This window comes from Mytilus californianus, unplaced genomic scaffold, assembly GCF_021869535.1.
Source record: "Mytilus californianus isolate M0D057914Y unplaced genomic scaffold, xbMytCali1.0.p SCAF_1, whole genome shotgun sequence".
Classification (NCBI taxonomy): domain Eukaryota; kingdom Metazoa; phylum Mollusca; class Bivalvia; order Mytilida; family Mytilidae; genus Mytilus; species Mytilus californianus.
Window position 1 is genome coordinate 6,143,510 of NW_026262581.1, and position 60,948 is coordinate 6,204,457.

The following is a 60,948-nucleotide window of genomic DNA, read 5'->3' on the forward strand; positions in this document are numbered from 1 at the left end:
GAATTTGCATGATATGAAGAAGGTGCCCACAACCAACTTTGCCAACCAAGTTCACTAAAATCTACAATCCATGGTTCTACTGAACAAAACGAATCGGTTGTGATTACACCTAAATCCTGTTCTTCCAAGAAATCTTGTACGTTTCTTCTATGTCGTAATCGAAGTGAAGATAGTTGAGTCTTGTTGACGTTTTTAAAAAGTACTAATTGTGCATTCATATTGGCTTGTTTCCGAATTTCTTTATCAAGTCCCACTTCAAACAAAGTAGTTCCAGAACTGTAGAAAACTTGAAAATCTTTCGTCACGTCTTTTATGTTATAGTCTTCAGTAACGTCTGCAAAATTATAATTTGTATCATAATGAAAAACACTACCAATAATTTTTTTTATTTAGTTTTTACCAAATGTGTTTAGCATCAACCACCTTTTAGGGGTAACATGCAATCAATATTTGTCATAAAATGTTCTGTTGAATTGATAAGAGAAAATTAATCATTCTGACTGCTTTAATGCTTGTTTCAAATTTCGAAATGACTTTTACCGTTTTTGTGTGTAAGCTGTGCGAAATTAAAAGAATATTTAATCGCATAAGAAAAGATTTCTGATGTTCTATCAATAGAAAACTGGACAGGAAAAATTGTGTATGCCGTCAATCCTTAGCTTCAGTGATGACATAGAATAACTCAATTTGTTATTAGAATAAAGCTTAACTTTACGATTTGAAAAATGATTAACAAAGATCATTTGTCTCATCAATAAGTATTAGATATAGACTTCTCATGTCTGAGTAGCGGCAGTAACGAAGATATGATACGACAATATCGAATTTAAATAAGAGTAATTAAGTGTGTTTATTTCACTGTAAAACTTATCTCGGGAACTATATGGATTTTACAGAATTTCACTATCTTATCTTGTAATGCTTATCTGACAAAAAACAGCAAAATTTATGTAAAATCGATAAATCTGTTATTTCAGTAATGTTAAAGTATATCTATTGCACACAACATTAGACAAGGTTGGTGCTACCTGAAACATTATATCTTATGTTGTTGGGCTGCCGTCTCATTGGCGTTTATACCACACCTCCTTGTATTTGTCATCAATTAGACTTACAAAATAATAAAATTGAGGATGGAAACGGGGAAGGTGTCAAAGAGACAACAACCCGACCAAATAGCAGAAATCAGCCCAAGGCCACCAATGGGTCTTCAACACAGCGAGAAATTCCCGCACCCGGAGGCGGGATTCAGCTGGCCCTTTAACAAAAATGTGTACAAATTAACAAAAATGGACATCACCCTCAACTCCGAAACATATAAATGAACCAAAATTTAAAAAAAACATACAAGACTAACAAAGGCCAGAATGTATGAACTCTGCTTATATGTTTCGTTTTCATTTTAGTGTGGGAAGAAAAATGTAAAAGAAATATGAGTTAAGTATCAAAGGGAGATATAGTGCATTGTGAATGGCGTTATTTGACACAAAGAAAGAAACAATAGTACATTTAGGAAATTGACTTATTAATATATCAATGTCAGAGAATGTAAAGAGCATTATTTGCGCAGTTGTTCTTTCTCTACTAAGAAAAGACGGTTAAGACTTTTAATTAAAGATTATAATAATTGTATCAAATGACAAAGGCAGGTATGTATGTTGAGACAAGACTCAAATGCCTTTCCTTCATATACTAGTATACAATATACATGTAAAAAAAATAAACATCAAGTCGTGTTCACCACAATTACAGTAAGAAATTAACAATCAAAAGAGAAATAGGTTTATTTATAAAAACTTTTTGATATATTGATGTCTTTCCAGTCATAACTTTCTTTCGGTTGAGAAAACCTTCTACTTGGGAGATAATATTTTCCTGTGAAACGTTATCCAAATTTTGTAACAAAAATACGTTGTGGCATCCACAACTTGTAATCGGATGGTTCATTACATGAGCAGAACTATGAACTTTCATTGCAGCAGGAACCGCTGACCTTTTTTTCTCAATCTTTATTTATCAGTGTCTTTTTTTCTTTTGACCATTGTCATTGTCTTCGACTCGTTTTTTCAATTGCCTTCTCAGTATCATCTTACTTTTCCTAGTGTAGGAATTGTCGAAAAAATACAATTTACGTAATCAATAAAAAAAATTACCTGGTATTTTCTTTGACATCTTATCAGCATTGTTTTGTTGCGTAACGATTTCAGCAAGAGAAACGTCAATATTTCGTGGCAGACTTGAAATGTCAAACTGAAGATTTTTCTGGTTAACTGAAACATCAATAATATATTCCGCTAATTATGCTGAAATTGTTGTTGTCGTTGTAATCTTGTTAGATCTATTCAAATTTCAAGATTTGTTTTTGTTTATTGTTTTTGTTTGTTTGTTTTTTAGTTTTTCTTGCAATGAGTTATTTATTCAAGGTTGGAAATGGGAGCTTAGCGAACTTGGGATTTCCTATAGCTATCTCAAGAAAGTCGTATTTGAAAATAATAGTAATAATACTTCCATTTTACGGCTAATAGTACCGGAAATCTGCAATGGAGAGCAATGATAATTTGTTTATTTGAAATCGTCTATCAATTTATGAAACAAAATTTTTTTGCTTTATAAACTAGTATGTGTAAAAGAATAATAGAAGTAATGAGACTGTAAGCTATTAAGAAATTTTCAAAAAACCTAATATTATTTGTAAACTGACAGGAATATTTTCTTAAAAACGAACTAAGACATTCAAGGGATAACTTGCATCAAGATAAAATTTCAGAACACAATTCAGACTATAGCAAATAACATTTCTGAAACGGAAATCATCACCAACTTGAAGTCATCTAGAGGTTATCATTCAGACTACCACCATACACAAACGCCCACAACAAATGACAAGTTCTCAATCTTTGAATTGTCCAAAACGGTGTTCTTTTTACCTTATAACAAAATTTCAACTGGTATATTTAACAAAAACAGCAAATGGGAATATTTTTATTTGATAAATGAAACTGGGGATATTGATGCACATGTTCCTTTTGTACTGTGAAATAGATTTTGTTATTGTTTATGATGACAGTAGTTCACAGTAAAAAAAAATCTTTTATAATCTTCGGATAATGAAAAAAGTTATATCTTTTACTTACAATTGTTTTCTTGAAGAATATGGACACTAGCTAAGTCCTTCTGATCATCAGTAAATGTTCTATCATTTGAAACATGCACTGATTTATCTTTATCGCTCAAAGAAATTTCTTTATAAAGGTTCTGGACATAATTTGTGAAATAGTGATGTTTCTTCTCGCCAAATTCGTCATCCACGTCGGGTAATTCCTCGGGTTGTAGTTTTGGTAAGATAGAATGCAGAACCTTTTCGGTGTCTGAATATTCAAGCTTAACCACTAAGCTGCAAACGAAAAAAGCACAACACAACGAAAAATACGAGATCGTCATTATTTGACTAACTGCGGCTTATAACATTAACCAAATACGATAACATATTTATTAAATAGTAAACCAATGCCATTCTGTCAATCAAATTTGAAAACAGAATGTCAAATATATAAGACAGTTCAATTTAAAATATTTTCACCTGTTGTTGTTTGAATATCACCTGATGGTGGTTAGATATATGGGGACACTACTTTATTTTATGGGAATGGAAAATAAAATGTTGATAGTTTAATTATTCATATTATTGCGGCCATCTTATTCATTTCGATATGTTTAAACTTAAAACATCTGTATGAATTTTAAGCAAGAATATGTGTCCATGGGACATCCTGGCCCGCTCGCACTATCACATGTCCGTGTTCAGTGACACTAAACTTTTTTTTGCCTATATATTGGTGAGTTTTGGAAGTGTCTATGGGCCATTCAATATCCTCGGAATCAAGATTCTCGGAACGTCTCGATTTTTCTATCATTTATACAGGTAGTTATCTATGTCTTTGATACGGTCCCTGGACTACCACGTGACATTGTATATTACAACAATCAAAGTTTGGATAGTAAAACAATAACGACTAGGTTGCAGTCAAAAAATCATTTATATGTTAGAACCTATTTGCCTTTTGACAATTTCTGTTATAATATTTATCTTAGGTCGGAAACACAATGGTCGGAAAGCAGAAACATAATTAAACAAAAGGATTTTTCTGTCAAAATATCTAATTTCATTAATAGATACTACCAGACCAAGAGAATATTCATTATTAAGTTTAAACTGAGACTGAATTTATTCTTAATAGAATATAATTAAAACTGTCATACATGTATATACGTGCATCATGTCTCACAGGTTTGAACAGTCATTACATTTACGAAAACTATATGCAACGTATGAGCACCAATGAGCAGGGATGCGTACCCAAAGTTAGCTAAATATCTAAATTTTAAACGGTCGTGAATGAAAAAATACTTGCATAAAAAAAAAGTTTGTTGATACATAAATTTCCGTTATGTGTCAACAAACATTTTTTTTTATTTAAAGACATTTATGAATGTTTTTCGACGATTTTATGTGCTTTCTGTACAAATGTTCACATATTTTGAAAGAATTCAATCAGTAATATTTCCGAGTATAAAAGAGACAACTGCATTATTTTTTCGATTTTCAGTTATAGTTCAACGATTCAATGTACTATGCAAAATTTTAACAAAATCTGTGACATATATCATTTACTGTACCTTGTCCTAAAAAAATTTAAAAAAAATGACTTCGCCTCGAGTTTTGCACAAATCAGTTCGATCTCATAAATGATTACGTACGAGTAAGGTACATTTGAATTTTCCTAGTGCATTAAATTAAAAAATCTTAATCCTTCCTTCATATCAATCGAGTTTGTTGGTACTTTTTCTTAAGGTTCCTACATATACGGAGAATGTGTCTGTTCTCCTGTGACGTATAAAGTCAGTAAAGACAAAACTCAAGTTGGCACCGTATGAATTCGAATGCCCCTGGAAAAACGAGTGCATGTTGGATAGGGGCAGACATTTTGCACTCCAAAAGGCTACCTACGGATACCTACATTAGTTGATGCAAGGTTGGCTTTTCTTCGTACAGAGAGCGTGGTACTCCATCTATATGAAGCATCGAGTTTAACGTCCCCTGTCCGTCCGGACGTGACTGCGTATTTGTACATCCCGCACAGTCAAAAGGACAACTTCTTTAGCAAGGGTTTTACTATATTAATTTGTTCACCAATTATTTGGTTCTGGTAATATTCGTGTCAAATAAGTATAGAAATGGACTCTTACTTGTCAATTTTGTTTAGTATGTCGTTGTCACAGACATCTGTCTGTACTTTGACAAGTAGGCGGACACATGTCTGTGGGTGCTATTAGTTGAAATTGGCTTTGATCTACCATTTCAGTAACCTTTCCAACTGATTTTTACAGTTCTTTCTTATGGGTTATGATATTACACCACTGTCCAAGATAAAGGGAGAGTTGAGCGCTAACAAACATGTTTACTCTCGCCACATTCTTTATGTCCCTGTCCCAAGTAAGGAGACTATAAATCAATGGTTGTATTTTGTTGCTGTCTGCAGTTTTTTGTGTGCTTAGCTTGGTTTTCTCTCAACTATTTCACGCTTTGTCAAGGTCTATAATAACTATATAAGTTCTATACGGTTTTGTTCATTGATGAAGTGTGTACGGTGACCTATAGTTTACATCCTCGTAATTTAGAGTCTGATTGATAGTTGTCCCATTGGCAATTATACCACATCTATTTTTTCTATTGTGGGCGAAGTTCGTTCATGAATAGATTTGTAACTTTTAATTATGGACTCTTGTTAATAGATAGACATTATGAAAAAAAATATTAACGTGACACAAGACAATCACTAGCTTTATGTTTTGCAGACTATTAAGGACCATCCGGGGAATGTAAACCAGTCACCCTTATTCCTGTATAAAGGATGCTCTCTCAGCAATGGCAGCTTTTTATTGTCCAATCAAATTTCATTTAACATATACAGAAACTGCAGTGCGACAAAGGCCTGAGTATATAAACATCATTGAAATAAGAACTTTTCATCATTAACAATATCACAATATTGTAACTTGCTTAACTTCTAGTGACAAATATTTCATACATATTCAGGACCAGAACAAATCATAATCATAATCACTTTAATAGGAAGGTCGACCGGACTGACACATGAAAATGAGGGAATGTTGGATAGAGCAATTAAAAATGCCTTGCAATAGGCTACATACGGGCCCTTTGAGAGTTGTTACAAGGGTGATGAAGGCGTTAACGTGCAGAGTGCACGAAACTGACTCTATACGGGGCATTGGCATTCTAAACGAACGTGGCTGTGTATTCATACATCCCATATATCTAAACGGTCGCCCCACTTTTGCCGGACATGAGAATGACACTATTTCTATACACGAGTTAACTATTGTTGCTGGTATGTGTCATAATATAAACCTCTCTTAGGCTAACACAGCCATAAAATGTTCGTTTAACATGATTTAAAGATTAATTTGAATCCTCAAATTGAAAATGTCCAATAAAGACAAATAAAACTAGTTACTAGAAAAAAATAAAACTCAAACTTCAAACGTGCTATAGTTACAACATTAACGAATACAAATAAACCAACAATCTGTATGTCTGTCAAATGTGTTTTCCGTAAATTGTGTTGTTATAAATTTGGCCTTTAGTTTTCTAGTTTGAATTATTTCAGATGTTTCTTGTCGGGGCCTTTCAAAGCTGTCTATATGGTGAGGGTTTTTCTCATTTGTGAAGGCCGTACGGTGACCTATAATTACTTATATCCACGTCATTTAAACTCTGGGGGATAGTCGTCTCATTGGTAATCGTACCACATCTACTTAGTTTTATACAAATCAATAAATCAATTAAATATACATTCAAATAGTTGAACCTATTACTTATAAGCAACACGACAGGTGATACATGTGGAGCAGGATCAAATACAAATATAGCCTTCTGATATTTAACAAATTAATACTGTTAAAACAATCAGCTAATGAATATCATTTTGTCATAAATTTATCAAGAGTATCCTTTCGACTTTCACAACATATGTACCTCGAATCAAACAATGGAAGAAGAGTCATTGACGTACATGTTACGTAACTATATGTCATTTATTTGATCAATGTATTTACATTATTGCCAAAACATAAATTTTTTTTTTAACAATTTACAGACACTGTGTCTCATCGTTGAACTAAAATATAGACATCTGATTCAAGTTTGATCGAGCGACTTACATTTGCGCGAATTTTAATTTTGACAGGTAGTACGTTTGAGCGAACAAATGGTATTACGTTTTCGCGAATTTACCTGTAATTTACCTGTGTTTTTACCTGTGTTTAAAACCTGATAACTATATATAATGTCTGATTATGAGAGAAGACTACAGTGTCTTTTAGTATACACCGTCGCTTACACTTGCAGTTTAATCAGTATAAAATAATTTGTATTTCTTTCTCTTTTATGTTCACCACTTTCACGATTGTGCTTATTTCCCCAAGAGCAAAACTTTACGTTCGCAATCAGTTCTTATTTGTCCCACAGATGGTTAACTCCATCTTGAATATCGATTTTCACCTTGTCATTTCACTTTATTTTGTTTTCAATTTTAATCTTTTTTAATTCATTTCAGAAATCATGATTATTTGAATTACTTTGTTTTGACAGAACATTTAATTAATTCGTAAAAATGTAGTAACTTTTGAACTGGCAAATTTCGCACAAACGTAAAATTGCGTTTTGTCGCGCATACGTGGACATTTTTTTTTCGCGCAAACGTCACGCGCCAGTTTGATCTACATTGGACTCACAGTACCAGAAACTATGATAAAACAGGTTTCTTATAAAGTTTTAATGGGATTTAAGTGACACGATTGGCGCCATGTTTGCCATGGCATTTTCATAGAGTTTCACTGGAAACTATAATGACAACAGTTTCCCCCCGTTTCCATCCGATCAACTTATATAAAGATTGTTTGTAGAAGATATTTAAGTTTCAAAACTTTTACCATGTAGTTTCAGAGTAGTGGCTTTTTAAAAATTGGTCAATCATAATCAAAGATTGCCTCTGGCAGTTATCTGTACTCAAATGTGATTCATTCGCAGACTACATTCAATACAGCATTCCTGTGCAGTCTTGTTAAAATTGGCTAGCCAATTTCAGAGAGGACAACGGAAGTATAATATTCCTTTTAGTTTATTAAAATGGGAACTATGTTACACTTATGCCGCCATGCTTGTCAGCCGATTTCTGGGATATATTTATTAGTTCGCGTGTGATTTGGATTTTATGCAGTGATACATGTACTTAATGATCCTTAATGATAATTTACAGGACTTTCTTTCATTTATTGTTAAGCATTAATGAATACCATTTTGCTAAATGTTACAGTATACAATATTCATCTAAGATGTGTAGATGCTGTTCCAGGGACATTTCCTAATAATATTTTAGATCATGTATTTCTCAATATTGAACTTGGTATCATCCCTATACTCCAAGACAATCCGATACTTTTGCTAGTAAAAGGGGAATAATCCGAATTCAACCATGTTCTATCGCCGTTACGTCCAATACTTACGCTAAGTTATGGCATTGCCAGTTTGTCATTGACTAATGAGTTTGAATATCCATTTGGTATCTTCAACCTCTCTTGTATGTCCCATATCCGGACTAATTAGTTTGGTCTAAAGTATGTACAATAGATCGTTTCAGAAACTAACTCGAACGTAACTGTTTTGGGTCTTACTGAATGGCCGAGGACGCCAAGACTGTGCAATGCAATTCATCAGTACACAAGTTGAAATTTTTAATAAGCTTATTATATACCAAATCTCACATAAGCACTTAGTTGTTATCGTATGTTGCTGTATATTGTATCTGTATTTCGTTTATTGTTGGGTACATAAATCAGGTCGTTGGTTTTCTCGTTTGAATTGTTTTGCATTTGTTGTGTCGGGCCTTTTATAGCTTGATAGTGGTATGGGTTTTGGTCATTGTTGAAGGTCGTGCGGTGACCTATAGTTGCTACATCTACATCATTTAGTCTTTAGTGGATGGGTTGTCTCATAAGCAATCATACCAAATCTTTTTTATATCTCATAAAGACGATCGACAACGATTGAGGGAACTGTGATATTTCATGATTTTTATCAATATTAAAAAATTAATGACCGTGATTAAAACCAGCTTATTTTGAATGAAATTCGTAGGTTATATGTAGTTAGTTTTCTGTTTTGAATCGTTTCACAATCTGTTATCCCGATGGCTTTTATAGCTTACTATAAGATACGGGGTTTGTTCTTAGTTGAATGGCGTATTGAAGGTCACATGTAGTTGTTTACAATCGTACCTCATCTCTTTACTTTCATGTTGAATCTATTTTCTGTATAAATCAGTCTGAAACGTTTTATCCTGAACGCTTTGAAATCAGTGGATTTTTAGATACATAATTTTGAAAACAAGATTTTTTGCTTTCAAAGTTAATCTTTTGTCTAGATATGTTGTATTGCCTTGCATTGTATTGTTGAAAGTATCAATATTTATTTAAAGTAAACATATTTGTTTTGTAATTTGAAAGTTATCTGCCTTTATATATAACAGTGTCTTTAAAACAACCTAGGTACAGAATTGATTTTCTTGTTTTTTGATAAAATATTTAAACAAGCATGTACCTTTTCTATAAATTGTCTATAAGGTATAATCTTAAGTTTAAGTAACCCCTGACCACCTGGAATCAATTATTGAACAAACTGATACCAGTTTAAGTATACTGAATTGTATCACGCTAAGCTAACTTTGTATTTAATCAAACTATACGTTTTTGCCTTCAGAAGGCCAATATCAACCACAAATCGATAGGTTTCATAAACACATTTGCTTTAGTTACAAGATAAAGGGAACTTTGGGAAAGTCATAGATCTTGTATTAATCAGTGTCTAAAACTATTTGAGTTTCTATTACATGTAGTGGTATCTACAAACATAAAGATTTCTAATTTGTAACTTGAAGTAGTTTATGAGTTTAGGAATCCATACTTGAAGGTAAGCTTATACTGGGGAATACAAGCAAAAAAACATCAATTTTGTTGGAAATGAAGTCAATCATGCCTTCATCTTGTAATTATCTGCTCATCAAATTGAATTGGTATTGTTTAGAAGTTAAGGAGCACACGTTTAATTTAAAAGGGAGAGGTTTGTATTATTTCTTTCCCGGTTGCATAATGTTTTCACCTTAGATAGGATTTTTTCAAAGTTTGGATGCATAAAATCATATTTTGAATACTGGTAGATGATTTAATATACACGTAGATTATTATTTTTATTGTGTCTTTCAACGTACCATATTTTTTTCCAAATACGAGAGATTTTTTCATGAACTGTAATTGTCCATGAAGTGTATTATAACCAAAACTAATGTTAAGAGGATTTTTTTCATATTGACGAAACTTTATTACAGTTTCAATAAATATATTCTCGTGTAAACTTTTATAAAACATATATTCATAAGGATCGGCATTTTTTTTTAAAGTATAAATCATACTTGTAAGGCACCTGACTCAGATAGAATAGATATATATCTAAGTTTGTATTGTATAGTATCTCATATACTTGAATGTATCAATATAACAACGTAGAATTGTTGATAACATTCGATTACAGCTTATATCTGAGATGTAAGCCATATTCAAACAAATTTATTTATGTATGTATGACTTGCAATTGACAATATAGATTTTTGAATCTTTAATAGTCAATGTTGAAATAAAATCGTACTAGTGACAAAGTCTTGCAATTTGGGCACGAACTGTCGACTATGTAATTTCAAGGGTGTTTTTAATGTATTGACATGTAAGGATAAAAAGAGATATTGCGTAAAGATCAATGAGACAGCAACCCAAAGACACAAATATAACTAAAAGATATGAATAGGATCTTCAATAACTGACAGACGTATACAAAGTCTTCATACATTTGCATTTTTAGCACTATAGCATATGCAACATTTACCAGCTTGAAATAAAAACACATAATATGTATGCATACAAACATTTAATATTATTGAACTATAGCATATGCAACATTTACTAGCTTGGAATAAAAATATGCATAATATGTATGCATATATATATATATATATATGCTTTCATCCTTATTTTACAACTGTATGCTCCACTTTTTATGCGTAATCGATATTGTTGTCTCAAATACATATTTTTTTATTAAAAAAAAATATCTTAATTGGTAAATGATAGCTAAATGGCAACTTTGCTCAAATACATATTTTTTTATTTAAAACCATAAATCATAGTTTAAGGGCGACTTTATCAAATCCGAACATAAGATACTAGTACATATGGTATTTACAGAAGCTTATTTATGATTTCTGTCAGACCTATCGTGTTGCTCTTGGTAAGTACATATGCTTTCCGAAAATTTTTAAAAATAAAAAAAGACGGAAGATATCAAAGGGAGAATTAAAACTCATACGTTGAAGAGGGACCGACAAAGTCATTACAAAAACGAAAACAACGAAAAGACAATTAACAGTCTATACCACACTACATAAAAAAACCCAAATATTGAGCGACACAATTCCCAACAAAAACTGAAGGTGGTAGCAGGTGCCCCGGAAGGGTAAGTTATCCTGCTCCACATGTGACACCTGTCGCGTTGCTCACGGTAAGTAAAAAATGTGTATTAAGTCTCATTTGGTGATGTCTCAGTCGAGAATATGACGGGAGAATGGCTACGACAATTGGCTAATAAATACTAGTACGTTAAATGTAATATTTTGGGAACACAGTTACAATCCTTACATCTCCTTGAAAGTTCTCGAATGCTGGGTCTTTCGCTGTATTACCCTAACCTGTTTGCTTAACATTCAGTGGTAAATACTTCGTGTTTATTCAGGACGAGAACAAATTAAACTTGCATCAATTCATGATGCAGTTATGGAATATAAGTCGACATGGATGAAGACCGATAAATTAGCAATGTCACTGGAAAATTTTAAAATGGATGTGTTTAGTAGGGACAAAAACAATGTTTTTCAATAGACCAAACCCTCATAGAATTATTGTAATGTTATCTATTCGCACGGAGAGCATGACACTTTTCAAACACGAGACCTTTGATTTTGCATTCCTGTTCCATTCGTACTTGGGTGTATATCTACATTCCGCACAGCAAACAAATAAGTTCAGATGCTATGAAAAAGGAGATGAGGCATGATTGCCAATGATAAAAATATCAAACAATGTCCAAATTGCGTGGATGTAAGCAATAATACTGTATGCCCTTAACAATGAGCAAAACTCGTACCGTATATTTATCTCAGTGTAAAAGGACCCAAAGCAATACCCTAGACAACCCTTGAACTCACTTGTGGATTTATCGGCTTGTATATAAAAGGAAGAAATACCAGCTTATTGATCATACCAACTAAAATTCAGTAAAGATATATATGGGAAAGGCCTGGATATTTGGAGTTTAGTAGAATTCGCTCGAAACGAAAAGTTTGAAAGCAAATAAATGTAATAAAACATCACTTTACGATTTAGATATATTTATTGATATAATGTTTTGTTGAATGTTTGTTTGTTCGTCATTTTTTTACCATGTTGTTGTCTGTTTTTCTTCGATTGGTCTGATTTTTAATTGGTTCTTAGTTTCTTCCCATTTTTTATTGGTTTTATTTTGGAAATATGAATTCCTATATGGGCGGCTGATCGACTTTCAAGAACAAAATTCCTTTCCCAATATATCCGATGCAATTCCTTAAAGGCAAGTGAAGTTACGGAAAGCTGAATTTTGACTTACTTTGATTTGTTACGAATGTCAGTTAAAATAGACTCCAAAGATAGTATTTGACAACCGAACTTATAAATGTTTTCATTTTCAGGCATGAAAGACAAACACGATAAGAAAAACCAACCAACAGGGCATAAAAGCGGTCATGGAGATTCGGACAAAACAGAAAAGAACAGTCATCATTCAGACAAGCAGCATGCCCATTCCGACAAGCAGCATGTCCATTCAGAAAAGCACCATGCCCATTCAGATAAACATCATGCCCATCCAGATAAACATCATGCGCATTCAGATAAACACCATGACAAACATCATTCCCACCACGAGAAGCACCATGCTCTAAAAGGGGCGACAATAAATGCTACTTCTGCCCATTCTTCACATCCAGTTCGTCATAGAACCAAGAGTTTTAGCAGAAAAGATACCGCACATTCTATAGGACATGGGTCAGTCAAAGGTCACAGCCACAAGGACCATGACAGAGGTAGTGCATCATCTACAGGTGACCTCCAACCAGAAGTTAAATATGAAAATACATATAAAATGATACCGGACTATAGATTCTTGGATGCCCAAGTCAAGCAAATAATGCTGACCGTGTTTCATGAAAACGTCAAAGATAACCTTTACGATAATTCTTCTATGGGACAGAAATGTAAACTTGCAAGTGAAATAATAAAAGAGAAGGTAAAATCTTTAAATATGCAACGGTTCAAATTTATTTGTCATGTATTAGCAGTACAAAGGGCAGATCAGAGCATGGTGATCACATCTCGATGTTTATGGGATCAAAGGTTTGACAATTCTTCCACAGTAACTGTTAAACGTGATGATTATAGTGTTATCGGTATGGTTTTTGCTGTTTATGCAGAATGATATATATCACTTTCATATCTATATTTGCTTTCGCTTATTTGGTGTTCAGTGATTAATAAATGAAGTGCTGTAAACAAACGGATTCTGTTACATTTCTTTTCCATTCAAATTTCTACACCGACTTCCTAAACAAACTTTGTCCGCTGCCTAAAATGGATGGTTATGGAGACATTTTCCGCTGCCTAAAATGGATGGTTATGGAGACATTTTAAGTCATGATAACTTAATGATATTTTATCGCTTGGTCTTAATATGTTTATTCTTCTTTAACCTATTTTCACTGTAAATTGTTTATAAAGGCGCGAATGGAATCGAATCGCAGCTAATGCAATGCGATATAAATATTAGCGCTTTCGTATTTGTCGTGTGGGATTTTCGAACGATGTTTTAGGTTAATTTGTATTCGGCGAAAATTCACCCAAGGGTTTACTAGGGTATAGAAATCTGGATCTAAACTTATTCCATCTGGCAGTGAACCCCATGCTAAAGAGGGTGTCCATTTGTTTGAACGGGATGTATGAATACGCAGCCACGTCCGTTTAGAATAGAGAAGTTAAATCCGATGCCTCAATCTTAATCGAACCGTTTTCTGGTTTTACCTTCACCAAGAACGTGCAGTGCTAAAATACGATGAACGCTCTTTACAGCGAGGACTCAGTACTTGGTTGACGTACATAAATAAGTTAAAATTATTCGTATTTTGACGAATATTCATAAAATTTGTCTTCTTAAAAGAAGAGTTAAAGAGTAAATGATTTGTAGGTTTAAAAGATATATATTTAAAAATGGTCCCCAAGATCTGTAAAATAAATACTTTTCAGTGTGATAAAATTTACCCAAAAATACAACGAACAGACAGAATACAATTTAAAAAGCGAAGAAAATCATGTGAACTTGCTTGGATTTAAACCTTTAAACTAAATATATCGTGTGTTAGTCTTTAGTTTAATTGACTTATCGAGAAACTGTTATGACGTATTCAATCACTGCGTTTGGTTGTTTTAAATGGTTTTTTTTTTTTCTTTTTGGGGGGGGGGGGGAACTAATATTTATTTTTGGCGGGGGTGGGGTGGCAAAATCAGTGCTGCTTTTATTGTAAATTTATTCCTTTACTGTTGTGAATCAATGATTATTGGCATATTTTATAAATAAACGAAGCACCATTTGATTACCATTTCGAACAATACCTACAGTTTTTCAGACGATATTATAGTGTAGTAAGCGCACCGAGCGTTAAGAGCTTCAAAACTGCTCCTGCGCACCGTCAATAAATAGACGGCGCTCTATCCACCGTTGTATTAAAGCCAGTTTTAGTATCCACAGCGTACATACAGATACAGATACATATATTTTAGCTGTAAACAATCTAAAGTTTTCTAATATGCAAATGAAACATATCAAACTCAACTCCTTTGTACTAAATCCAATGTCAACAGTGACATATGACCTTTTTGGTCGTTAACATTAGGATTTCTTATGTTAATCTTCACACTTAAACTCAATTACAAACGCTGAACACGACTGTTTCTTGCCTTGTTATTTTGTTGATTTTGTATGGAGTGTACTGTTCTCAGCTGGTTCGATATGTGCGCGTTTTGAGTGATGTCAATGATTTCATTGAACGTAATATGTTGGTGACTTAGTATGGCAAGCCGTTCTAGTCAAAACTATGTTTAAACCATTTTTCGTAAAATTTACACACTGAGAATTAAAAAAAAAAAAAAAAAAAAAAAAAAAAAAAACACACACACTGAGATTACAAAACCTAAAAACACACACTGAGAATTAAAAATTACACACTGAGATATCATAAAGACGCACTGAGATTACAAAAATTTAAAAACACACACTGAGAATTGAAAATTACACACTGAGATTTCATAAAGACGCACTGAGATTACAAAAATTTAAAAACACACACTGAAAATTGAAAATTACACACTGAGATTTCAAAAAGACACACTGAGATGAAATAAACTATTAAACACACACTGAGAATTTGATATTACACACTGAGAATTCAAGTTAAAAATACACACTGAGATTTGTGCGCACTTTTTATGCGCACATATCTAGTTAGCATACTTAATCTGAATCTATTACAAGCCTAAAACAACTAGTGGACAGAACTCGTTAGTCCTTCAATTTGGCGCCAAATGTTTAAAAAAAAAACATTAGAAATACAACGTATAGAAAAACTACGTTATCAAAGAAAATAGAACAAGAAAAATATCCTCTTACTCTCATTACAAAATGGTGAAAAACTTTATTAAAATTATAAGAAAACATTGGAACAATCTGCAAAAAGACAATGAATGCAGTGAAATTTTTACCCAAGTGCCTATTACAGCATATAAACGTAACAAATATATAAAAGATTACCTTGCAAAATCAGGGTAACAGTTGAAAGACTTTTGAAAAGGGACCCATGCTTAAACAGTCTTAAGCAAAATATCCCGATACACTGTTAGTAATAATCTGAATTATAGGCAACAAACTTATGAATACGAGTTAGCAAAATACGATGTTAAGTCTTGAAATTTATAACGAATGTAGGTTGAAGGAACCGCATTTCATTATAATGACGAGAGTTCGAGAGACCAAGATTCTAATCTGTTGAATTATTCATCTCATGAATATTCATTAATAATGTGCATATTAATCTCAGTGTGTATTTTTGAAATGTAAGTGTGTAATTAACAATTCTCAGTGTGTGTTTTTCAATTTTTTTCATCTCAGTGTGTAATTAACAATTCTCAGTGTGTGTTTTTCATTTTTTTTTTCATCTCAGTGTGTAATTAACAATTCTCAGTGTGTGTTTTTCAATTTTTTTTCATCTCAGTGTGTCTTTTTAAAACCTCAGTGTGTAATTTTAAATTCTCAGTGTGTGTTTTTCATTTTTTTTAAATCTCAGTGTATTTTTTTTTTCGAAAAAAAAGGGTTTAAACATAGTTTTGACGAGAACGGCTTGCCATAACTTAGGTCAATAATGTACAGTAAATGGGCTATGTCACAGATTTTGGTAAAATTTTGCATACAACTTTGGCTCGTTGAATTATAACTGAAAATCGAAAAAAAACAATGCATTTATCTCTTTTATTTTCTGAAATATTACCGACTGAATACTCTCGAAATAGGTGAACATTTATGTAGAAAGCGTTTAAAATCGGCGAAATTTTCGTTCTTTAATTTGTTTTAAAATCATCAAATCTCCAATTTCTAGTACATTGATTTTTCTTAAAAAATCATATGTTGTTGATACATAAATTTCCGTTTAATTGATGACACCGACTTTGATTTAACGCTATACACATTCAAAGTGGTGTTCTACATGAAAAAAGGGTAAAAAATATGAATTCAATTGCAAGATCATTATCAACAAATTGGTATTACACAATTACTTTAGTATAATGTTATTATTTATTTATACGGTAAAGGTAATAAGTGTCGAAATTGGCATACGAACAAACGAAAGAACAACACATGGTCTAGATAGTCCGACTTTAAGTACATTCGCAAAATGTGAAGGGTTTAAACCCGAATTATGTGACACAAACCTCGCTTTTTACTTGAACATACTTAGTACATCAAAAACACACAATAACTTACCCGCACAGTGCAGCTACCCACAGGATGGCATCCGACTTGAACAAGAACAGGCTGATACCAGGTTGAAATTAAATAAAATATTAGAGAAGGTAAAAAAGACCAAGTTGGTATAATTGAATTGCTTACTGACATCTGTTTCTGTGGGCTTTAAAAGTTTAATGAGTGTGCATTGTTTAGAATTTTATACATGTTATATACGTGTTTTTACTTAAATTATAGTATGGAGCTTCAAGAAATTTGTAAACTTTTGAATTAAAGACAATTTTTCACAAAACAGACGATTGTGGTAGGTGTAAATACATGTGGATCTTTTTTGTGCTTAAAAAAAGCATAAATTCCACCAAAAAAATTCGCAGAAAGACAAAAGATTAATCTTTTTAAAGCATTAATTTGCATTTCTGCCTCCTCGACAGTTTTTTAGAAAAAAGAAAAAAAAAATAGGCAATAATTTCATCAAAAAGAGAAAGTAGAGTACACCTTTTTATGTTCAGGCGTGTTTGAGTTGACTATTTTGTCTTGAAAACGTATAAGCATCTCTCTTCAAATTCTATTATTTTTATATAATAGGCTACAGGTTGAAATAATAACATTAAAAATTCACAGCACTAAAAAATTAATATATGGGTCAAGTGAAATACCTTTCTAATGAGCCATAACAACAGAGTAGGTGTGTTTGAAAAAAATTTTTTTACTAAAAGTATTTGACGACAGATTTTACTTGTGGAGCTTTTTTGTGCATTACTTAAAAAAGAATACTTCATGTGTGTATTATCTAGGGTTATTAGTCTTCAACCGCTGAAAATGTTTAGTCCACGAGATGTTTAAGTAGATTTTTGTTTTGTTTTTGAACTTTCGAAAAATCCCTCTGACAACCAACAAGATAATAGTTTTAAGTTATCTAAAGGCATAAAAGTACATTAATGATGCTTAATAGCTGGTAGATACATTTGTCTTTTAAAATACAACTGTCATATAAGGATCGTAATGAAATGATGTTATGTGGATAAATATATCGGTTTTCAAGAGCTAAATTGACAGCAAATTTTCGAGAAAAAAAAATCACCGTGGGACCAAAACTGTATCGTATGCCCTTAAGCAAACAACAGTCATTCGATCAATCTGATATTCAACAACATAAGCAGAATCACTTATGAAAAACTTACTCATTAAATCAAGTAATTTAATTATTTAACCAGGGTTAGCACCTCAGCGTTATCTTATTTGCACAAACCGAATTGTAGAAAAATATAACTTGATATTATAAATTATATGAAAACGTATTTTAAATCAAGTTATCCGAGCATAAGTACCTTTTTACAGTGTTAAATCAATGCTTATTTATGGGTCTGAATCATGTGGATTGTTAAACCCATTTTCAGCTAGAGTTACGTTTTGATAAGATATATTCCGATTAAGATGTGTGCAACTGCACATTAGTACACTTATTTCAGTTTGTTTTATGAAAAAATCTACATCAGCGCAACACAATGTGAATTGATTAAACGATGTAGTATTATTGGAATAGAATAGAAAATCTGGATACTAGTACCACATTTGCAATTCTAAATGATACAAAATATATTTTCTTTCAAAAAATAATGTCTTGATGCGCTCTGTTCTTTCAATTCTTTACAAAAATTCAAGGCATTAAACATATAGCTTCATCATCTATAGAAATGGCACGCTTACAAACTGTAAAAAAAATAGAATCTACAACGAATTTCGGAATTACTGATATACTATTTCAAGTAAATACGAACAAGTTATACAAAATAAAAAAAATCAAGTGAGAGAACGTTACCCACCTCTTTAGAGTAGTCAATCTTCTATGTTCAACATTTCAGTTATTAGAATATTTCAATCTGAACTACTGCTACATATTTGTATATTTTGTGTGAAAATATTGCATGCTTTGAGTTGCAGTGAAAAAAGTAACTTTTGTCTTTGTCTTATATCTAAATTACTTAGAGGATTGCCTGACTGACAACACAGTGAATGGTTTATGTATGTCGATATTTTTGCGAAGTCGACAACAGAGCTACAATAGTCACTATATGCTGGGACTATTATATATATTATGTCCGAGCTATATGTAAATGCAGGGGGATTTTTGAAAGGGGGTGTAATTCTTGAAAACGGTATTTATACTGCCGAACGGAGCGAGGCGATTTTTTTTACGATTTTATACTAAAAATTATATATTTTTCAATCAAAATGTTCTCGCTGTCATGAAGACCCATTGGTGGCCTTGGGCTGTTTTCTGCTCTTTGGTCTGGTTGTTGTCTCTTTGACACACTCCCCATTTTCATTCTCAATTTTAAAAGGAAAATCTCCTTGTTTCAATGTGTATGCTGTGTACATGCATTTTAAACTTGTGTATATATATTTTGGTCTTCCGTTTAATTGCTTTTCAAGATATGAAAAAAAAATGGTTAACCTAGTCATAAAAAAGCAATATACGCCCTACACAGAAGAATCAAACATTCTCTCTTCTCGTTGATTTACAGTAAAACTCTTTTGATGTATCTTCAAGAAAAATTGTGAAAATTTAATGTCTCAAGCTCTGTAAATGTAGGAATAGGGATATCGCGGTCGTACAACCAACGTTTATGATATATGGTTTATTTGGAAGATTATCCTCTTGAACTGCAGACAAAACTAAAAATGGTATGTTTTGTATAAGTGAGGCACAAATAGGGACAAGTTGTTAAGTAACACAAGTTAATATGTCGTTTGAACGAGCAACGCCATGAAGGTTTTATAGAAATTGAACTTCAGTACTCTATCTAACGGTCACCCTCTAGACCAGAGAAAACTGACCTTATTAGAGAGGTGATCACCTTTGAATTGACGGGTTCAAAATACAAATGTATTTATCACAACGGGACAAGATGACGGTGACCTGACACGACAGGTTTTCGCTTAAAAGAGGTGACATTTATCATTCCTTATAGCAGGTTGGACTGTATATAATACAAGTGTTTAATAAGTGCATTGGCTTCAGTGAAATGATATGCAATAATCCGGAACACGTCAATTTTTTAAAAGAACTATAGTTTGTTAAAAAACGGGTTTCTGGTGTGAAACTGAAATCTCCGAGAATATTCATATTTCAAAACAGAAATCTGCTCGACTTTGCCTTCTGAAATATTGAAATTAATGCTGTCATGATGGACACATGCGTAAGATCGGGATATAGTAACTAAAGTTTTACATCGAAACAGGGAGATGTTACAGAATATACCGTGGAATGAGAGGTTATTTTCTGATTTGATAAACTGGTCTTAGGGATGTTTATATATCCTTGCATTATTAGCGAATGTAAAATGGACAGTGCAAGTTTTAAGGGAAAAGTTTCGCTATTTCACTGGCAAAACTTATTTAGTTTCGGTAGCGTATTCGTCTTTAATGTCTTAACTTGACAAATATATGTTTATCTTGGTAAATGTGACCTTTATAAGCACAATAATTGTGAAAATGCCTTATTTGTCTGATTATTTTATGATTACTTGCGGATATCTGACAAATATCTAAACGAAAAAAAAATTACTGTGCAAAATATCTTTTCTTCGAAACATCAATGATCTATATAAAAGACATATAATATATGTCTCTGTCTTAACATATATATATATATAGATTGACAATAATATATTTGAACTAGTTAGTGAGTTTTTTTTTTCTACGAAAACTTAAGCCCCAGTCAAATCCTTGATATTGAAGAATGAAAATCAAAGGACTTTTTTTTAAGGCAGTCTGATTTACATTTATTTTTCTTGATTCCGAATTCCTATCAGGCGCGGAATTTTCAGGAGTGCCATTAACATCAAATTCTGGGCTTCGCGGCTTGCCTATAAATGTATTCAGTCTGTTGTACATTTGTTCTGTGTGCACTTTTTATTAAAAATTAAAATATTGTTTTAACGATACCCCAATGCCTTTTTTAATTTCAAAATAAAGCACCAGTTTCAATGTTGAAAATCTAGATCCACTCGCCCAGCTAAAGTACACAAAAAAACCACGGCGCCATTTTAGATGGGTACGAAATTGTGGTGGTACGAGTTCACAATAAGTGACACCTACTCGTACCTCGCAAAAAAAAAAATACTTATACTAAGGTCAAGGTCGTAACTTTGCAGCATCCTTGTACAACGTATCGTATGACAGAAAATCATGTCACTTTCGTCCTCTACAGTTTCTACGAAACCTTTTGATGGCCAGAAACCGGGAACAAGCGGACTTCGGAAAGCTGTCAAAGTGTTTCAGCAAGAGAATTACACAGAAAATTTTATTCAATGCACACTGACCGGTGCACTTGCAGAAAAACTGACCGGCTGCACTTTAGTGGTTGGCGGAGATGGGAGATATTTCATGACTGAAGTGGCTGATAAAATTGTAAAGATTGCAGCAGCTAATGGGGTAATTTGTAGCAAAAGAAAACAATCCAAGGGAGACAATTGAATTGTCTTCAAGTTAGGTGTTGACATTTGTAATATATAATGTGTTTTCGTGCTATCAAGAATGCATTGTGACGTCATAATTTCCATTGAAAATGCATGTATAGTACGAATTCATATGACTACGAAAACATATGATCTGACCATATATTGTCTGAATCACTCCTTTCTTTCTTTTTACAAGTTTTACAGGGGCTGGTTTAGTGGGTCAGACAAGGTTTGACTGTCAATGGCGGGTGACTATCCTAAATAAAATACCGGTAGGATAGCCACTGCCATTGTCATTGACAGGAAAACCTTGTCTGTCCCACTTAACAAGCCCCTGTGACAGATACAAATGTATGAATGACTTATGCACTATTGATAAAAATACATCCGCACCAACTAAAAACTCATCCACTAAAAAATATGTCATAAATCTAGCAACCTGTGCATATTATTAATGTTATATACAATGTACAGGATGAATATGGGTTTTTTTTTCAAAAAATGTCGAATTTTGATATTGCAAAATTAAATAATAGTTGCTAATTTAAATACGCAAATCAAAACAAACAATACTTATGGAACAACATATAAAAAGATGTAATCTTGATAATGTCATACAAGAATACAGTGTATATAGAAACATTTTTTGATAGGTGGTGCAGTATTTTGTCTCTCCTTTTACCATTTTAAAAAGATATTTTGAGTTATTTTAGAAAAGATTTCAATAAGCATGATAAGATTTTAAGCTTGTTCTTCATTGTCAATAAGATAGTTTTCAAGAGTTTAAACTTCTATATATTTTATTAGATTGCAATTCATAATGTTCAGCATTTTTTTCTCTTTCTAATAAACCCAATATCAAGTAATTCCCTCGCATGTTGGTTTACTTTTGTCGTTTTGTTCTTGGTAACAAGAACAATGTACGTTAACGATATATCACCATATTAAGTTCTATCCTGTTACCCTATTTGTCTATCCTGTAACCGATAACAGTATTGCATTTTGAATATGCTAAATTGATAAGATTAAGACGATGTAACCTTTAAATGATTTCAAACAACCAAACATTTCATTATGTGTAAAATTTTATGTAATTACCGGTATATACTTTTTATAAAGAAAATTCAGTCAAATAATGTCTATCCTGTAACTGTAACCATAGTAACAGGATAGACAAATATCTTCATATATGAATGCTGTTGTGAAATAACTACTCCCTTTGATGAAGTGAGTATGTTTTTCTTGTGATTTCGGTTTCCAACACGTAATTGCACTTTTTACAAGTATAATATTGTTGTAAATAATAAAATTTGTTGGTAACAGCATTAAAACACGTTAAAAGGGTACCAACTAATTTTTAGCTCACCTGGCCCGAAGGTCCAAGTGAGCTTTTCTCATCTTGGCGTCCGTCGTCTGTCGTCGTTAGCTTTTTACAAAAATCTTCTCCTCTGAAACCACTGGGCCAAATTTAACCAAACTTGGCCACAATCATCATTAGGGTATCTAGTTTAAAAAATGTGTCCGATGACCTTGCCAACCAACCATGATGGCCGCCATGGCTAAAAATAAAACATAGGGTTAATATGTAGATTTTGGCTTATAGCTCTGAAACCAAAGCATTTAGAGTAAATCTGACATAGGGTAAAACTGATTTTCAGGTCAAGATCTATCTGCCGAGAAATTTTCAGACAAATCTGACAACCTGTTGTTGGGTTGCTGCCCCTGATTTGGTAATTTTAAGGAAATTTTGCAGTTTTTGGTTATTATCTTGAATATTATTATAGAGATAAACTGTAAACAGCAATAATGTTCAGCAAAGTAAGATCTACAAATGAGTCATCATGACCAAAATTGTCAGTCGACCCCTTTATGAGTTATTGCCCTTTATAGTCAATTTTTAACAATTTTTTATGTAAATTTTTGTAATCTTTTACAAAAATCTTCTCTGAAACTACTGAGACAAATTTAACCATACTTGGCCATAATCATTATAAGGGTATCTTGTTTAAAAAATTTGTCCGATGACCCCGCCTTCCAACCATCATGGCCGACTTGGTTAAAAATAGAACATAGGGGTAAAATGCAGTTTTTGGTTTTTATCTCTGAAACTAAAGCATTTAGTGCAAATCTGACAGGTAGCAAAAATGTTAATCAGATTTAGATTTATCTGCCCTGAAATTTTCAGATGAATCCGACAACCCGTTGTTGGGTTGCTGCCCCTGAGTTAGTAATTTTACAGAAATTTTGCAGTTTTTTGTTATTATCTTAGATATCATTATAATATCTAATATCTAATACTATTAATTATGATTTTAACCTTATTTTACATGATTTCCAAAGGATCAGTAAATACAGGTGAGCGACACAGGTTCTTGAGAGCCTCTAGTTCTAGTTTCTAGACAATAACTTGTGTTCAAGTGTATGGATCTCTCTGAAATTGTACTGCAAGGTACCATAACACAGAGGGAAGGCTGGGATTGATTTTGGGGGTAATTGCCTCAAAGTTTTAGGAATTAGGGGCAAAAAAGGGGCAAAAAACAAGCATTTTTCTAGTTTCAGGACAATAACTTGCGTGTAAGTGTATGGATCTTTATGAAATTATACTCCAAGGTTCCATATCACAAAGGGAAAGCTGGGTTTGAGTTTGGGGGTAATTGCCCTAAACATTTAGGAATTTGGGGCCAAAAACGGGCCAAAAACAAGCATTTTTCTAGTTTCCAAACAATAACTTGTGTTCAAGTGTATGGATCTCTCTGAAATTGTACTGCAAGTTACAATACCACAAAGGGAAGGCTGGGATTGAGTTTGGGGGTGATGAATCATAAGGGGGTTCAAAAAATTGGTGGGGGGGGGGGATTTTTTTTTCTTTTTTTATGCCCCCGCCATAGCGGTGGGGGCATTAAGTTTTACCCTTGTCCCTCTGTACGTACGTCATACATACGTACATACGTCCGTACGTATGTACATCCCGAAATTGGTTTCCGTTCTCTAACTTGAGTTTGCCTCAACCAAATGTTATGAAACTTATACACAATGCTAATTACCACAAAACACAGATCAGGTTTGAATTGGTGGCGTCACTTCAACTGTTCTAGAGTTATGTCCCTTTATAAATGGAAAAATTGCAAAATTTTTATTTTCTTCTTCATATCAAGTTATTTTTAAAATTGGAGTTATCTTCTTTTGTCCATGATTATAGTTGAATCAACTACAATCATTGCTTTATACAATGCAATGTTTAATTTTGACTTCCACTGATAAAACACAGATCTAGTTGAATTTGGGTAGTGTCACTTTAACCATTATTGAGTTATGCCCCTTTATAAATCGAAAGATTGCAAAATTTTTAGTTTCCATTCTGTTACTTAAGTTTGCCCCAACCAAACATTATGAAACCTATACACAATATTCATTACCACAAAACTAAGATCAAGTACAAATTTTTTGCTTCCGTTTTCTAACTTTAGTTTGCCTCAACCAAATGTTATGAAACTTATACACAATGCATATTACTACATAATACAGATAAAGTACGAAATAAGGTGCTGACACTTTTACCATTCTTGAGTTATGTCCCTTTATAAACATAAAAATTGCTGAATTTTTTAATTTGTCTCAACCAAATGTTATAAAACTTATACACAACCGTTCTAGAGTTATGCGTGTTTACAAATAGAAAAATTGCTGAATTTTTAGTTTCTGTTCTCAACTTAAGTTTGCCTCAACCAAATGTTATGAAACTTAAACACAATGCTTATTACCACAAAACTCAGATCAAGTTCAAATTTGGGTAGCGTCACTTTTACTGTTCTTCAGTTATGTCCCTTTATAACTATATGAAATGCAAGCGGGGGCATCATCTGTGTCCACATGTGGACACTATCCACATTTATTTCCTTTTTTTTCTTTAAAATTTTCCATTTTAAATTGGTTATTTCTGATTTATAAATAAAAGCAAATAATAATGATATGGTTTGAATAGGTAAATTAAAAAATTTTAAGTTCTTAGACCACATTCATTCTGTGTCAGAAACCTATGCTGTGTCAAATATTTAATCACAATCCAAATTCAGTGCTGTATCAAGCTTGAATGTTGTGTCCATACTTGCCCCAACTGTTCAGGGTTCGACCTCTGCCGTCCTATCAAGCTGCGCCCAGCAAAGCATTTTATTTTATAGGTGATTAGTAATAGACATTGTTGATAAAGATCAGTTCATTCAAACTCATATCCAAAAAAAGAGTTATTGGACAGTCAAGTTACAATGCATGTAGCTCTAACATTTGTTCTATGTGTTTTTGTTGCAGAAAGCTCGACATAGGGATAGTGATGCGGCGGCGGCGTTAGCTAACTTCTTAAAAGCTTTGTATTTTCCAAGTTGGAAGACCTGGATGCTTCATACTTTGTATATAGATGTCTTATATTATGAAGTTTCCGTCTGTCATATGTCCATTGTCCTTGACTTCATTTTCATGGTTCAGTGACTACTTGAAAAAAAAGATTTTTTGTAATGTTAATTTCTCTCTTATTATGAGTAATAGGATTACTATATATAATATGTGTGAACCTTGCAAGGTCCTCATGCCCGTCAGACAGTTTTCATCTGACCTCGACCTCATTTCATGGATCAGTGAACAAGTTTAAGTTTTCAGGGTCAAGTCCATATATCAGATACTATAAGCAGTAGGTCTTCTATATTTGGTGTATGGAATGATTGTAAGGCGTACATGTCCAACTGGCAGGTGTCATCTGACCTTGACCTCATTTTCACGGTTCATTGCTCAGTGTTTAGTTTTTGTGTTTTGGTCATTTTTTCTTAGACTAACCAATAGGTCAACTTTATTTGTTGTATGGAATGATTGTAAGGGTACATGTCTGTCTGGCTGGTATCATCTGACCTTGACCTCATTTTCATGGTTCATTGGTCAATGTTAAGTTTTCATGGTTAAGTTTGTTTCTTAGATACTATAAGCAATAGGTTAGCTATATTTAATGCAAAGATTGATTGTAAGGTGTACATGTCTGTCTGGCATGGTTCATCTGACCTTGACCTCATTTTCATGTTTCATTGGTCAATGTTAAGTTTTCATGGTTAAGTCTGTTTCTTAGAAACTATAAGCAATAGGTCAACTATATTTGGTGTATTGAATGATTGTAAGGTGTACATGTATGTCCAGTTTGGTTTATCTGACTTTGACCTCATTTTCTTGGATCATGTTAAGTTTATGTGATAATTTTAGTAAAGCTTTATATTTAGGACTATCAACATAAAATCAATGGTCAGTAAAAAAGGCAAGACATTTCAGCGTGTGCACTCTTGTATATAAGAAATTTTACAGTGAATCCAGTATATATCCCATATTAGTAAAAAAATAATTGGATAATTTTTATAATTATATAATAGAGATTGGATTGAACTTGTCCCTTCAATTGAAAGTAGACAAAGCAGAAGTGGTTTATGTGAATGTGGAGGAATTAACATGAAAAATTGGGAAAAAGCAGTCACATGAAAAGGCCCACAAAAAACGAACAGACAACAACAAAACCTCAAAATAAATGATACAAATACATCTTGAAAAAAAGATAAACAGAAGTTTTATTATGATACATTTTAATTTCACATTATTTTTCACTTTGTTTAATGCATACTATTACTAAAGGGTTGATAATTGGTCTTACTGTGAGCTTTGGAAAATTTCACTGACATTAATTCTCATTGACAATGATCATCCAAATGTTAATTAGTTGTATAAAGCTTGAAATGAGAACAAAAAAATGAAAAAATAATGTTTTGTTTTTATTATCATTCATAGGTTTCAAGATTGATATTAGCCCAGAATGGTTTGATGTCAACTCCAAGTGTATCCTGTGTTATCAGGAAGTATAATACAGATGGGGGGATCATAATGACTGCCAGTCATAACCCTGGAGGGCCAGATGCTGATTTTGGTATTAAATTTAATATATCCAATGGAGGTAGGTACATGTATATGTGTAAATTATGCCAATAATTAAAGTGAATTATCCATATGATTATATGCAAAATACAAAGAAGGATAGGTTTTATATTTACCCATACTTACACACAATATGTGCATTAAAAACATGTAGTGACATTTACATCGTACAAGCACTACACAAAATCTTAATGGAAAAACAGCCATTAATAAATTGTCAAAAGGTCAACAAATTTGAAATTAGCAATCTCCAGGTGATTTAAAGTAAACTTGTTCATCCAAAGTCATTGCCTTAAAACCAATACTTTATATGTTCAAGATTTGCTCTGTTCATTTGCACAAAATCTGTTGGTATGTGATAGTTTGTTTCTCTCTTTCAAATGGTTGATGGTTTACCTTCAACACTCTGAAACGTTCCTCGAACTTGAAAGAAAAATATGACCGCCTTGAAGTAGTACTCCTGTAAAGTCGTGATAACCACATTAAACAATCAACTGAATCAACCAAAATATGGGTATTAGTGACCGAATAAAGGAAAATCAGAAAATTAAGGAGTAACAAGAAACAATTGTCCATGATGTCAGAAGACAAACATAAAACCATGCTGTAAATAAAGTTTTTGACGATATGGACTCCCTTCATCACCAAGTATTATGTTTTACCCAGTGAGCCATTGAGAGGGGGAGGGGCGACACTAATTACTAAATTTTCAAAAATTAAATATTTACAGACTTAGTTACCCTTTAATAAGCATAGAGATGGACAATTGTGACTAGTTTCACTGTTTCACTAATAGATTTGATCAAATTTATAGTTTTAGACTTTTTTTGCCCCCGCCGTAGCGGAGGGGGCATTTAGCTTTACCCTTGTCGTCTGTACGTCCGTACGTCCCAAAGTTGGTTTCCGTTCTCTAACTTTAGTTTGCCTCAACCAAATGTTATGAAACTTATACACAATGCTTATTACCACAAAACACAGATCAAGTTTGAATTTTGATGGCGTCAATATAACCGTTCTAGAGTTATACCCCTTTACAAATGGAAAAATTGCTGAATTTTTTGTTTCCGTTCTCTAACTTAAGTTAGCCTCAACTAAATGTTTTGAAACTTATACACAATGCTTATTACCACAAAATACAGATCAAGTTTGAATTTTGGTGGCGTCACTTTAACCATTCTAGAGTTATGCCCCTTTACAAATGGAAAAATTGCTGAATTTTTCGTTTCCATTCTCTAGCTTAAGTTTGCCTCAACCAAATTTTATGAAACTTATACACAATACTTATTACCACAAAACTCAGATCAAGTACAAATTTGGGTAGTGTCTCTTTTACCGTTCTTCAGATATGTCCCTTTATAACTTTATATGATATTTTGTTTATGTTTTCTAGGACCAGCACCTGAAGCAGTAACCAATGCTATGTACCAGCTAACAACTACCATCACAGAATATAAAATATGTAAAAATCTGAATGCTGATCTCTCAACTCTCGGAGAACAAAAGTTCCAAGTTGACGGAAGACAATTTACAGTACAAGTGATAGACTCTGTAGCAGATTACGTAGACTATATGAAAGAGATCTTTGATTTCTCTGCTATAAAATCTTACTTATCATCGCAAGGTGTTAATGTTCTTCTAAATTCTATGAATGGAGGTTTGTTTCATTACAAATTTTTTTAAGCTTTTGTGATACATTTTATTTAGTTCAGGAAAATCCACATTCACAATGATTTCATGAAAAAATAGTTCTTATAGACATGATAGATGTCAATGTTAGATTACTCAAGATTTCAATTACACAGTAGATTTTCTGACAAATTTTGATAGCGTACTCATGTGCATGTGATACACCAACAGCTCTATAAAGTAGTAGTTTTTATACGACCGCAAAAAATTTTTGCGATCGTATATTGGTATGACGTTGGCGTCTTCGTCCGAAGACACATTGGTTTTCGCACTCTAACTTTAGTTTAAGTGAATGGATCTCTTTGAAATTTTACCATAAGGTTCAATACCATAAAAGGAAGGTGGGGATTGATTTTGGGGGTTATGGTATCAACAGTTAATGAATTAGGGGCAAAAAAGGGGCCAAAAATAAGCATTTTCTAGTTTCCAGACAATAACTGTGGAACGGTGTATGGATCTCTCTGAAATTATACTACAAGTTTCCATACCACAAAGGGATGGTTAGGATTTGCTTTGGGGGGTTATGGCTCAAACCGTTTAGGAATTAGGGGCAAAAAAGGGGGAAAAACAAGGTTGTCCTGGTTAATGGACAAATACTTTAGTACAAAACATAATTTAAAGCAGTGTAAGGGAGATAAATCAAATACATCATTGAAATTATCTCCCTTACACTGCTTTTAAATTATGTATAAAGTAATGGTTAATGAACAATTAAGATAATTTAAAACAGTGTAAGGGAGGTAATCCAAATACAACGTTTTGGTTACTTCCCTTACACTGCTTTTAAATTATGTTTAAAGAAATGCATATTTATAAAGGAAGACCAGTAAAAATATCTGCAAATGTTGCATCTTTTTTTTTACAAAAAAATCCATATGAAAGATTTGACACTATATTTTAAATTCTATTATAAAATAGATTAAGTTAGCACTATGGTAAATTTAAATGGGTAATTATGGTTGCAAACTCCATTGGAAATTTGAATTGAGATTATGACCATATCTTGAGGGAAAGAATTTTTTGGGGGAAAAAAGGGGGGGGAGGTAAAAAGAAATTGTGGGGGGGGGGGTCAATTTTTTCTCATTTCAGATTTCAGAAATTAAAAAGAATTATTCTTCAAATATTTTTTTTTTTTCAAATTTCAAATATTGAAAAATTTCAAGAAGTAATCTTTAATTGCACAGTATGGCGCATTAGATTTGTATAATCTTTGACCACATTTATTTATTTGTTATGCCGAATCTAACCGTGTATTTAGATTTTTAATTTTGGGTCCAGTTTTCAAATTGGTCTACATTAAGGTCCAAAGGGTCCAAAATTAAACTTTGTTTGATTTTAACAAAAATTGAATATATGGGGTTCTTTGATATGCTGAATCTAAACATGTATTTAGATTTTAGATTTTTGGCCCAGCTTTCAAGTTGGTCCAAATTGGGGTCCAAAATTAAACTTTGTTTGATTTCAACAAAAATTGAATATATGGGGTTATTTGATATGCTGAATCTAACCATGTATTTAGATTTTTTATTTGTGGACCCCGCTATCAAATTGGGTCATATTGAGGTCAAAAGGGTCCAAAATTAAACTTTGTTTGATTTCATCAAAAATTGAATTATTGGGGTTCTTTGATATGCCAAATCTAACCGTGTTTTTAGATTTTTAATTTTGGGTCCCGTTTTTTAAATTGGTCTACATTAAGGTCCAAAGGGTCCAAAATTAAACTTTGTTTGATTTTAACAAAAATTGAAATCTTGGGGTTCTTTGATATGCTGAATCTAAACATGTGTTTATATTTTTGATTATGGGCCCAGTTTTCAAGTTGGTCCAAGTTGGGGTCCAAAATTAAACTTTTTTTTATTTCAACAAAAATTGAATATATGGCGTTCTTTGATATGCTGAATCTAACCATGTATTTAGATTTTTTATTTGTGGGCCCCACTATCAAATTGGTTCATATTGAGGTCAAACGGGTCCAAAATTAAACTTTGTTTGATTTCATCAAAAATTGAATTATTGGGGTTCTTTGATATTCCAAATCTAACTGTGTATTTAGATTTTTAATTTTGGGTCCCGTTTTTTAAATTGGTCTACATTAAGGTCCAAAGGGTCCAAAATTAAACTTTGTTTGATTTTAACAAAAATTGAATTCTTGGGGTTCTTTGATATGCTGAATCTAAACATGTGTTTAGATTTTTGATTATGGGCCCAGTTTTCAAGTTTTTCAAGTTGGGGTCCAAAATTAAACTTTGTTTGATTTCAACAAAAATTGAATATATGGGGTTCTTTGATATGCTGAATCTAACCATGTATTTTGATTTTGGACATTGGACCATAATAGGTAAATTAAAAAAAATCAAGTTCTTAGACCACATTCTTTCTGTGTCAGAAACCTATGCTGTGTCAAATATTTAATCACAATCCAAATTCAGAGCTGTATCAAGCTTGAATGTTGTGTCCATACTTGCCCCAACTGTTCAGGGTTCGACCTCTGCGGTCGTATCAAGCTGCGCCCAGCGAAGCATTTTATTTGTATTTAATAACATACACATGTGACCTGGCCTTGTCCTTGCGGTCATAAAAATTTTAAGTACGATTATTGTACTCACACTCAGAATTCAACCAATCAAAATACTGGATTTGGTGTTTCGAGCACAAATTTTGTACTCTGAGTACTGAGTTAAAAACTAAATCTGTAACTAGAATTTCTAGCTCACATAAGTGAAAGGTTTACTTATGGAAGTTTTATGACCAAGAGCCCTGATAACAAGCTCTACAGTAATGCATTAAATGTTTTATTTGATAATCATATATATGGGACACATTAACAATTGTTATAAATACAGTAAGTAGGTTCTACAAGATAGGGGAAACCTTAGATGAAAGGCAGAAATTTGGACTGCCTTTGGGAATTAATGGTGTGTTAGTTAGAAACAGAAACTTTGCGTTGAAACAAGCCACAACCAATGTTGAATGATGGTTTTTATACGACCGCAAAAAAATTTTTGTGGTCGTATATTGGTATGACGTTGGCGTCGTCGTCGTCGTCGTCGTCCGGCGTCGTCGTCCGAATACACATTAGTTTTCGCACTCTAACTTTAGTTTAAGTGAATGGATCTCATTGAAATTTTACCATAAGGTTCAATACCACAAAAGGAAGGTGGGGATTGATTTTGGGGGTTATGGTACTAACAGTTAAGGAATTAGGGGCCAAAAGGGGCCAAAAATAAGCATTTTTGTAACTTCCAGACATAACTTGTGTGTTAGTGTATGGATCTCTCTGACATTGTACCACAAGGTTCCATATCACAAAGGGAATGCTGGGATTGATTTTGGGGGTAATTGTCTCCAAATTTTAGGAATTAGGGGCCAAAAAGGGGCAAAAAACAAGCATTTTTCTAGTTTCATGACAATAACTTGCTTGTAAGTGTATGGATCTTTATGAAATTGTACTACAAGGTTCCATATCACAAAGGGAATACTGGGATTGATTTTTGGGGTAATTTCCTCCAAATATTAGGAATTAGGGGCCAAAAAGGGACAAAAAACAAGCATTTTTCTAGTTTCATGACAATAACTTGTTTGTAAGTGTATGGATCTTTATGAAATTGTACTACAAGGTTCCATATCACAAAGGGAAGGCTGGGATTGATTTTGGGGGTTTTCACTCAAAATTTTAGTAATTAGGGGCCATAAAAGGGCAAAAAAAACATGCATTTTTCTAGTTTCAGGACAATAACTTGTGTGTAAGTGTATGGATCTTTATGAAATTGTACTGCAAGGTTCCATATCACAAAGGGAAAGCTGGAATTGAGTTTGGGGGTAATTGCCCTAAACGTTTAGGAATTTGGGGCCAAAAAGGGGCCAAAAAACAAGCATTTTTCTAGTTTCCAGACAATAACTTGTGTTCAAGTGTATGAATCTCTCTGAAATTGTAGTGCAAGGTACCATACCACAAAGGGAAAGCTGGGATTGAGTTTGGGGGCGGTGAATCATAAGGGGGTTCAAAAAATTGGGGGGGGGGGGGGATTTTTTTTTTCCTTTTTTTTCTTTAACATTTTCCATTTTAGATTGGTTATTTCTGATTTATATATAAAAGCAAATAATAATGATATGGTTTGAATAGGCATACATGTGAACCTCCCGACGGGAGTACAATAATCCCGTTTTCAGGGGTCTCCTCCAGACCTCCCGTTGAAGAGGAAAAAATCCCGTGTATGAAATTTTTCATGAATGAAAAATTTCTGCCCAACATATCATCTCAGGCATCTGGTGTAACTGACATTACCTGAAGTTATATTTTACCTGTAAATCAATTAACATGCATAATTATATGGCTTCACTTGTCAGCTTGGGTGTCAAACATACTGGTAAGCAACGATTTTTACCTCAGGCTAACTGCCGTTGTGTAACAAAAACTGTGTATTTATTGGGTTACTTCCCTTGATTTATCCTGTTTTAAGTTACTTTCCTTTTAATAATGAAAATTTTTAAAAGAATATAAATAAAATATAAATTGAACAAATAATCATAAAAGGATGGTTATTAAATGATTTTAAATGTCTTAGGACAAATAAAAAAATAATAATTTGAAAATTATTTGAGGATTCTATACTTCCTTTTAAGGCTTAAATTGAAATTTATATAATAACTATGACCCTAATTTTACAGATAGAATGAATTTCTGAGTTTGCAAATAAAAACTATTTGCAAGAGAAAAAAAAAATAAATAAAAACTATTTGCAGACAGCTAAAAAAATGTTCTAGTTGCAATGATTGTTTTATAGAATATGAAGTAAAAAATTTAAAGAACATACTGGAAAAAAACAATGTTAGATTGAACATGTAGAATATAAAGATGGAGAAACTTTATAAGTACAAGGGTACTATAAACATAATAAATTGGATGGAAAGTTGAAGAAAACACACTTTAAAAGACCATTTTTACAGCACACGGTTACATTTACAACAAAATTAATGTCGATTAAAAACCTCCTGATCTGAGTCCTAATCTCCTGACCAAAATTTCCCAATCTCCTGATCTGAGTTTCACAGTCCATCACATGTATGAATAGGTAAATTGAAAATTTTTAAGTTCTTAGACCACTTTCATTCTGTGTCAGAAACCTATGCTGTGTCAAATATTTAATTACAATCCAAATTCAGTGCTGTATCAAGCTTGAATGTTGTGTCCATACTTGCCCCAACTGTTCAGGGTTCGACCTCTGCGGTCGTATCAAGCTGCGCCCCAGCGGAGCATTTTATTGGTCATCAAATCCACGGATGACTTCTATTCCATTAAGACTGTCAATTTTTGTTGGTCTGAGTTTTTATTGCAGGTTTATACAATCAAAGAACTTTGTAAAACTCTATTGTGTAAAATCTGTTTGTTAGTATAAAAGTATCTAATGTTGACACACCATTTACTGTGTTTCAGTTGAGTGGATAGCTCATAACTTTTTTTACTATTTCAATCTCGACAGGAATTTTATTTTTCTCCATAAATAAAAAAAGATTTCTCCATGTTATTTAATCAACTGTCGATTTGATCAAGACTGGAGAGCTTGGATTCAATATTTGACAAATGCTGACATAACTCCTTTAACAATATATATCCATTTTTCACTAAAAATCATCATTTTGAACTAACTATGTCCTAATTTAACTCGATAGTTAATCCTAGGTATAAACTTATTACTGTTAGTAGATCAGATAGAGACACATGTTAGATAAGTGTCCCAGCTTATAACATAGCACATGTTATTCAGTAGTGCAGTCTTGAATTACAAACTTTAAAGCAAGACAACTTATTTTACACAATAAACTTATAATTTCTCTTTAAATTGCATATTAAGCATTGTAAATGGAATTGTATACATATGTATATGTATTAATGAGTTTAGATTAATTGCAGTCATCTAAGGAACAAACTTATAAAATATAAATTCATGTATTTCAGTGATGGGTCCATATGTGAGTAAAATAGCCTGTGATGAGCTTGGTGCTTCAAAGTCCAGTATAGTGAACTGTAAACCATTACCAGACTTTGGAGGCTTACATCCAGATCCTAACCTTACCTATGCTGCTGATCTTGTCACAGAATTAAAGAAAGGAAATCATAGCTTTGGTTGTGCATTTGATGGAGATGGGGTAAGCTAAAAATAGTGTCACATCATCAAATTTTTATGAACCTTTACCTTTTAAAACTTATTTTCAAGTACACATCTGTTGCATTTTGTAATTTGAAGAAAAAAAAAACAGAAATGATTTAAAAAATGGTACATTGTATTAGTGCATGTGTTGTCATAAATAATAAAATTTGTAAGGGTTCCGCGGAACCCAGTGTCTCGCCTACTTTTGCTGTTAATCGCAGGCTCAACAAAAATGAGATGAGGAAAAAATTTAATAAAAATATTCCTCTCGATACAATTTTTTTTATTGTAAGAAACTTCTGTCCAAGTTTGGTAAAAATCCAGGACAGTTTATGAATCTAATAAATGTTTTAAAAAATTTAACTGCAGACTGTATGAAATGTTTACTCGAAGAAAAACTAAGTCCATTTATAAGTAAAATATGGATAAACAAGTACAAAATTGTAATAAAAATTTCCTTCTAGATACTAGCTTTTGATCATAAACAAACGTCTGTCCATGTTTGGTAGAAATCCAGGATAGTTTGAGAAAGTTATTAAAATTTTAAAAACTTTTAACCACAGAGTGAATGGAATGTTTCCGGGCAGAAAAACTAAGTCCATTTATAAGTAATATACGGAAAAACAGGAATTTTTTTTTTACAAAATTTACTTCTGGATACTATAATTTGCCACTGGACGTTAAGCAACCAACAATCAATCAATCAATCTGGATACTATCTTATGATCATAAACAAGCTTCTGTCCAAGTGTGGTAGAAATCCAGGATAGTTTAAGAAAGTTATTTAAATTTCAAAAACTTTAACCACAGAGTGAATATTTGTGGGTGCTGCCGATGATGACGCCGACGGAATGTAGGATCGTTATGTCTCGCTTTTTCGACAAAAGTCGAAGGCTCGACAATAAGGTTTGGCTCTTACACATCAAAGATCATGTCTATTCTGTCCAACAATTGTGAATGTAAACTGACCATCAGGAAATTTATGTGGAAAGATAAAAATTTACTTTGATAAACCTCAACATCTAGCCATGTATAAGATATCAAATAGGCTTTTTGAATAACAGAGTCATGAATCACATTGTTTGACATTGGTGAGCCCAAACTGTTAAGTCAAAGTAGTTATAGAAGAACTTAGTAGCAGATCCATAAAAGTGAGCTACTGAGTCCATTTACCTACTTTGAATTAGAACAAAACTATTTGACTGGTTTAATCTTTCTGTCTTCCTCATATGACCTAGGTTGACTTAATGAACTAATAACAACTTAACAAAAACGAAATTCAATAGGTTCATGAATTTTCTCATATTGAATTTTTTTGTTTTAATGCTGACTTTTATACGACCGCAAAAAAATTTTGCGGTCGTATATTGGTATGACGTCGGCGTCGTCGTCGTCGTCCGAAGACACATTGGTTTTCGCACTCTAACTTTAGTTTAGGTGAATGGATCTGTATGAAATTTTACTATAAGGTTCAATACCACAAAAGGAAGGTTGGGATTGATTTTGGGGGTTATGGTACCAATAGTTAAGGAATAAGGGGCCAAAAAGGGGCCAAAAATAAGCATTTTTGTAACTTCCAGATATAACTTGTGTGTTAGTGTATGGATCTCTCTGACATTGTACCACAAGGTTCCATATCACAAAGGGAATGCTGGGATTGATTTTGGGTTAATTGCCTCCAAATTTTAGGAATTAGGGGCCAAAAAAGGGGCAAAAAACAAGCATTTTTCTAGTTTCATGACAATAACTTGTGTGTAAGTGTATGGATCTTTCTGAAATTGTACTACAAGGTTCCATATCACAAAGGGAAAGCTGGGTTTGAGTTTGGGGGTAATTGCCCTAAACGTTTAGGAATTTGGAGCCAAAAAACACAAGCATTTTTCTAGTTTCCAGACAATAACTTGTGTACAAGTTTACGGATCTCTCTGAAATTGTACTGCAAGGTACCATACCACAAAGGGAAGGCTGGGATTGAGTTTGGGGGTGATGAATCATAAGGGGGTTCAAAAAATTTGAGGGGGGATTTTTTTTTTCCTTTTTTTTCTTTAAAATTTTCCATTTTAAATTGGTTATTTCTGATTTATATATAAAAGCAAATAATAATGATATGGTTTGAATAGGTAAATTAAAAAATTTTAAGTTCTTAGACCACATTCATTCTGTGTCAGAAACCTATGCTGTGTCAAATATTTAATCACAATCCAAATTCAGTGCTGTATCAAGCTTGAATGTTGTGTCCATGCTTGCCCCAACTGTTCAGGGATCACCCTCTGCGGTCGTATCAAGCTGCACCCAGCGGAGCATTTTATTGTTTTTTGAATTCCCATGTACTCAACCAATATAATATAAGGAGAAGTGTGAGCCCTGAATATTGAAATGATATCATTTGTATTTTACAGGACAGAAATATGATTTTGGGTAAAAATGCCTTTTTTGTAAACCCATCTGATTCACTGGCTGTGCTGGCTAATAACCTAGATTGTATCCCATACTTCCAAAGAACAGGTGTCAAAGGTTTAGCTAGAAGTATGCCGACAAGTGGAGCAGTAGACAGGTAAAAAAACAGAGTTCAAAGGGCAAGCTAGCAGTACACTAGCAATTCAGAAACTTTTGCAATGTTTATATTACTGTGAAAAATTTCAAATGGGGCTTAGCATTCTGTTAATTAAATCTAACATTTATATTTCGATCACATTTTATGTAGCATTAATACATAATGTCACTCTTATAAATCACACATTTTTGTTTCTCGGTCGCCGATCACGATTAGAACCTCACCCTATAATTTCTGAATAGACAGTACTTGCAAGTGGAGCAAGAAACCAGGAAGTTACAGACATCAAGGTTATGAAGCTAACAGGTGAATTAGAGATATCACAAGTTGAGTTAGAAGTTTACTACTGGAATAGCATTTATAGACAGGCAAATAATAAGGAGTTCAAGGTCAATATAGAAATATACCTTCTATTGGAACGTAAACATAAACAAATATTTTATGGTTTGTGATTCATTTGATAGCATTATATCTTTATAACAAAAAGTTGAAAGCTTCAACCAGAATTTTTTAGCTTTGGTACTTGGCAGTGAACAATGTAAATGCTGTTACATACCTGAAGAATAAATGGAATGTATTTGTATATAAATTTTAATTTCAGCAAAAACACTAATGTTCAAGAGATGATCTTTTAGTTTCTGTAAATATTTCATGAAATTGAAAATAATATATCCAGCACATTAGACTTTTGAAACTTTAAACAAAAAAGAGCCGTAATGACCAAATAGTACATAAAATTCTATAAAATTTTATTTTAGGGTAGCAAAGGCCAAAGGATTAGAATGTTTTGAAGTTCCAACAGGATGGAAATTCTTTGGTAATTTAATGGATGCTGGCAGGATGTCATTGTGTGGTGAGGAAAGTTTTGGTACTGGTTCAGATCATATACGAGAAAAAGATGGTTTATGGGCTGTACTGGCATGGCTGTCTGTTTTAGCAAATAAAAAATGTAGTGTAGAAGAACTTATTTTAGATCATTGGAAACTGTATGGAAGAAACTTTTATACAAGGTAGTTTTGGATTTGCCTTATTTTTTAAGTAATTTTTACATGAGTGTTTTGTTTAAAAACCCTGTTTCCAAAATAGAAAACCTAAAGCAGCTGCTGCTGGTTGTACACTAGTGTAGAATATTATGTTAACCATGCTACTGTAGGAATAAAGGGAGATTTAGGGGTAAATATTACAGATACATCCACTCAATAAAAAAAAAAGGGACATGCAGTATGATTAGCAATTAGACAACCATCCACCAGGGTTCAAATGAAGTGGATGTAAGCAATTGTAGGCATAGTATGGTCCAAGGACACAGTTATCGTCCTTTGGTTTTATTTGTCTACGAATATAGTCCCTAGTGTGAACAGTGTATAACTTGCATTTTTTTTTTATACACTTTCCCAATTTATTTCTTGATATTTTATGCATGAAATATTAAGTAAGGGGATGAAATTACATGTTAAAAAAATTTGGGTGCTGAATCTTTATGTTAAGTAGTGATTTGGTCCTGTTAAAAAAGGTCAAAAATTAGAATGTCTGAAGCTGTCAAACTGAATTTTAGCCCCCCTTAACACAGAATTGTCAATATTTTGAGTTAGAGCTGGTAGAAGTTTCTATAATTTTGATATTATTTGTATCAATAATAGTACACTACACTGTAAAAATCTTTTTGAGATAGAGCAGGTGCGATTTTTTTAATTTGAATTTATTGTCTAAAAGAAATGCACTACGAAATAACTGTGTTCTCGGGCCTAAGAGATGAATTCCGTAAATGTAGATTCTGTACTTTGGCAACTTTCCTGAATGGTTTGCAGGTTTCAATTTGTCAAACTCAATAAAAGTAAAGGATTTACATCTTTGTTTGACAGAAATTCTGTTAAAATGTCCCATTTTGGCATTATACGGCTAAAATAAGCATTTAAAAGCAGTTTCCACTTTATGCCTAAGAGCCATGCTGAATTTCTATCTGACAGCTTTTTATGTTCCTGATATTTGTGTTTCTATGCTTAAATCAAATTTAATTAACCATTTGTGAACTCTGAATCTAGAGAAAAGTAGATTATCACAAAAAAAATGTGCAGAATATTTGTATTTATGTCCCTGGTTAAACGGCCTGTTTGATGTATGTGAAATGTGAAGAGCTTTGTACATAAAATCTGTAGTCCATCACAAATATTTCACTAAATCTGTAAAAAAAAAAACACTTTACAATGATCAGTACACCCTATTCATTTCATATGCTACCATAATTTTCTTCTTTAGGATAGTAAGTGGTTCAAATATATGCCAATTGAGACTAAAACTACATGCAAGTTTTCCATTGAAAAGTGAAAAACTGGTCATCAGACCATACTGTCTGCAAAAAAAAGTTGAATTCAAGAGTCCTTTTGCAATTAAACTTCTTGTATCATAACATCTCAGCATAGAAATGAGCAAAAAGTAACAAATTTCCATTTCTTATAGCCTCTGTGTGCATTTTTATATGTAAATATGGGCTACGGCCTAAATCAACTCTAAATAATTCTCAGTCTTACATGGCCTAAGACCATTTTATACTCATGTGGTATGCTTTTTGTAACTTTTCTTTACATTTAAAGTACATTTAATATATATGGAAGAATAATGTATGGTCAAAAAACTTCAAAAACTTCAAATTGGTTGAAAAAAATGCATGTTTATGTAAGGCTTCCCTTAATTCGAAAATCTCTATTTTCAGGCACAGGCTCATATAAATTTGACTTTTGAATAACTGCGATAAATCTAATAAATCAAATGAGTGTTCCGTTGCTTTTAATACTTATTATATTATATTCAAGAGTATTTAAAAAGCAAATTTTTGCAATATTTAAATTTTTTAGGCCAAAATCTTGACAGTTGAAAATATTTGATTTAAACGTCAAAAATAAACACCCAAATTTCAATATTAAAATGACCCTAGTTTCTATAATATATATCCTATGGCCATGACACTTGGTCAACTATCTTATAATTTCCTAAGCTTAAGTCATGCAAAGTTTTATTAAAATTGGTCAAGTCTTTCTATCCTATTAGGTCCAAGGACACAGTTATCGTCCTTTGGTTTTCGTTGTCTACGAATATAGTCCCTAGTGTGAACAGTGTATAACTTGCATTTTTTTTTTATACACTTTCCCAATTTATTTCTTGATATTTTATGCATGAAATATTAAGTAAGGGGATGAAATTACATGTTAAAAAAATTTGGGTGCTGAATCTTTATGTTAAGTAGTAATTTGGTCCTGTTAAAAAAGGTCAAAAATTAGAATGTCTGAAGCTGTCAAACTGAATTTTAGCCCCCCTTAACACAGAATTGTCAATATTTTGAGTTAGAGCTGGTAGAAGTTTCTATAATTTTGATATTATTTGTATCAATAATAGTACACTACACTGTAAAAATCTTTTTGAGATAGAGCAGGTGCGATTTTTTTAATTTGAATTTATTGTCTAAAAGAAATGCACTACGAAATAACTGTGTTCTCGGGCCGTATGGCTTAAACAAAGAAAAATCCATACCATATAGTTGGCTATAAAATGCCCCGACATGAACATGTGAAACAAATTCAAAATGAGAAAACTAATGGCCTAATTTATAATAAAACAATTTACGAAAAACAAATATAACAGACATGAACCAAGACAACAACTGAACTACAGGCTTCTGACTTGGGACAGGCACATAAAGAATGTGGCTGAGTTAAACATGTTTGTGAGTGCCCAACCCTCCATCAACTACTCAACACTACTTGTCAACAAAAAGAGATGTCTAAAGGTCACCATACTATATTCAATTTTGTACACCATCACTAGTGCCTACTCGGTATCACAAGCTGTTAATCACATTAAGTGTAGATAGTTTGTGAGTTTAAGCAAACAAAGAAATATCTGATACTAACACAAAATCTTCCAAAAACAAAAATTAAGTAACAAGCAATGACATGATTGGTCTTTCAGTTTGGGATAAAAAAAGTATCTTTAATACTTTAAACAGAATTTGGTACCTCATAATGAGGAAGTCTTCCATGGAAAAATACACATTAATAAACCAGTGCATCTCAAGCACACCATCCTTCTAAACATTTCAGAGTTAACTGATTTAGCAAGGACACTTAATAGACTGTGCAAGACAATTTTCAAGGAAAAGGTTCCAAATTTTTAAAGATGTCCATTCTGCTGTTATTTGCATATTTGCCATTTCTTTCTATTTCCCCCTGCCAAGTTATGTAACAAATATTGATTGTCACTTGGTTGTATAAATGTTTCTACAGACTCTGTATTTTACTCTTGAGATAGTCATACTGTATTTTACCCTGAGATACTCAGGCTCTAATTTACCCTGAAATAGTCAGGCTCTTTATTTTACCCTGAAATAATCAGGATTTTTATTTTACCCTGTGATAGTCAGGCTTTGTATTTTACCCTGTGATAGTCAGGCTCTGTATTTTACTATGAGATGGTCAGACTGTATTTTATCCTGAGATAGTCAGGCTCTGTAATCATGGTAATTTACCCTGAGATAGTCAGACTCTGTATTTTACCCTGAGACAGTCAGGCTCTGTATTTTACCCTGAGATAGTCAGACTCTGATTTTTACCCTGAGATAATCAGGCTCTGTATTTTACCCTGAGATAAACGGTAATAATGTAGCTTTGACATCTAGCAATTATTTCTGCTATTATTATTAGTTATCAAAGCCATGAACTTGCAGTGAGGGGCAATATTTTGCTTCATGTATAATGCCTCACTGAATTTTAAGGACACCAATTAAAAACACTGCTACTTTGAAATGAAGAACATAAATAGTGTTGTTTCTTTGCTTATGTGTGGAGCAGGATCTGCTTACCCTTCCAGAGCACCTGAGATCACCCCCAGTTTTTTTGTTGGGTTAGTGTTGCTGAGTCTTTAGTTTTCTATGTTGTGTTTTGTGTTTGTCTTTGGGTCTTTTCTTTTTTTGCCATGGCATTGTCAGTTTATTTTCAACTTATGAGTTTGAATGTCCCATTGGTATCTTTCGCCTCTCTTTTATGGTTTTTGTCTAGGTAGTGTAGGAATTGTTTGTCATAAATCAAAACACAGATCTTACAAATCTACTGCATTTCAGCAAATTTGTTTAGTACTCTGTGATTATAAATTTCTGATAAAGATGGTTTATAATGTGTCTTTCATTTTTAGGTATGACTATGAAAACTGTGAATCAGATCCTGCTAAAACAATGATGGACAATTTAAATAAAAAAGCTGATGATGGAAGTTTAAAAGGTCAAACTTTTTCATCAGGAGGAAAATCATACAAAGTAGCAATTACAGATAATTTTTCATATACAGACCCAATAGATAAAAGTGTCAGTAAAAATCAGGTATGTCCGTTATTTTAAAAATGGTATAGGATATATGATGATTATGGCCAAACCAATAAAAACGAATTGTTCTTGGGATTTTTCTAATGAAAATAGAGGGGCAGTGGGCGAAATATTTTGTTTTTCTTTCCATGAATCTGATGGAGGGAAAACAAATTTTTGGTGTCTGACATTAAAATTTACAATATAAGCAGCATAACTAAGATTCAAAGGTATCTTTGTTTGTCATTTATGCATGTATCACATAATTTTATTGTTTTTATATGTGTTGTAGTTACTGAAGAGTCCTTCCTATTTTAAGCAAGTTCAAAATTAATCGGAGCTACTAAGGAATTGCTTATCCATCAATAAAGCAACAGGCGACACATTTGATTTTAAAATAGTCTTCATGTTTTATAGAATAGCTTTAATATTTAAATACGATGGATGTTACTTCCAGCTTTTAAAAAATCTGGCTTTCATTAACTTTAGGGGACTTATTCCATATAGCCCTAAACTAAATAAACCTTACCCTAGCACTAGCAATAGCCCTAAAACCTAAAACAAACACCTAAAACCATTAAAGGAACCCTAGGCTACATTTGAAGTACAGGGCCCTGTAAAATAAATGAAGGCCAAAAATCCATTGATCATGTTCAAAATAAGAATCTTTTTATTGAATTCAGCAACTCAACATGCCAACAAGGGCTGGTTTCCCCACTTCCCGTTTGACACTGAACATTGAACCTCAATTTTCAACAATGTCTCTTCATTTTTGCTGACTTTTTTAAAAAAACACACCATTTGTATCCGTGATCTGCATGCGAAGTATAAAGTTTGGCCTCACCACTTTGAATTTTGTATAAATCGACATTGTCAATAAAAATATATACATAGATAGTACAGAGATTCATATTGCCCTACAAAAGCAGCAATAAGGTATCAATTCGATGACAGATAAATATACACAATTAGGATTTCATTCCAAATCCATTACTACAAAACATCTTCTGAAAGTGTTACTGCATTTGTAAAATTTGAGATAATGACACTTTTCCTGTTATATCAAATCTAATTGCTCTTTTTAGGACAAGAGAAAAGATAAAATATTTATTTATTACTTCTTTGTATATCACATGTAATTGTCTCATATCTTCTGGGCTAACACGTCTCTCAGATATGAGAAACTTGCATCTATAAATACATATATTTGGATCGAATCTTGGCTAATTTTCAGTTACATTTTATTTCAGGGTATAAGAATTATATTTGAGGATGACTCTAGGCTAACCTTCTGTTTTATTTTATTCCAGGGTTTAAGAATTATATTTGAGGATAACTCTAGACTAACCTTCTGTTTTATTTTATTCCAGGGTATAAGAATTATATTTAGATTGACTCTAGACTAACCTTCTGTTTTATTTTATTCCAGGGTATAAGAATTATATTTGAGGATGACTCTAGGCTAACCTTCTGTTTTATTTTATTTCAGGGTATAAGAATTATATTTGAGGATGACTCTAGGCTAACCTTCTGTTTTATTTTATTCCAGGGTATAAGAATTATATTTAGATTGACTCTAGGCTAACCTTCTGTTTTATTTTATTCCAGGGTATAAGAATTATATTTGAGGATGACTCTAGGCTAACCTTCTGTTTTATTTTATTCCAGGGTATAAGAATTATATTTGAGGATGACTCTAGGCTAACCTTCTGTTTTATTTTATTCCAGGGTATAAGAATTATATTTGAGGATGACTCTAGGCTAACCTTCTGTTTTATTTTATTCCAGGGTATAAGAATTATATTTAGATTGACTCTAGACTAACCTTCTGTTTTATTTTATTCCAGGGTATAAGAATTATATTTGAGGATGACTCTAGGCTAACCTTCTGTTTTATTTTATTCCAGGGTATAAGAATTATATTTGAGGATGACTCTAGGCTAACCTTCTGTTTTATTTTATTCCAGGGTTTAAGAATTATATTTGAGGATGACTCTAGGCTAACCTTCTGTTTTATTTTATTCCAGGGTATAAGAATTATATTTGAGGATGACTCTAGGCTAACCTTCTGTTTTATTTTATTCCAGGGTATAAGAATTATATTTGAGGATGACTCTAGGCTAACCTTCTGTTTTATTTTATTCCAGGGTTTAAGAATTATATTTGAGGATGACTCTAGGCTAACCTTCTGTTTTATTTTATTCCAGGGTTTAAGAATTATATTTGAGGATAACTCTAGACTAACCTTCTGTTTTATTTTATTCCAGGGTATAAGAATTATATTTAGATTGACTCTAGACTAACCTTCTGTTTTATTTTATTCCAGGGTATAAGAATTATATTTGAGGATGACTCTAGGCTAACCTTCTGTTTTATTTTATTCCAGGGTATAAGAATTATATTTGAGGATGACTCTAGGCTAACCTTCTGTTTTATTTTATTCCAGGGTATAAGAATTATATTTAGATTGACTCTAGACTAACCTTCTGTTTTATTTTATTCCAGGGTATAAGAATTATATTTGAGGATGACTCTAGGCTAACCTTCTGTTTTATTTTATTCCAGGGTATAAGAATTATATTTGAGGATGACTCTAGGCTAACCTTCTGTTTTATTTTATTCCAGGGTATAAGAATTATATTTGAGGATGACTCTAGGCTAACCTTCTGTTTTATTTTATTCCAGGGTATAAGAATTATATTTGAGGATGACTCTAGGCTAACCTTCTGTTTTATTTTATTCCAGGGTATAAGAATTATATTTAGATTGACTCTAGACTAACCTTCTGTTTTATTTTATTCCAGGGTATAAGAATTATATTTGAGGATGACTCTAGGCTAACCTTCTGTTTTATTTTATTCCAGGGTATAAGAATTATATTTGAGGATGACTCTAGGCTAACCTTCTGTTTTATTTTATTCCAGGGTTTAAGAATTATATTTGAGGATGACTCTAGGCTAACCTTCTGTTTTATTTTATTCCAGGGTATAAGAATTATATTTGAGGATGACTCTAGGCTAACCTTCTGTTTTATTTTATTCCAGGGTATAAGAATTATATTTGAGGATGACTCTAGGCTAACCTTCTGTTTTATTTTATTCCAGGGTATAAGAATTATATTTGAGGATGACTCTAGGCTAACCTTCTGTTTTATTTTATTCCAGGGTTTAAGAATTATATTTGAGGATAACTCTAGACTAACCTTCTGTTTTATTTTATTCCAGGGTATAAGAATTATATTTAGATTGACTCTAGACTAACCTTCTGTTTTATTTTATTCCAGGGTATAAGAATTATATTTGAGGATGACTCTAGGCTAACCTTCTGTTTTATTTTATTCCAGGGTTTAAGAATTATATTTGAGGATGACTCTAGGCTAACCTTCTGTTTTATTTTATTCCAGGGTATAAGAATTATATTTGAGGATGACTCTAGGCTAACCTTCTGTTTTATTTTATTCCAGGGTATAAGAATTATATTTGAGGATGACTCTAGGTTAACCTTCTGTTTTATTTTATTCCAGGGTTTAAGAATTATATTTGAGGATGACTCTAGGCTAACCTTCTGTTTTATTTTATTCCAGGGTTTAAGAATTATATTTGAGGATGACTCTAGACTAACCTTCTGTTTTATTTTATTTCAGGGTTTAAGAATTATATTTAGATTGACGCTAGGCTAACCTTCTGTTTTATTTTATTCCAGGGTTTAAGAATTATATTTAGATTGACTCTAGACTAACCTTCTGTTTTATTTTATTTCAGGGTATAAGAATTATATTTGAGGATGACTCTAGGCTAACCTTCTGTTTTATTTTATTTCAGGGTTTAAGAATTATATTTAGATTGACTCTAGACTAACCTTCTGTTTTATTTTATTTCAGGGTTTAAGAATTATATTTGAGGATGACTCTAGGCTAACCTTCTGTTTTATTTTATTTCAGGGTATAAGAATTATATTTGAGGATGACTCAAGGCTAACCTTCTGTTTTATTTTATTCCAGGGTTTAAGAATTATATTTGAGGATGACTCTAGGCTAACCTTCTGTTTTATTTTATTTCAGGGTATAAGAATTATATTTGAGGATGACTCTAGGCTAACCTTCTGTTTTATTTTATTCCAGGGTTTAAGAATTATATTTGAGGATAACTCTAGGCTAACCTTCTGTTTTATTTTATTTCAGGGTATAAGAATTATATTTGAGGATGACTCTAGGCTAACCTTCTGTTTTATTTTATTTCAGGGTTTAAGAATTATATTTGAGGATGACTCTAGGCTAACCTTCTGTTTTATTTTATTTCAGGGTTTAAGAATTATATTTGAGGATGACTCTAGGCTAACCTTCTGTTTTATTTTATTCCAGGGTATAAGAATTATATTTGAGGATGACTCTAGGCTAACCTTCTGTTTTATTTTATTCCAGGGTTTAAGAATTATATTTGAGGATGACTCTAGGCTAACCTTCTGTTTTATTTTATTCCAGGGTTTAAGAATTATATTTGAGGATGACTCTAGGCTAACCTTCTGTTTTATTTTATTCCAGGGTTTAAGAATTATATTTGAGGATGACTCTAGGCTAACCTTCTGTTTTATTTTATTTCAGGGTATAAGAATTATATTTGAGGATGACTCTAGGCTAACCTTCTGTTTTATTTTATTCCAGGGTTTAAGAATTATATTTGAGGATGACTCTAGGCTAACCTTCTGTTTTATTTTATTCCAGGGTTTAAGAATTATATTTGAGGATGACTCTAGGCTAACCTTCTGTTTTATTTTATTCCAGGGTTTAAGAATTATATTTGAGGATGACTCTAGGCTAACCTTCTGTTTTATTTTATTTCAGGGTTTAAGAATTATATTTGAGGATGACTCTAGGCTAACCTTCTGTTTTATTTTATTCCAGGGTTTAAGAATTATATTTGAGGATGACTCTAGGCTAACCTTCTGTTTTATTTTATTCCAGGGTTTAAGAATTATATTTGAGGATGACTCTAGGCTAACCTTCTGTTTTATTTTATTTCAGGGTTTAAGAATTATATTTGAGGATGACTCTAGGCTAACCTTCTGTTTTATTTTATTCCAGGGTATAAGAATTATATTTGAGGATGACTCTAGGCTAACCTTCTGTTTTATTTTATTCCAGGGTATAAGAATTATATTTGAGGATGACTCTAGGCTAACCTTCTGTTTTATTTTATTCCAGGGTTTAAGAATTATATTTGAGGATGACTCTAGGCTAACCTTCTGTTTTATTTTATTCCAGGGTATAAGAATTATATTTGAGGATGACTCTAGGCTAACCTTCTGTTTTATTTTATTCCAGGGTATAAGAATTATATTTGAGGATGACTCTAGACTAACCTTCTGTTTTATTTTATTCCAGGGTATAAGAATTATATTTGAGGATGACTCTAGGCTAACCTTCTGTTTTATTTTATTCCAGGGTTTAAGAATTATATTTGAGGATGACTCTAGGCTAACCTTCTGTTTTATTTTATTCCAGGGTTTAAGAATTATATTTGAGGATGACTCTAGGCTAACCTTCTGTTTTATTTTATTCCAGGGTTTAAGAATTATATTTGAGGATGACTCTAGGCTAACCTTCTGTTTTATTTTATTCCAGGGTTTAAGAATTATATTTGAGGATGACTCTAGGCTAACCTTCTGTTTTATTTTATTTCAGGGTTTAAGAATTATATTTGAGGATGACTCTAGGCTAACCTTCTGTTTTATTTTATTTCAGGGTTTAAGAATTATATTTGAGGATGACTCTAGGCTAACCTTCTGTTTTATTTTATTTCAGGGTTTAAGAATTATATTTGAGGATGACTCTAGGCTAACCTTCTGTTTTATTTTATTCCAGGGTATAAGAATTATATTTGAGGATGACTCTAGGCTAACCTTCTGTTTTATTTTATTCCAGGGTTTAAGAATTATATTTGAGGATGACTCTAGGCTAACCTTCTGTTTTATTTTATTTCAGGGTATAAGAATTATATTTGAGGATGACTCTAGGCTAACCTTCTGTTTTATTTTATTCCAGGGTTTAAGAATTATATTTGAGGATGACTCTAGGCTAACCTTCTGTTTTATTTTATTCCAGGGTATAAGAATTATATTTGAGGATGACTCTAGGCTAACCTTCTGTTTTATTTTATTCCAGGGTTTAAGAATTATATTTGAGGATGACTCTAGGCTAACCTTCTGTTTTATTTTATTCCAGGGTTTAAGAATTATATTTGAGGATAACTCTAGACTAACCTTCTGTTTTATTTTATTCCAGGGTATAAGAATTATATTTAGATTGACTCTAGACTAACCTTCTGTTTTATTTTATTCCAGGGTATAAGAATTATATTTGAGGATGACTCTAGGCTAACCTTCTGTTTTATTTTATTCCAGGGTTTAAGAATTATATTTGAGGATGACTCTAGGCTAACCTTCTGTTTTATTTTATTCCAGGGTATAAGAATTATATTTGAGGATGACTCTAGGCTAACCTTCTGTTTTATTTTATTCCAGGGTATAAGAATTATATTTGAGGATGACTCTAGGCTAACCTTCTGTTTTATTTTATTCCAGGGTTTAAGAATTATATTTGAGGATGACTCTAGGCTAACCTTCTGTTTTATTTTATTCCAGGGTTTAAGAATTATATTTGAGGATGACTCTAGACTAACCTTCTGTTTTATTTTATTTCAGGGTTTAAGAATTATATTTAGATTGACGCTAGGCTAACCTTCTGTTTTATTTTATTCCAGGGTTTAAGAATTATATTTAGATTGACTCTAGACTAACCTTCTGTTTTATTTTATTTCAGGGTATAAGAATTATATTTGAGGATGACTCTAGGCTAACCTTCTGTTTTATTTTATTTCAGGGTTTAAGAATTATATTTAGATTGACTCTAGACTAACCTTCTGTTTTATTTTATTTCAGGGTTTAAGAATTATATTTGAGGATGACTCTAGGCTAACCTTCTGTTTTATTTTATTTCAGGGTATAAGAATTATATTTGAGGATGACTCAAGGCTAACCTTCTGTTTTATTTTATTCCAGGGTTTAAGAATTATATTTGAGGATGACTCTAGGCTAACCTTCTGTTTTATTTTATTTCAGGGTATAAGAATTATATTTGAGGATGACTCTAGGCTAACCTTCTGTTTTATTTTATTCCAGGGTTTAAGAATTATATTTGAGGATAACTCTAGGCTAACCTTCTGTTTTATTTTATTTCAGGGTATAAGAATTATATTTGAGGATGACTCTAGGCTAACCTTCTGTTTTATTTTATTTCAGGGTTTAAGAATTATATTTGAGGATGACTCTAGGCTAACCTTCTGTTTTATTTTATTTCAGGGTTTAAGAATTATATTTGAGGATGACTCTAGGCTAACCTTCTGTTTTATTTTATTCCAGGGTATAAGAATTATATTTGAGGATGACTCTAGGCTAACCTTCTGTTTTATTTTATTCCAGGGTTTAAGAATTATATTTGAGGATGACTCTAGGCTAACCTTCTGTTTTATTTTATTCCAGGGTTTAAGAATTATATTTGAGGATGACTCTAGGCTAACCTTCTGTTTTATTTTATTCCAGGGTTTAAGAATTATATTTGAGGATGACTCTAGGCTAACCTTCTGTTTTATTTTATTTCAGGGTATAAGAATTATATTTGAGGATGACTCTAGGCTAACCTTCTGTTTTATTTTATTCCAGGGTTTAAGAATTATATTTGAGGATGACTCTAGGCTAACCTTCTGTTTTATTTTATTCCAGGGTTTAAGAATTATATTTGAGGATGACTCTAGGCTAACCTTCTGTTTTATTTTATTCCAGGGTTTAAGAATTATATTTGAGGATGACTCTAGGCTAACCTTCTGTTTTATTTTATTTCAGGGTTTAAGAATTATATTTGAGGATGACTCTAGGCTAACCTTCTGTTTTATTTTATTCCAGGGTTTAAGAATTATATTTGAGGATGACTCTAGGCTAACCTTCTGTTTTATTTTATTCCAGGGTTTAAGAATTATATTTGAGGATGACTCTAGGCTAACCTTCTGTTTTATTTTATTTCAGGGTTTAAGAATTATATTTGAGGATGACTCTAGGCTAACCTTCTGTTTTATTTTATTCCAGGGTATAAGAATTATATTTGAGGATGACTCTAGGCTAACCTTCTGTTTTATTTTATTCCAGGGTATAAGAATTATATTTGAGGATGACTCTAGGCTAACCTTCTGTTTTATTTTATTCCAGGGTTTAAGAATTATATTTGAGGATGACTCTAGGCTAACCTTCTGTTTTATTTTATTCCAGGGTATAAGAATTATATTTGAGGATGACTCTAGGCTAACCTTCTGTTTTATTTTATTCCAGGGTATAAGAATTATATTTGAGGATGACTCTAGACTAACCTTCTGTTTTATTTTATTCCAGGGTATAAGAATTATATTTGAGGATGACTCTAGGCTAACCTTCTGTTTTATTTTATTCCAGGGTTTAAGAATTATATTTGAGGATGACTCTAGGCTAACCTTCTGTTTTATTTTATTCCAGGGTTTAAGAATTATATTTGAGGATGACTCTAGGCTAACCTTCTGTTTTATTTTATTCCAGGGTTTAAGAATTATATTTGAGGATGACTCTAGGCTAACCTTCTGTTTTATTTTATTCCAGGGTTTAAGAATTATATTTGAGGATGACTCTAGGCTAACCTTCTGTTTTATTTTATTTCAGGGTTTAAGAATTATATTTGAGGATGACTCTAGGCTAACCTTCTGTTTTATTTTATTTCAGGGTTTAAGAATTATATTTGAGGATGACTCTAGGCTAACCTTCTGTTTTATTTTATTTCAGGGTTTAAGAATTATATTTGAGGATGACTCTAGGCTAACCTTCTGTTTTATTTTATTCCAGGGTATAAGAATTATATTTGAGGATGACTCTAGGCTAACCTTCTGTTTTATTTTATTCCAGGGTTTAAGAATTATATTTGAGGATGACTCTAGGCTAACCTTCTGTTTTATTTTATTTCAGGGTATAAGAATTATATTTGAGGATGACTCTAGGCTAACCTTCTGTTTTATTTTATTCCAGGGTTTAAGAATTATATTTGAGGATGACTCTAGGCTAACCTTCTGTTTTATTTTATTCCAGGGTATAAGAATTATATTTGAGGATGACTCTAGGCTAACCTTCTGTTTTATTTTATTTCAGGGTATAAGAATTATATTTGAGGATGACTCTAGGCTAACCTTCTGTTTTATTTTATTTCAGGGTTTAAGAATTATATATGAGGATGACCCTAGGCTAACCTTCTGTTTTATTTTATTTCAGGGTTTAAGAATTATATTTGAGGATGACTCTAGGCTAACCTTCTGTTTTATTTTATTCCAGGGTTTAAGAATTATATTTGAGGATGACTCTAGGCTAACCTTCTGTTTTATTTTATTCCAGGGTTTAAGAATTATATTTGAGGATGACTCTAGGCTAACCTTCTGTTTTATTTTATTTCAGGGTATAAGAATTATATTTGAGGATGACTCTAGGCTAACCTTCTGTTTTATTTTATTCCAGGGTTTAAGAATTATATTTGAGGATGACTCTAGGCTAACCTTCTGTTTTATTTTATTCCAGGGTTTAAGAATTATATTTGAGGATGACTCTAGGCTAACCTTCTGTTTTATTTTATTCCAGGGTTTAAGAATTATATTTGAGGATGACTCTAGGCTAACCTTCTGTTTTATTTTATTCCAGGGTTTAAGAATTATATTTGAGGATGACTCTAGGCTAACCTTCTGTTTTATTTTATTTCAGGGTTTAAGAATTATATTTAGATTGACGCTAGACTAACCTTCTGTTTTATTTTATTCCAGGGTTTAAGAGTTATATTTGAGGATGACTCTAGGCTAACCTTCTGTTTTATTTTATTTCAGGGTTTAAGAATTATATTTAGATTGACGCTAGGCTAACCTTCTGTTTTATTTTATTTCAGGGTTTAAGAATTATATTTAGATTGACGCTAGGCTAACCTTCTGTTTTATTTTATTCCAGGGTTTAAGAGTTATATTTGAGGATGACTCTAGACTAACCTTCTGTTTTATTTTATTCCAGGGTTTAAGAATTATATTTGAGGATGACTCTAGACTAACCTTCTGTTTTATTTTATTCCAGGGTTTAAGAGTTATATTTGAGGATGACTCTAGACTAACCTTCTGTTTTATTTTATTCCAGGGTTTAAGAGTTATATTTGAGGATGACTCTAGACTAACCTTCTGTTTTATTTTATTCCAGGGTTTAAGAGTTATATTTGAGGATGACTCTAGGCTAACCTTCTGTTTTATTTTATTCCAGGGTTTAAGAATTATATTTGAGGATGACTCTAGGCTAACCTTCTGTTTTATTTTATTCCAGGGTTTAAGAATTATATTTGAGGATGACTCTAGGCTAACCTTCTGTTTTATTTTATTCCAGGGTTTAAGAATTATATTTGAGGATGACTCTAGGCTAACCTTCTGTTTTATTTTATTCCAGGGTTTAAGAGTTATATTTGAGGATGACTCTAGACTAACCTTCTGTTTTATTTTATTTCAGGGTTTAAGAGTTATATTTGAGGATGACTCTAGGATAACCTTCTGTTTTATTTTATTTCAGGGTTTAAGAGTTATATTTGAGGATGACTCTAGGCTAACCTTCTGTTTTATTTTATTCCAGGGTTTAAGAGTTATATTTGAGGATGACTCTAGGATAACCTTCTGTTTTATTTTATTTCAGGGTTTAAGAGTTATATTTGAGGATGACTCTAGGCTAACCTTCTGTTTTATTTTATTCCAGGGTTTAAGAGTTATATTTGAGGATGACTCTAGACTAACCTTCTGTTTTATTTTATTCCAGGGTTTAAGAGTTATATTTGAGGATGACTCTAGGCTAACCTTCTGTTTTATTTTATTCCAGGGTTTAAGAGTTATATTTGAGGATGACTCTAGACTAACCTTCTGTTTTATTTTATTCCAGGGTTTAAGAGTTATATTTGAGGATGACTCTAGACTAACCTTCTGTTTTATTTTATTCCAGGGTTTAAGAATTATATTTGAGGATGACTCTAGGCTAACCTTCTGTTTTATTTTATTCCAGGGTTTAAGAATTATATTTGAGGATGACTCTAGACTAACCTTCTGTTTTATTTTATTCCAGGGTTTAAGAATTATATTTGAGGATGACTCTAGGATAATTTTCCGTTTGAGTGGAACAGGAAGCAGTGGAGCCACAATAAGAATGTATATAGAAGGATATGAGTCTGATGCAGCTACATTTACTAGTGATCCTCAGGTATTTATTATGTGTTACAAAACAATTCATTATAGCAGCAAAGTTGGTGATCAGTATTAGTATTGTAAAGATTTTATATCAATTAATCTCTTAGTTGATAGTTACCCTTCACGTACATGTAAGTTCTTGCCAAAATGTCAATAATGTACAGGAATCATTGCATTCATCAGATAAGCCATCTTGAATGAATTGAATGTTTAACATTAACTTAACCTGGAAAATTGTGTGTTTTTGAAGGGGGTGGGGGTTAAAAACAAACAAAAACAATTTTTCAAGTTAGATTTATCATTGTTTTTTGCTAAAATCTGCAATATTGATATTTCAGAATGAGAAGAGTTATCTCCCATTGACCATTTCAGAATGTACCATTTTCTTATATATAATCTTTTCTTTTACATTTTCAGGATGTTTTGAAGCCATTGATAGATATAGCATTAGAGATCTCCCAACTTAGAGAATTAACTGGCAGACAGTCTCCAACAGTCATAACATAATCATTTAAAATAGTTTTACAAGGACAATCTAAAGTGTTTTTGGGGGCATTTTCATAGCATAATATTATGTAGGGAATTTTATAGTGGCTATTTTTTATTTAACACCAGAATAAGTACTCCCAGTGGCGGATTTACCGGGGGCACAGGGGGCATAATAAAATACTCACATTTCAATTTCTTGTGAATGTATTTTTTTAAAGACTTTATTCAACAACAAACTCTTTTTTTAATATCATACAAGTTTTATTTTTTAAACTGAATGTCTTATTTCTTTACACTCTTATTTTCAAAGAAAACCAACAATTTGTTTTAAAAAAACCTTGCCTAGCTTTATTTTTCTAATAGCCCAAGCATACAGTAATACAGGTATATTTTTCTTGTTTCAATTACCATGTACATGTATGAGGCTATGAATGGGTCACCATTTATAAGGATATGAATGGGGTTTACAGATATGAGAATAATGGGCAAAAAAGTTAGATTAAACCGGGAACAAAAATATAGATAACAGAATAAAGAGGTGATGAAATATGAAGAAAAGATTGATTGATTGTTGGTTGTTTAATGTCCAGTGGCAAATATTTCATGCATGTTTAGGACGAATATAATAGAGATCAATGGCAAAAAATTAAAAGATATAGAAATATAGAAACAATGATCTGACCCCCCCCCCAGACATCGAGGTTTTGGATCCGCCCCTGACTCCTGTATTTTGGAGGATCAGAATGTGTTTTTGTCTAATTGAGAAGGAAAAAAATGCAATATATTTTATAAAGCCAAAAACTTTTATAGCTTACCTTGTTGATAACAAAGTCTGTTGTCAGATTGATAGTGAGTGATAACCTGTATGCCATACCTATTTTGTTTTATATGTCAAGCTTATGTGCTCTGTTACAATTTTAAGTTTTTTTCAGAATGTTTTTGTATAACTTGTTTTCAAAATAGCATTATTAATATCAGAATAATTTGTTATGTTTATATTGTTATAAAATTAAAACTTTTAACAATTACCAGTATGGCTTATTCATAAACATTTCATAAATTTTAATGCTTTAAAGTATATACTGGCTCAAGGTTATATGTGAAAGGCTAATGTCACAGCTGATACATGTATTAAAAGCATATTGGGTCATATCTTTAAACAACCTTTATTGATCCAAGTATACCTTCATACTATTATCACATTGACTCAAATGTGTGTGTGTGCTTACCTTGACTGAAGGTCACCACTGGCAGGTTAAGATTACAACAAGATATTTATTTGAACATGGAATTAATTTTGTTTTTGGTTAACTGAAGCTGTAAAGAATGGCATTTTCTATGAATCTTGACTATTTGGAACAGTTAATTTAGAGTAAAGTACTGTTCTTGTACTAATTTTCATTATATGTTCTATTATTTAAAATCTTTCGTAGGAGCCCTGATTGGGATTAAAAGAGACATGGATGAGATCTAAAAAAAAATCCTAACTGAACCCATTGGTTATCTAATTTCCTTTTTGTCAATTGTATTTATTTATTTCTTCTATAGACTCAGGACAATTTAGACGTTGACATATTGTATAGACAAATGTCAATTGTATTTATTTACTTCTTCTATAGACTGATTTTGACGTTGATATATTGTATAGACACCTGTCTATTGTATTGATTTACTTCTATAGACTGAGGATGATTTAGACATTGACATATTGTATAGTAACATGTCTGTTGTTGAAGACTGTATGCTGTCCTCTAGATGTCTTTTTATTATTTGTGTTGACGGGTTGATGTCTCATCAAAGTATATCCCACATTTTCTTTTATTCACATTTGCAATGTAGACTTCACAACAAAATCTTGTTTAATTATATACGGTATAATTACTCTGAATTTGAAGCATATTGTATATATCAGCAATACACAAACATTCACTACAACAAAGAAAATGATTCCTTGACAATACTATGACAATGTCATTAACATTGTTTCAATCATCACTGCTAAACAAATGTTGTCCAATTGGACAGTTGATTGGTTACCAGTTTGTAACACCTTGATAAAAAGATGTATTATCAGTAGCCTATTAACATAACAATAAATAAACTGCTGACACAGATATGTCTCACCTTTATGTAATAGACCTTATCGCTATTTGGGAATCTGCGACGCTTGACCCGAGAATCTGCAACACTTGAACTATTGACGTCACACAACAATCACTTTTCGTTTGTGGCTTCAGACATTTTTTATTGTGACGTTAAAAATTTTTCGGGAACCTGTATGATGTCCAGCAATGGCGGACAAATAGCGATAAGGTGATAGTAAAATACAAATGTTGAAATTGAAATAGCAATACTTTTAACATGTGAAATATGTAAAATATTCAAATGAACCATGACTGAGGGGTAGGACTAAATAGTCTCCATGGAATAGAGATGTGTCAATGCTTATACAACTGCATACCAAATATCATTGACTTTAACTTTAGTGGTTGCTCTGAACCGGACTTTTGAACTAAGCAATTGTTTCAAAGTCAATAGACCATGACTGAGGGGGAAGGGCTATGTAATCTCCATAAAAATGAGATGTGCCAATGATTACACAACTGTATACCAAATATTATTGAATTACCATTAATTGTTCCCCTTAAACTGACCTAATCAGAAACCTTAACATAATACTAAGCAATTGTTTTAAGTCAATAGACCATAACTGAGGGGTGGGGCCAAATAATCCACATGAAAATATGATTGATTGATTGTTAGTTGCTTAATGTCCAGTGGCAAATATTTCATGCATGTTCAGGGCGAGTGATGTGCCAATACTAAAAGTAATACAACTGAAGATCAAATACCATTGATTTAATACCTGTGGTTCCCCTTAAACTATAAAAACGTAAATTAACAAATTGTTGACCTAGCCAATGCTGGAAACAGCAAGCCTAAATCTCTCTTTTTGACTCCAGCAAGGTTGGACAAAAGGCATCACATACCATACTCTATTTCAAATCTAAGAAATCTAAATGTTTTATATCCCTACTGCTCCGGATTCCTATATATGACTGTCCCTTTCTCCCTCTATTCATCCAACAAATATTCTCGTCACATTTTATTCTGAAACTGCTTTACAGAATATTTATAGATGTCAGACGCTTGGTAGTGATAAAATGTAATAAGGAGTGGGCACTTTTCAGATCTGTCATACACCTACTTCCTGTTTGTTGATACTTTTATTATTATACCCCACGCAATGAGTTGCGGAGGGTATAATGTTTTTGACCGGTCCGTCTGTCCGTCCGTCAGTCCTGTTTCTTGTCATCGCAACTCCTCTCAAACCACACAACAGAATTTCACGAAACCTTTTTAGATAATAAGGACATACTATGTAGTTATGCATATCGACAGGAAATTACGATTCAATTCTTTTTCTAGGAGTTACACCCCTTTGAACTTATTTACTTTAATGTACTACTGCAACAGTTTGTCATCGCAACTCCTCTCGAACCACACAACAAAATTTCATGAAACCTTTTCAGATAATAAGGACATACTACGTAGATGTGCATATCGACAGGAAATTACGATTCAATTTTTTTTCTAGGAGTTACGCCCCTGTGAACTTATTTGCCCAATATACTACTGCAACCTTTTGTCATCGCAACTCCTCTCAAACCACACAACAGAATTTCATGAAACCTTTTCAGATAATAAGGACATACTACGTAGATGTGCATATCGACAGGAAATTACAGTTCAATCTTTTTTCTAGGAGTTACGCCCCTTTGAACTTATTTGCTTCAATGTACTACTGCAACAGTTTGTCATCACAACTCCTCTGACACCACACAACAGAATTTCATGAAACCTTTTTAGATAATAAGGACATACTATGTAGATGTGCATATCGACAGGAAATTACGGTTCAATTTTTTTTCTAGGAGTTACGCCCCTTTGAACTTATTTGCTTCAATGTACTACTGCAACAGTTTGTCATCGCAACTCCTCTGATACCACACAACAGAATTTCATGAAACCTTTTTAGATAATAAGGACATACTATGAAGTTGTGCATATCGACAGGAAATTACGGTTCAATTTTTTTTCTAGGAGTTACGCCTCTTTGAACTCATATGCTTCAATGTACTACTGCAACAGTTTGTCATCGCAACTCCTCTGATACCACACAACAGAATTTCATGAAACCTTTTTAGATAATAAGGACATACTATGAAGTTGTGCATATCGACAGGAAATTACGGTTCAATTTTTTTTCTAGGAGTTACGCCTCTTTGAACTCATTTGCTTCAATGTACTACTGCAACAGTTTGTCATCGCAACTCCTCTGACGCCACACAACAGAATTTCATGAAACCTTTTTAGATAATAAGGACATACTATGTAGATGTGCATATCGACAGGAAATTACGATTCAATTTTTTTTAGGAGTTACGCCCCTTTGAACTTATTTGCTTCAATATACCTCTGCAACAGTTTGTCATCGCAACTCCTCTGAAACCACACAACAGAATTTCCTGAATCTTTGTAGATAATTAGGACATACTAGGTAGATGTGCATATCGACAGGAAATTACGGTTCAATTTTTTTTCTAGGAGTTACGCCCCTTTGAACTTATTTGCTTAAATGTACTACTGCAACAGTTTGTCATCGCAACTCCTCTGATACCACACAACAGAATTTCATGAAACCTTTTTAGATAATAAGGACATACTATGAAGTTGTGCATATCGACAGGAAATTACGGTTCAATTTTTTTTCTAGGAGTTACGCCTCTTTGAACTCATTTGCTTCAATGTTCTACTGCAACAGTTTGTCATCGCAACTCCTCTGACACCACACAACAGAATTTCATGAAACCTTTTTAGATAATAAGGACATACTATGTAGATGTGCATATCGACAGGAAATTACGATTCAATTTTTTTTAGGAGTTACACCCCTTTGAACTTATTTGCTTCAATATACCTCTGCAACAGTTTGTCATCGCAACTCCTCTGAAACCACACAACAGAATTTCATGAAACTTTGTAGATAATAAGGACAAACTATGTAGATGTGCATATCGACAGGAAATTATGATTCAATTTTTTTTTCTTATACAATTTTTTTTTCTTACAGTTATTTTATTCAAGTTCTCCAGTGACAATGTGGGGACGTGGGGTATGTGAGCGCGCTCACTAAGGTTCTTTAATTTTCAATATGTTGAATGAACTTTAGAAGCATCACATATTTCCCAAATACTGTTGAACAGAAGGACTTCATATTTTTCAGCAGCTGAACAATGATGAGTTGTAACATGTTTGCACGTTTATGATCTGTCTGACACCTACTCTTTGTTTTCCCTATACTTTGCATTTTTAGTGGGTTATGCTTATTAGGACAACATGTGCATTCTTTGTGTAAATTCTTCAAACAAAAATTCAAACGGTTTTAAGAAAAAAATATTCCGTCAAATCTGGAGTGTAATTAGAACATGTCTATGTCGAAATGAATCTATGAGTTATATTGGGCAATGTACTTTCACGTCATGCATTCATAATATTTGCATGTTGCACAACACGATGTCAGATATATTTCTTTTTCACAGGATTCAAATGTACACGAACAAAAGATTTGGGATATACATCATTGAGACAATTACAGACATCAAATCAACAATACATAAAAATGAGAACAGATTTCTCGTTTCT

The 60,948-nt window shown here is 32.5% G+C and overlaps 3 protein-coding genes across 5 annotated transcripts in view; 2 read left to right on the forward strand and 1 right to left on the reverse strand.

Annotated features, from left to right (window-relative positions):
- Window positions 1-3,502, reverse strand: part of LOC127738881 (transforming growth factor beta-2 proprotein-like) — a 4,044-nt gene extending 542 nt beyond the window's left edge. The window contains exons 1-3 of the mRNA XM_052250390.1: window positions 3,135-3,502; window positions 2,154-2,270; window positions 1-334 (exon numbers count right to left, since the gene is read on the reverse strand). The exon at window positions 1-334 is cut by the window's left edge and continues 542 nt beyond it. Coding sequence (XP_052106350.1) covers window positions 1-334; window positions 2,154-2,270; window positions 3,135-3,441 — 758 coding nt within the window. The 5' untranslated portion in view covers window positions 3,442-3,502. The remainder of the gene's footprint in view (window positions 335-2,153; window positions 2,271-3,134) is intronic.
- A 9,408-nt stretch (window positions 3,503-12,910) lies between these two features.
- On the forward strand, window positions 12,911-13,897 carry LOC127739401 (dynein light chain Tctex-type 5-like). Its single transcript, XM_052251173.1, has one exon. The coding sequence runs from the start codon at window positions 12,911-12,913 to the stop codon at window positions 13,691-13,693; it is 783 nt and encodes a 260-aa protein (XP_052107133.1). The 3' UTR covers window positions 13,694-13,897.
- A 7,507-nt stretch (window positions 13,898-21,404) lies between these two features.
- LOC127737604 (phosphoglucomutase-1-like) lies at window positions 21,405-56,273 on the forward strand. Of its 3 annotated transcripts, XM_052248543.1 has the most exons (9): window positions 21,405-21,721; window positions 27,559-27,721; window positions 29,093-29,356; window positions 35,345-35,535; window positions 37,937-38,091; window positions 38,850-39,101; window positions 43,273-43,456; window positions 54,632-54,766; window positions 55,171-56,273. In XM_052248543.1, exons 1-9 carry the CDS (start codon window positions 21,476-21,478, stop codon window positions 55,258-55,260), a joined length of 1,680 nt encoding a protein of 559 aa, XP_052104503.1. In that variant the 5' UTR covers window positions 21,405-21,475; the 3' UTR covers window positions 55,261-56,273. The 3 variants fall into 3 exon arrangements, with proteins under 3 accessions (XP_052104503.1, XP_052104570.1, XP_052104441.1); XM_052248610.1 differs by lacking the exons at window positions 54,632-54,766; window positions 55,171-56,273 and adding an exon at window positions 53,314-53,424; XM_052248481.1 differs by lacking the exons at window positions 54,632-54,766; window positions 55,171-56,273 and adding an exon at window positions 52,775-53,307.
- Window positions 56,274-60,948: the final 4,675 nt, after the last annotated feature.

Coding starts and splice junctions, on each gene's coding strand:
- LOC127739401 (XM_052251173.1), top strand. CDS start 12,911: ATGAAAGACAAACACGATAAGAAAAACCAACCAACAGGGCATAAAAGC.
- LOC127737604 (XM_052248481.1), top strand. CDS start 21,476: ATGTCACTTTCGTCCTCTACAGTTTCTACGAAACCTTTTGATGGCCAG. Junction 39,102..43,272: donor GGAAGAAACTTTTATACAAG/GTAGTTTTGGAT, acceptor TTTCATTTTTAG/GTATGACTATGAAAACTGTG. Junction 43,457..52,774: donor AAAGTGTCAGTAAAAATCAG/GTATGTCCGTTA, acceptor ATTTTATTTCAG/GGTTTAAGAATTATATTTGA.